At 40.3% G+C, this 72089-nt stretch overlaps 1 protein-coding gene, 2 non-coding genes and 1 pseudogene across 3 annotated transcripts; 1 reads left to right on the top strand and 3 right to left on the bottom strand.

Moving 5' to 3' along the window:
* Nucleotides 1-14724: 14724 nt before the first annotated feature.
* TRNAL-CAG (transfer RNA leucine (anticodon CAG)) lies at nt 14725-14808 on the bottom strand. Its single transcript has one exon. It is a non-coding gene; the product is annotated as a tRNA-Leu (tRNA).
* Nucleotides 14809-28095: 13287 nt separating this feature from the next.
* TRNAL-CAG (transfer RNA leucine (anticodon CAG)) lies at nt 28096-28179 on the top strand. The gene has a single exon. It is a non-coding gene; the product is annotated as a tRNA-Leu (tRNA).
* A 4567-nt stretch (nt 28180-32746) lies between these two features.
* LOC145981902 (histone-lysine N-methyltransferase SETMAR-like) lies at nt 32747-33457 on the bottom strand. Its single transcript, XM_083115396.1, has one exon. It carries the CDS (start codon nt 33455-33457, stop codon nt 32747-32749), a length of 711 nt encoding a protein of 236 aa, XP_082971522.1.
* Nucleotides 33458-35108: 1651 nt separating this feature from the next.
* On the bottom strand, nt 35109-36424 carry LOC145981825 (putative E3 ubiquitin-protein ligase makorin-1 pseudogene; annotated as a pseudogene).
* Between the last annotated feature and the right edge of the window lie 35665 nt (nt 36425-72089).

A 72089-nucleotide genomic window follows, 5' to 3' on the forward strand; every position in this document is an offset into this window, starting at 1 on the left:
TAGGAATATGACTCTTAAACGTGACTCCGCCTTACAGATAAGAATTAGAAGTGGAAAATGTCGATTTTCTCCAAATACTCTTCAGAGGATTTTTTTTAACGAAACTGAAAACAGAATTTTTGTAGTTACGTTCCTCTGATTCCCGTAGGACGATAGGTGAAATACATTTCATGAGCGATGTTTCAAAGAAGTTGTGTTAAGATGTCAAACATGTAGCCGACAGCCATGTTGTATGAAGAAAGCATATAGGATAAGCTCCAATCACACTTAATCTAGGCTCACAACAAAGATAGCGGCTGAGTGACCTAGCGTAATGAAAGGCAAAGAAAACAGTCAATCATTGGAAAAAACAATTAGTTTCATGTTTAAGATCATTCTATCAATTAATGCAGTTGCTTATAAAAATAAAAAATGGTCCAAAATGCTTCAAAGTAATTGAAAATATGAGGCATTGCGGATACGAAGGGCGAACTCAACAAAGTACATTGTGATGGAAATGCGTTTCAAGTTGCCAGGCACAGTGCAAACTCCATAAAATCTTTGAAAATCACGCATGAAACATTCCGATCTACAGTTACCAAGTTTTTGTGGAGCTCGAATTGTGCCTGACAACTTGAAACGCATTTCCCTCACAATGCACTTTGTTGAGTTCGCCCTTCGTATCCGCAGTGCTTCATATCGTCTCTGGAAAAACCCAGAAAATTAATACGCCCATTCAAATTTAAAACCTTTATTTGCATACTAAATAGAAAGAATTTTCACCAGATACTTGAAATTAGTTTGAGAAAATCTAAAATAAGAGGAATTCCTATCCCTGTTCTCGTGTTGATATTTCCTGGCAAATACTCTGTAAGAGGCTGTCGCGGTATATTGCCGCTCTATACATTGAAGAATCAATGCTTTATACTCCGAAGTCGATACTAAAGGTTCATGGACGTCTGCAGGATTTTTTCCAAAGAGGGGCAAGCAAGGTAGTTTTTCCGGGGGGAGGGAGGCAAACAAGGTGCATAACAGTGTTGTCTCCTCAAAAAACATTGCTTTAATTTGAAGTTATCATATTCATCTTATTTGAAAATAAGATCCTTAGGAAAATATTTGGACCTAAAAGGGATGAGGAGATAATTAGAATAAATAAATCAAGAAGACTTAGGTGGGCAGGCCATGTGGCACGGATGGGAGAGGAAAGAGGAGTTTATAGGATTCTTGTTGGGAAACCTGATGGTAAGAGACCTTTAGGAAGGTTAAGACGAAGATGGAGGGACAACGTTGAGATAGACCTAAAGGAAATCGGTAGGGATGGAAAAGAGTATATAGATCTTGCTCAGGATAGGGACAGATGGAAGGCCTGTGTTCTGCAGCCATGAACCTTCGGGTTTAAGAAGGCTAGAGAGTTAGTTAGTTAGCTAGTTATGTTCATGCAATAATTAACATATATTATTGCAGCTGAAATGGAATTGTGTGAGATATATATATAATTTTTGGTTGACTTTCATTTTCCAGGTGGGTCGTGCACCCCCCCCCCCCTTGCCTCTCTTTCGGACTTCCATGCAAAGGTTCTATTTTTATTTCGCGTCTACCACTTTCGGTTAATCGCGATGATAAAGGATGTGATAGGTGATGGAAGTGGTATAAAGACAATGACCCAACCCATCCATATTTTCTAGTCCAGGCTCTAATCCGACATCTCCCGGGTTCGAATCCCGGTCGGGCTTGGTTGTTTGTGAATGTCCATTCATCAATTTCATCATTTCATCACTCATCCCCATCTTCGCAAATTAGCCTAGAGGCACAAAACGCGAAGTAAAATAAACTAAATCAATCAATCTAATCCGACATTAGACTTCGCAGTTTATTACGCTAACCAATTTGCCACGGGATCGGCTTCTTCGTGTTTGTCTGCTTATGAAATGATTAATTAGTTATTCAAACTATATAGGTAGGAAAGCTATATAAAATAACGAAACAGAAAAATAAATCCACTTGACGTCTTGTAGTACTATCATTAACCTACAATTTCATGCTCACAAATCCACACAGAAAACTTCTTGAGGCATTAGTTTTACAGAATGGCCTTGGGGAATAAACATCGCCCATTTCCTGCTTCAGCTCGAAACAATTCAGGTGCCTTATCGAAGCTGCTCTTGAGCACGCAGGGTTTCTAACCTACTTCGCCGTAATTCAGTTGTTGTATCTTGATTAATATGCTGTATTGTAGAGTCAACCGCAGATTAAATAGGAGAAAAAAGATTTTCCCGACGGAAAATAAGTTAGTAATGCTGCAAACACCGAGGCATTCTTGATAAGACGCTTGAGGAGCGTCGAGCAAACTTTCCTGAAAAAGCACAACCCCAGTATCGAAGGTCATGCTACACGTGGATTGGCAACTTTCGGGAGCATGCTGTCTGTCTACACAATTCTACCCAAATACCTGTTTGAAAATGAATCTCCTGTCCGCATTTTATTTTTCAAATGTACTTCTGACATTGTAATCATTTTGCAATTATTTTTATTTGTTCTTATTTTGCTTCGCTTTTATGTGACTTTTATAATTAATCGAAACTATGAAGATGGATGATAATTAGATTAAATTAATGAAGAGACACCTAAAAAAGATATTTACAGACCAGGACTCGAACCCGGAACCTAAAGCGGATAGGTTGTGGGGAAAACCGTCAATAACTCCCGCCACGAACTTACTTATAATTTTTGTAATTTCTCACGAGTATATTTTGTTCTGTTCATGCATAATACCTGCTTTCGGAAACTTAATTTATAAGTGACACACTTATAGGGACAAGCCACGTATTGTTTGAATGGAGGGACACATCTCGTTCATATACTACTAGATACAATCATGGACTATACTTGAAATGGCCTCCCCGATGGCGCAGTGGTAGCGTCATCGCCTTGTAATGAAGGGGTCCCGGGTTAGATACCCGGTGGAGGCACAAGTGATTGGGATTTCACTTTAAACTGTAGGTCCAGTCCTGATTAGCCTAACTGTGCATAAAGTGGACTCAAATCAATCAATCATATATGATGGAAGTTAAGAAAAAGATAAAAATTTTAGAAGAGATACTGTGAACAAGTCGAATTGGAGAGAGATTGTATTTTGTCTTTTGTCTTTGTTAAATGTATTTCATGTAGTTTATATAACATGAAGTTATAAGTTAAATAAATGTTGTTTTGTTCGTTAACGTTTGGCCTAATTGAAGATTATTACAATATACTTGAAATGTGACGTGCTAAACACTACTTTCGGAGATCAGTTGGACATGGCAATTTTGATATACAAGTTGGATTTTTCTCTACTTAGATTCATTATGTCCAAATTTTATCCTAATAGATAATCTCCCAACAACGCAAAATGTTTTAATTGACTCGAATTCACAATGACTCATATACAGTGTGTTTATAAATGAACGGTGGGGTTTCAAAAATTAATAATACATCTATATATTACCTTACACGGGCAAAACGTACACCGTAAGCAGCAGCAACTGTCCAAGTTTATATAACTTTATTTATATTTGTATAAAGATAGAAATCAAGAGGGGGCAATTGCTCCTCTGTGCCTCCTTGCAGGTGCTCTTGACCGTCTGGAAGAAATAGTGCACGACAGACGTGAAAACTAAATCCATCTTCAGTACCCTTTTGTCTTGCTACTCTTAGATTCTGTAACCTTTCTTTCTATAGTTCAATGTTTGCCCCCTAACCCCCTAGAATTGATTTCCGTACAAGTTTGAGAGCTAATCTCCCCTGCACCCTGTGGTTGCGCCACTGCACCTTCTTCCGCCGTTGTTGCTTTGTGAACTTTCATCTGCTTGAAAATACTTAATTTTCTTCAAGAGCATAATATCGTTTAATAACCGGTGATAAGATTCCTCAACCCTAAATTTCTGGATTAAAGTATAATAATATAGGAGCATGGAAATCTGAAAGGGGGCGAGGATGGCCACATCTCCCCTTTAGAAAACGAATGTCAGCTAAAAGTATATATTTCACGCGTATAATTTGATCCCAGTCATAGTAATGTACATTAATTATTATAATGGGAATGCAGGAATGCGATAATTTCGAATTCAAGTGGTGTTTCTTGAGGGGGCAACACTATTATCTGGTTAATATGCCCCATGGAAAAATACCTTGCTTGTCCCTGCGTCGAAAATATCGGCAGACGTCAATGATTAGGGGGTGGGGCATGTGCCCCCCCCCCCTTTGCACCCCGTGCGCACGTCTATGACTACTCATTTCTACACTAGTTGGAAGCTGTATTCAATTTCGAGCCAAAAATGTAATTTTCAAATCAGGATTGTTAAACGTCCACGAACCCATAAATTCTAATGGGTTCTATTGGGTTCCGCAACAACACCGGAACCTTCTTTATCGCACAGTTTTAATTCGGTCCAAGTTGCATATTCTTTCATTTCAATATGGAACTTAGACAGTCTTTAAATTGATCCGGAAAGAAGGTCCCTGTGCCGTATTTCAATTGATCCGGAGAAAAGGTTCCTGGAACGAATTGAAATATTTTAAACATAAAAAGGCTCTTTACGGTCCAGATCCATTTATGCTTGCTAATATTCCCTGCTGAACCGGAATTGAATTGATTTAAAATTCCTGACCCTTTGTCAACCCTGGTTGAAATTCATTTTTTTACAAACAACCATATTTTTAACGGCTATTACACATTAATCCCATACGATATACTGAAAGGTAAGAGACTTGGGCTATTCCTTTTTCTTCCTTGATGTTAAATAGATTATATTCGTCACGCGCCTATAACGTTACTACCTAACATTTGTGAATTGTTCTTTCCTTGTAACGTTAACATCTAACATACTGAATTTATTTACGTTCCTTATGCAGATGGTATGTACCCAACTGCATTTTGTTCCGTTCCGCTACAGTGGTTTACATTTTGTTACATTCCTATGTAACGTTAATTGACCATATTGCCTTTCACTTCATTCCGTTACGGAGGATTGCATTCATTACGTTCCTATGTACCGTTATTTACTACCATGTTGCATTTCGTTACTACGGTCCTTGTAACGCTAGTATATACCATATTGCATTTCGTTACTACGGTCCTTGTAACGGTAGTATATACCATATTGCATATTACGTTATGTTCCAATGTGCTCATTTCGTTCCGTTCCTTTATAACGTTAATATCTACCATAATACATTTTGTTACGTTCCTTGTAACGTCACTCTATAAGATATTGCATTTCGTTACGTTACATGGGTACCAGCAGTTGAACCATACTCTTCCTCCTACAAAATGGAACGTACCGTGTAACGCAAATTGGGTACGTTACGACTCCCTGAACCAAACACTCACTTCACTGGCTGAATTTGAGAGAGGGGCAGAACAAAAACGAAGATTGAGAGAGAAAGTAAGCTCGAACTAGAGAAAGGGGATCAGAAATAGAAGCTAGGGAGAAAGAATAACAAGGAATTCCAGAGGAGAAGGAAGGAAGGAATGAAAGGAAGAATGTAAGAAATGGAGAGAGAAGGAATGAGAGAATGCAAGAAAGAGAGGAGAAAGGGAAACAGAGAAAGAGAAGAGAGGTATGAGACAGATAATGGGGGAAGGAATAGGAGAGAGAGATTACATTAGGTAGCCTCCACCGGGTATCGAACCCGGGACCCTTTGATTGCAAGGCAAGAACGTTACCACTACGCCGACGAAGAGGCCCTAGGAGAAAGGAACGAAAGGGAGACAGAGAATCAAAGAGAGTAAAGAAGACAACGGGTAAAGAGAAAAGGCAGTGAAGAAGATAAAATCTATGAGATGAGAAGCAATCAGCAGGAAGTATAATTTTAAGACAGGAAAGAAGCTGAAAGAAAGGTAGAAAAACAGAAGCGAGCTAAAGGAATATCAAAAAAAGAAGAAAGAAGGAATTGAGTAAAAACAAAATGAATACAACACTCCAGGAGCACGAAATGTTAATGTTGGAGAATCCTTTATTGAAAATAAATACTGAACGAAGTGGGATAATGAGAATTTGGATGAATTTTATGATTTATGCGTAATTTCAAAAACGAAAAATTTTAGTTAGTGATTTTCTATTCCCCGTACAATGTGTAGTACTTCTTGAGGTAAAGTAAAAAGTGAAGTGCTCCCCTGTTCTTTGCACCATGCCATGTAGGCTAATAGGGGGCCCATTTTTTCTTGATCACGGTCGAATGTGATGTGATCAGCACCACGGACCTGGCAGCCTTTACCCCCCCCAGAGTTTTCTCCTTTACATACCACTTTACACGACGCTAAAGCCGCTTCAATAGAAAAAAAATCTCGGTTTGCTCCGCCGGAGATCGAACCCGGATCTCTCGCATGCTAGTCAGACGCCCTAACGACCTATGCGGTGGCTCCCGCGTCATTCACACTTTATCTCATAATTCATACATATCCAATTTTATCTTATTCTCAGTTTTCTTGTTACGGACAACACAAACATTCATGTCCTAGCCGGGATTCGAACCCGGGACCCCTGGCTTCGTAGCGCGCTATGTTAATCACTCCGCCACGGAGGCCGACAACGACTAAGCTACCGCAGCTCATGTACTAGGTAAATCAAAAACTAAAGGCAATTTTGTGTTTTCGCAAGAACAAACGAAGACTGGGTGTGTCTGACGTCACCACGTGTATACTTGGAGTGACGTGGAAGTAGGAGGATCCATCACTGCCCCATTCAGTCGAGTGTCGCGGAGCAAGAAGGTGACACGTATGGACGCACCACTCCACGAATGCACCATCGAGGAACAGCGCGCCGTAGTGTGCTTTCTGTGGTCGGAGGGAGTCAAACAGGCAGACATCCACCGTCGGCTGTTGGCGCAGTATGGAGCAAGCACCATGACTCAACGAAAGGTGTAACAGTGGGTGGACGGCTTTAAAGCTGCGTGGTCGTCGGTTCAGGTCAGATGACGAGGTCCGGCAGGCGGTGCAGACCTGGCTTCGTGAGCAACCGTGAACGGGATACAGAAGATGATTGCACGATACCAAAAGTGCATTGCCGTGCAGGCGGCATATGTGGGAAAGTGATATTTGTAGTTCTTCTTTTTGTGTGGAAATAAAGATGTTATGTGAAAATTGCCTTTACTTTTTGATTTACCCTAATACTTCTTGCATTTTGTCTCTAATGGTTCTCGTTCGTAAAGGAAACAAATGAACATTTTATTGTCCACCATTGACATCCAAACAAAGCAAGAAGTATAAATAGCACAGGGTACTATACTTCTGGCCAGATTGGGTTCCAAAACCGGGGCAAGGTGCCAAAACAGAGAGGGGGGCAAAGTCAGTTTTCCTTTGTAGATAAAGTTTAACATAGTGCGGTGGCTAAAGTGCCGAAAAGTGGGAGGGAACTGCCCCTCCCCCATAATCGTCGCCACTGCTTCTGGTGAATTCGCCCCCCACCCTCCCCGAAAAAGGATGATAAAATAATCATAATTTCGTCTTTTGACGTCAGGCTAAATACTTTGGAAGTTAGGCTAAATGTAGTATTCTGATTCTAAGAGATTTAAACCTAACCACGAAAGCATTGAGCGCTTCTGCCAGAAGACGAGATAGGGTGCTGACCAGGAGGGCTTTTGATTTTTTTATTGATTGAGTTGGTGTTTTAAGTCCACTTTATGCACAGTAAGGCTAATTGGGGCTGGACCTACAGTTTAAAGTGGGATCCGAACCAGTATGTGCCTCCACCGGGTATCGAACCCGGCACCATGAGGGCTCTTGAGCTGGGTGCGATGAGACATACCTAGATCTCGGATTTGTATGTAATTACATATTCTATTCATTTCTAGATACACCTTGAACAGGAAAATGTCAGCGAATTATATAACTCACATGATTTTGCTTAAGTTTCATGTTACATATATTTACATATTTGCCAGAATATTATATATTTCACACATTTGCTAATTTACATGAAGCAACACATTTCGATATTTTTTCCTATCTTGTTCCTATATTTTCGATATCTGAAACATGATGAAGAAAATTTGTATCTCATGTGATGTCATATTTTCTAATCAATGAGATGCACAGTGCTTACGGTCGCCTGAAATTGACTGCCAAGTCGAAAGACAGGCTGAAGACAAAAAGATATCGAAAGATGCTGGAGTTTAGTGGTTCAGTGTGCAACAAAACATAAGTAAGTCCTGCGTGAATTAATTCTTTTTGAATCTGTCTCTACATTTACATATTCTACAATAATTGCGATGTGAAAAGTAATTAATAGTTGACAAAATATGTTTCTTAATTTTGTACACGTTGCTGTACGTCCTTAAAATTATGTTGAATATATTCAAATAATATAAATATCTATCAGAATTCTTGAAATTGCTTGGATACTAGATTGTTATTAATATTACATATTCTTTGATACTACATATTTAGCTACATATCCCTTTGATAATACATATTTATGTACATATTTTATCAATTACTAGCTGATTGCCCGGCGTTGCCCAGGTATTTATTTATCGCCAATCTTCCATTAGACAGGAATATAATGAATTCTAACTATAGTGTAAAATGAACTTTGAGTTGAACGGCATTGGGAGTGTCACTATTCATCTTAGCGACCCTGAAAACTATGGATTCCACACTAATATCGGTCGTTTTCGATTATTTTTGCATATTACCCCATTCCCACCCCCACCCCAGGGGTGCCAGAGGTGTCTTATCCCGACAGTATTTCTTCCCATATTGCAAGTGATATGTGTACCAAGTTTGGTTGAAATCGCTCCAGGCATTCGACAGTTATGCCGGAACAAACATATATATATATATACACACACACACACACACACACCATTTTTATATATATAAATAGATTGTTACATATTTATGTACATATTTTGTACATTGATATTACATAAAAATGCTGGGTCCAGTCATATCCAATATAGTGTTGTACCGTGTACGCCAATGTAAATGTTCGGACGAAACCAGATCCATTCTATTACAACAGGACACCATTATAAAATCCTGAATGGAACAAAAATTGAAGCTTTAGAGACAGTTCTAGCTGTACAATACCGAACAATGCGTCTAATTGTTTACAACAACGTGTGCCCCTTTGAGGTAAAGAATTCTCAATGTTCACGTGATTTGTAGTACAGATAAGAACTACATTCGAGACAGAAGAGTTTAAATCGAGGGAGGGGGTTCCTTAGCATGCTAGGCGGAAGAAAAAAAAGACGGAAGTTTCTTCTTCTCTGGCTGTGTGCAAGGTTGGCAATCGTCCAGGATAGCGACACACCACTGCACCTGTTGCACTCGGAGCCAGTGTTGCCAAATCAGACACGAAATTCACTAGGGGAACTTAAATATTTATCTTAACCTGGCTGTGCTCCAGGACATTATTACTGGCAACATTGTATTCTCTCTCGTTGTGGAGTGCAGATATATGCTCTACTAGACTGAAAAAAAAATGGGGTTCGGTGGCTCTGGTCTCCTCGGCGCGATTTTTATATCTTTGCTGGGTGGTCTTAATTCTGGCTTTTAACCTCCCCCCTCTCTTTCTGCTCATTGTCTCTTCTTGTTTATGCCGGGACTCGCTTCGCAAGGCCCGCTGGCCAGCCTCGCTTTCCGGGGTTGGCAAGAATTAAGCTCTCATGATTCATGTTGCTGCGTTTATTGTATACGAGCTGTGGCATGGTTTTGGCCCGTGTGGGGCTTAGAGTGTAAGTACACTGTATCTTGTGGAAAGATACAGATGGGGTTCAAGTGCTGAACCGATAGTATTTTATTTATTACGTTATTTATTACTAGTTGTCCAAGATTTTGGCGGGGGTTTCGTTTTCAAACATGCATTGCAGTTTCCTTTTTTGTATTCAACTATTTTTTTTTTAAGGATATACGAGTCTGCCTACCTCCGTGGCACAACGCGCTACGACGTCCCGGGTTCGAATCCAGGCGTCGGCATGGGTGTTTTTGTAAGTGTCCCGTCATCAATTTCATCACTCATCTTCATCGATACGATTAGCCAAAAGTGGCAGAAAGGCGCCAGGGGTATATTATGCCCATCAACTCTCCTGTGGATGTTATGTGAACTACTGAACCGGGTTTGAATAACCTACATATAATGTGTGTGTAGCTTTCCTTAACCATATTGACTCATCCTTTTACCTGTTTCCGCCCCTCTATCTGTCTATCTCTTGTTATTTCATGGTGCCTGACATGGAAACCATCTCTCCCAAGAAGAAAGTGTTAAAGTCATCTTACTTCATCTTTGGCAATAACATCAAAGCAGTATCCTCTCACAAAGACCACATACTCACATTTGAAGAACATATTAGGCATGGGCGTCAGGAGGTTGACATCGTTCATTAAAAGGTACAAGAAAGCCGAAAGTGTGTTACCCTTATTGTTAAGAACAGAAGTGAAGTTCATTTAGTTAGTATTCGAACAGAATAATCAAAGTAAAAATGCATTGGATTGAAAACATTGAATGAAAACTACAGGAACTGGGTTATATTCTACCATTTCATCCAAAGAACAAATGATTCAACAGTTTTCAAAATTCTAATAATTACAGTTGTAGGTGAGAGGTCACACAAGACACTTTATGATAAAGAAAATTCCCCTTAACATTTAAAGCCTTTTCTTGATCGAGACATGCAAAAGTTAATCAAAATGCATTTCAGATACTAACTGCATAAAAAGCAAAAGAAATACTTATTATTATTATTTCGAATAAAATGTATTTTTGTTTTAAAATATTTATTATTGTATAATAACATTTATAACCGTGGTAATAATACTTATTAGCTTTCTACTGTTCAACTTAAATCATTTGCACGACCCCCCTACAAAAATTTCTGACGACGCCCATGATTACAGGCACCACAAAAAAGGCCATGCGTCTCTAAGGTTTATTGTATCGTTTCACCGAAATTAGTGACATCTCAGTCCTCACCTTGTACAGTGGGATCCATGAGTATTACCGCGAAAATTGTCCATCACCATGTTCGTGCACTTTATTTGACCCAATAACAGCTTCAAGAATTAAAAGAAAAATCAAAACAAGCTGTTGACAATTTCTGCACCAGCATACATAAAAATCCATAGCTTAAAAACACACAGGATGTAAGAGAAAAATTAATGAAAATAGTCATGGACAATTTGCACGGTAATACTCATGGATCCCACTGTACCTATACTTCAAGTCGTTCATTTCCCTAATAATAGAATACTGCTCTCCAGTCTGGTCCATGGCATGTCCCTCTCCTCTCTATAGATCGATTCAGCATTCCCCTTTTCCTGGCTATACTTCGTTACAGGGTTTCCTCATTACGCAATTTGTCAACACTGCATCTCCTGTCCTATCTACACTTGCAGACTCCCTATCAGCGCCGTTTACTGAATGTGGCAAAATCTGAACTACGTAACCTAATCAAAGCCATCTGCCTGCGTAAACATGAATTATGTTTTAACGAAACTTCTGCTATCTGGTGTTGAAACACAGAACTATGTCAGTTTTATTCCGAGCGAAAATTAACTTTTCTATAGGCCATATCATCAGATGATCTTCTAACCTCATCGTCGTGGTCTACTTGGAGAGGTGTCGGAGTGAAATTAGAAATAGAACGGTTATTTGGCAATTCGGATCAATATTTACATGGATGGATATGGGGAGGTGAAAGTACTACCAAATATTCTTCTAATTTTGGATGGTCACTGGTCGCCTAATCGACCCACGATCTAGTTGCGGGTTCGAATCCCGGCCTGGCCATATGTGTTCTTAAGTGTCCTGGAGACGAGACAATATGTTCGTGTTTTTGAAAGTATCTCTCGTTCTCGCCTCCAAGAACATCTGTCCTGGAGGTTCAGTTAAAACAAAGGAAGTAAATGTATCTAGTATCAACGAGCATGAAAGGTCAAAAACACTGCGCATTTTTCGGTCGGGTATCGGCCACAGTTTACGTAGCTCCCGGGGCTACGGCAAGGCTTTCCCGCCCACGATTAGTACCCACTCGTGGAAAACCTTAGCTGGAATCAGTGTTGTCAGATTGCAAAATTTCCCTTTCCCAGATACAAAATTTCCCTTTTTCATATAAATTTTCCCTTCTTAGAAAAATTGAATTTGTGATCACAGAACTCTATTTTTATTACTATTATTACTTCCATATTCCCCACAGTAATAAAAATGCAAAACTATTAGGATTGATTGAAAATAAGGAAAGAAAAACAAAAGTAAATTTAGGAATACCGAATTCCACACTTTGCGAAAAATATACGAAATATGAAAAAAAATCAGTAACAGTTAATATTATTAGGGATGAGGACATATTTGATGTATATTTACATATATAAAGTATTGTTAATGCGGATCTTGCTCCCCCCAAAATTTACCTTGTCCCCCCCCCCCCACAGAATTTATCTTAAGTTGATGCCTGTGGGTGTGATTCTTTCTGAAGACATCTAAATGTTACCTTCTCTTCCACGTAGTACACCCTGGATTGCATTATGCATACTAACGAGGCCCTGGCGTCTGGACTATTTAGCCAGTATAATCCTGTGTGGGCTAGTGTTTTGTGTGGTCATTGTCTTTTCATCCATTTATCTTATCATTACTCATCCTCATCTTCACGACTAGCTAAAAATGGCAGAAGAGCAAATGTAAATGTTTTTTAAAGAAATTAATGCAATTCTGTTAGTTCATTTTAGGTTGATATTATATGTGGAAGTGAATTAGGTAAAGATTGTTCCCTAGTCAAATGTTATTTAATTATAGCCCAATCTAAGGGAACAAAATAATGACAAAAGAGAAGGAAAATGTGTTTCATATTTCCAGGGAGTTTGGATCCAATGTATGAGGCAAATATCTTCAAAATTTCAAGCAATCTTAGTTTTTAAAAATAAAATTCACCTTTTTCCCTTTTCACCTTATATTTTATCCAAAGTTTCCCTTTAGGGAGAGAAATTTCCCTTTAGTGAAGGAAATTTCCCTTTGTGCAGCAACACTGACTGGAATGGAACAATCTCTGCCGTGTTTGGCCCTGGTTCGGCGACTGGTTCTAACGTCCGCTTCCTTATAGGGCGCCAAGCACGTCTTTTCATTCTTTTTTCATTGTGTTCGTCTCTTTCACACGCGTCCACTTTTGCCTTCCAGGCAACCACACCTTGTGATTTGCGAGTTTCTTATAAGGCTTAGTTCTCTTCCTGTGGTAATTCTTTTACGGACTCCTTTGTTTCGCGCTCGTTGATTGCGTTTGCGGAGTGTCATCTTTCACTTAATATTATTTTAACCCATGAAAATAAAATCAAACCCTATACGTTGCCATATATTAGGGTTTTACGGGTTCAACACCCCCCTGATTGATTTAGTAAACATTTTATATCAAATACATATAATATAATATAATATAATCCTTAGCGCGACAGCCCATGAAGGGCCTTGGCTTACCTACCGACTGCCGGTCTCCCTCCCACACTTTCCTTCGTCACCTCTAAGCGTGGAGATCTTCAACCAGTATTGGAATAGTCGGGGGGTCGGCCCGACGTATCCCCAGCCGTTATAGTAGGTCTCCGTGACCGGATTACGCTCACTCACTCGGAGCTCCCCAATTTCCTCACGATGGTGGGTTGCCACCGGCCCTATACGTAGGCCGAATAAATTCCGACCAGAGCCGGATTCGAACCTACGCCGTCCCGCAGCGAACGATCTCAAGACGAGTGAACGCCTTAACCCGCTCGACTACGGATCAAAAACTCAATATGCTGACCAAGGCAGAATTTATTCTATTTTAAAACATAAACTAAACGTTACGTTTCAACCTTCTAGCAAGGTCTTCTTCAGACTCTGTACCAAATACAAAATTATTATACAAAATTATTATTTGTATTTGGTACAGAGTCTGAAGAAGACCTTGCTAGAAGGTTGAAACGTAACGTTTAGTTTATGTTTTAAAATAGAATAAATTCTGCCTTGGTCAGCATATTGAGTTTTTTATTATCATATCAGCAGGAACTTTCAAAAATGTATTTATTGTTTACTTGTAATGGATTGTCAAAAATTCTTCAGTTACACTAATGTAAACTTCTTTATAACCTAAGCATATTTTAGAATTTAATAATAAATAATAAAATATATACTGAAGTTTGCAATAATAAATTGTATGTAGTATCAAAAAGTGAAAATTCAGACATATTTTGATAGATTTCCAAAAGTTGAAAATATTCCCTTTATACAAAAAGCATAACGAATAATAATTTTGTTTTTAATAGGTGAACATTGATATTTACAGAATGAGATTGTTTAATAGGAAATAAATTGTTAATGAAAGCCGGGACCCCTTGACTACAAGGCGATGACGTTACCGCAACACCATCGAGGAGGACCCAGTTGCTAGGTGAACCCCAGAGCCGCTATATTCTTGGGGAAAATTCCCATTTTATATTCTTGGGGAAAATTCCCATCTGAGACCACCTACTCTGGGAACGTGTGTAATTACTAAGTACCACCTTCTTGATCCGTTCTGCAGAAAATTACCAACAAATGCTTTTGAAAAGGACAGATCTAGGATTATCTTTAGTCTCTATTTCCGTTCCTTCCCCCTCTCCTCCTCTTCTTATACGTCTCTTCTTTTCTCTATTTTTCTCCCTACTTATCTTTATCGGTCATTCGTCAAAGCAATTGCGAAAAACACCACATGGCAAATCTTCGAGACCACTTAAAACAATGCTTAGCTCAGAATAAAAAGTATAAGTGTCAGGAGTGGGATTCGAACCCACGCCCGGAAGACCGGACTGCGACCTGAACGCAGCGCCTTAGACCGCTCGGCCATCCTGACTTAACATGAAAGGGTCGTGTAATCAAGGATTCAGGTTCGATCCCTGGTGTGGAATTTTATTGGATTTTTTTTTTTAAAAAAAAAGAATTTTAAATTGCTGTTACTTGACAAGTAACAAAACATGATGATAAAACAAATATGTTACATTTTATTGTATAATCACTGTTGTTATTAATTTTTGTTACTAGAGTTAATTTTGTACAAAGGACTAGGACTTGATCCTACGACCACAGAGAAGGTAAATTTATAAATTTACCTTTTCTGTGCTACGACTTACCGTTAGGCTAGCCTAGTAGTGGCATAGCTTAAGAGCGGACGGGATATTTAATATTTTCAGATGAATACTGCTTCTGCAGTCATGGCTTTAAAATGCACCTTCTCTCGTCCTTTTGCTTTTCGCTTGCTTCGTTTCTCTATTTATATTACATCTGCCTTGTTTTTCTCTTTCACCCTCTATTATTCTTTTCCACTCTCTCTCTCTCTCTCTTTCGATTTTTATCGCTTTCTCTCTCTTTTTTCCTTTACTTTTATCTCAATTTTATCACTTTCTCTCTCCCCTCTTCTCTCTTTCTCCCTTCGGCTCCACTTTTCTTCCTTTCGCTCTGTTTTCCCCATTTCTCTCCCGATTTCCCTCTCCATTTCCTGATTTTCTCTATTTCCGTTCCTTTCCCTGCTCTCCTTCCTCTCCTTATCGCTGTCTTCTCTATTTCTCTGTTCTATTTCTTTTCCCTCTCTTTCTACTTATCCTTATTGTCTTACTTTTTCTCTCCTCCCTTCTGCATGCGTGTTCTCCCCTTCTTTATTTTGCTCTCTTCCTTTCTCTATTTCTCTATCCTATTTATTTTCTCTCTTTCTTTCTTTCCCTATTTCTTTGTTCCTGTTTTCGTCCTTTAATTCTTTCCCCTTCAGTTCCATTTTCTCATCTTGCCACGAGAGGGTGCTAAGAATTTCCATTTCTGAATTGAAAGATATTGTGGGCCTGTTGGCTGATTCTCGTAAGATGGTGGAAGGAAAACTCAGAAAATTATAATGTTTTGCAATTTAAATGGGTCAGAAGTGCTGGCCTTGCTATTCTGGATACATGCCCGTTGTATAACATATTTATCAGGAGCGTATATTCTAGGCTTGCTCGGCTATCTGCGAAGCCTGAAGTATACAGAATAAAATACAGGAGAGAAATCGATCAGATATTGCAAATTCATATCAGTGAAATGATGATGGTGATTCTGTAGTTTGCAACCTGATTTCTTGTGAGTTGGCAACCTGATTTCTTGTGAGTTGGCAACCTGATTTCTTGTGAGTTGGCAACCTGATTTCTTGTGAGTTGGCAACCTGATTTCTTATGAGTTGGCAACCTGATTTATATTCATAGCCTAGGACCACGTGACGTAGTCAGAAAACCAGGCCTTAGACTCAGTATACGCCACTGATATTTATGTATTTGTACATAATAAACATATTGTTACTTCGTAGTTTGCTATCTCCAGCGAAGTATAAGTAAATTTCTCCCCATGCTCGACACAAAAGGTAAACACCGATTTGCACACAAGCATATTTCCCCACGTCATGAAAATTGAAAACACTTCATCCGTCTCTCCATCCGATCAGAGCAAATTTATGACGTAACTGTGGGCGGTAGCGACCGCAGTGCCATCTCGGCGAGAGATGATGGAAGCTTCCGCGCTGTGATTGAGTTACATTTCCCTTTACACAGCGCTCCGGGGTATTCGATTATGCGTCACATATTTTCAGCGGAAAAGAGACGGGTATTGCGATGGGGAGGGGAAAATGAAGATAGACGGGAGTGGGAGAGGAAAGGATTGAGAGCGTATGGGAAAAGAGCAATGAAAATTGAAGCGAAGATAATAATAGAAAAAAATACTTGAAATATGTGCAGGGAAGATGACAGATCATAAATTTAGAAATGGCAGTTTTTGTTATATTGAAAGGAGTGAAGGGAAAGTGTTGTAAATATTATATATCTTCTATCAGATTCTGGTGCTAAAATATTCACAATAGAATACTGTTTTTTGTCTGCCATGTGTATTCCTTTGCAGCAATATTTTAAATTCGTTCATGTTTAAGACGAACGCTATATTGAACCAGAGCGTATCGCTATGATTGAACTATTTTAACACTGCATTCACATCATAAAATACTTCTGTATGCATGCCTAACAACTGAATATATGCTTTAACTTGTTGAATGATGAAAACCAATTTCATTTTCCTTTCCATCTATCATATATTTTTATGCCATTGTTTTCGTATTTTCTACATCTATTTATGATATTTCTACTGTCACTAAATCGATACTTATCCTCCAATATTTTATTTATATTCTTTTATGTTGTGCTGTCATCTATGATTATTTTTCAAAACTTTCTTTCCATCTGATGTTATCCGGTTTATAACAACTTTTTCTTAAATAAATAGCCCGTTTATATAAATAAAATTAAGGCTTTGGCGCCGCTACTCAAGGAGGACACACCGGTTTGGTGTTCTCCTGCCCTTAAGCCGCCCCTGAGCGAATTTCATCTCCGTTGTTTTCTGCCTTTGTAGACCGGAGCCCGCTACTTCAAAAGGCTTCTTAATTGTTCTCAATATAGGTGCGTTTCACCTACGTCACAAATTGTTGCATTGTGCTATACGTAATTAGACGCAAACATGGCGGCTGTGCGCATCCTGACGTCACATGAAACCCACCTATACTGAGTTACTCGAGACTGGACTGTTGGAGCTCCCATCGGCAGGCATGTATCTAGAAATATATTTTGGGGAGGGGGGAGTCCGAACCAAGTGTCTCAAAATAATAATAATATTTAAATTAAAATAATTATAATTGACAATAGTATTAATTAAAATATTCAAATTTATTAATATATTTTTATTACATGAATAGGCAAAAACACTGTATAAGATATAACAGCACATATTCATTATCTCGCTTACATAGAGCCTCCTCGAGGTTCGGATCCCACTATAAACTGTAGGTCCAGTCCCGATTAGCCTTACTGTGCATAAAGTGGACTTTAAATAACGCCAAATCTAGCTTACATTGATATAGCTAAGGTCGGCAAGATTTGTATAAAAAACAACTGCCATGACAAGGAAATTAATGTTAAATAGATAAAGAATTGAATATTTATTGAATATCAGAAAGGATGTTAGATGCAGTTCACGAAGAGTAAAGTTCATGGTAATATTTTATGCATGTTATTATAGGTAGTAATAGATCTTGCATAAATGTTTTTTGCTACTGTTATTCAAAGTCAAATAATCCTCGATTAAGCAACTCGTATATTTTCATTATTTAATTTTAGTTATTGTATTATTTTCATTATTTAATTTAGTACTTTGTAAGTCTTTCGGGTGGAGTCCGGATCCCCTTGGACCCTCCCTCTCAAGTCGTTGTCCACCGGGATTCAACCCGGGACTGCTCGAAAAATGCATCCCAAAGTGTACTATGTTAAACAATGGCACAACGAAAAATCCATACTTTTCTTCAGTACAAGTTCAAAGAGAGAGAAGACGACCTCCGTGGGGAGTGGATTGTAGAGTAAGATTTGTTCCGTAACAGCTCTGGCCGTTCTGCGCTTGCACCTTGGGAGCGAGTCATAACTCCCGACGCCTCCAATCAAGAAGTGAACCCCTGACGTCATCTCTACTCTGCGCCTATAGCTATCACGCTGTACACTGCTCGTAGGCTCGCTGGCTGGACTCGCGCAGTCAGCTGGAGATGTTCCGAATGCACTCGGACTCTACAGCGCGTTACGATGCCAAAGTTCCCGGGTTCGGATCCGAAGATTGGTCATGGGCGTTCTGTGTGAGTGTCCCTTCATCAGTTTCATCATATCATTACTCATCCTCATCTTTGCGATTAGCTAAGGGCGGCAGAAAAGCGAAATAAAATAAGCCAAATCAATGAATGAATCTGAGAAGGAGAGACAACGTTTGAAATTCACTTCGTGCTCTGGCAATCCCGACGTGCGCAGGTTTGAGTCTCCTGGGGGAAGCGTAACAGCTTTTCTCCTGAGATTCGGTCTGTGTATGCGACCGGTGGCCTCCCACAACCGTGAGGAAATTCACAACAACGACTGAAGGGTTCGTCGTGCTGACCACACGTCACTCCATAAATGGTTGGATGATCTCCCACAGGAGTGACGTAGGTAGGCACAGGCCCTCACGGCGCCACGGGTTGTGCTCAGGCTAATCGGGACTGGGCCTACAGTTTGAAGCAGGATCCGAACCAATACGCGCCTACACAGTGTATCCAACCCAGGACTCGTTGTTTACAAGTCGACGGCGTTACCACTATGCCATCGGGAGGGCGACAGAGAAGAAGACCGTAACTTTTTCTTCTAAAACTACTAAACATTCGATTGTGTCACGGTACAGACACAAGTGCAGTGCAGTACTCCAAAAACAATCCTGCTTACGGGGCTGCAGAATGAGAAATATGATGCTGGTTGCTTAGAATATCAACACAAACACAACAGTTTTTATTAAAATTTGAATACTTTATCATGCATTATGACAGATGATGATTATACATTTCAGTTATGTGCATTATAAAACTAAATCATTAAAATTACGTTATTTATAGTTATGTAATAGACATTAATAGTTCAAAAACAACCATGATCACTATTTTATGGTGGTTGCATGGTAACTGTTACTGTGCTTGTAAAATCTGAAATCAAGGAAGGGGGAATTGCCCCCGTAACAGCACCAAACCTGGGCTGCCTAACCTATCCACGTATGCAGATAATAGCTTAAATAAACAAAGCTGTTTACATGCTTATTTATGCTATTATATGCCTACGTGGATAGGTTAGGTTGGTCAGGTGTGGTGCAGTTAGCATGTATTTCCCAAGGTGCTAATGCTGTCCCTAACCGCTCGTTCAGCATTGAGGTCAAGTTCGTTCGTTTGCCACTTTGGAGTGTGGTGTCGCCACCGATGCAGCTAGAGATATTGCGGAAACGCTGCTGGCAACATTGACAAACACTGCAACGGGGTTCAATCCTAGGATAATCAGCCCCAGCAGAGCGGGCTCGTGCCCCGAGGGGGCATTAACCCTGTTAGCAGCTACGGTAGCACAGAAGGGCCTACAGGCGGAATTTCATTAAAAATAAACAACAGGGACACGTTTCTTTTCAAGAAAAAGGAGGCGGATGTAACGTTTAGATTAAATTAACTCCCTCACGTGATTCCCAGAGGGCAGCACCTATGCTCGGAGTATTTTCCCAGGATCAGCTGTTGCCTGTGTTAATTTATTAATCACCTCATTCCCCCCCCCCCTTTTCCCCTTGGCTCTTATTGGTTCAAGGTTCTTTGTAAGGTTCAAGCCATCGATATGCACGGTGCAGGGGGTGTCGTCCTAATTGCGAACACTTCCTGCCTGAACAGGAATACACTCGAAGGGGTGCGTCCTAATTGCGAACACATTTTCTGCCTTGTGACCTACAACTTTCTCTCAATTTCCTGAGTCCTTTTAACAATATTTTAAGAGAGACTCGGTGCCAGACTTGAAACTGGTCAGTGGCCTGTGGGTCACTGGTGGTGTACAAGTTGCATCTCAAATTGAAACATGTCAGTTGTAACATAAAATCCTACATGATTAAAGCCTTCGTCGATTTGATTAGATTTGTTGTTTTAAGTCCACTTTATGCACAGTAAGGCTAATCGGGACTGGACCTACAGATTAAAGTGGGATCCGAACCACTTGTGCCTCCACCGGGTATCGAACCCGGTACCCCTTGATTGCAAGGCGACGACGCTACCACTGCGCCATCGGGGAGGCCAATCTTTCGTCGATGTACATACATTATATGGCTATACATTTTACATATTGTACAAAAATAAGCTTATTTAATTAATAATACAATTAATGACTTTGTCAATTAATAATACGCTGAATGTTACCTAGTCAAATTTCAAAACATATGATATTGTTCTTAAAGAAAATAGGGATATTAACAATCTCCTTGTATTTGTCGGTGCTTCTTGCTATCCTCTTGTCCTACAAAACATATATTTTCTTCCGCTTGACACCTTTCAAGTTAAATTCCATTGTAATAATTATATAATTTGACTTTTCTTTCCTCAACCTCTAAGCATTTAATGAGCTCTGCCACTCTTGGATATGGCCTACCAATAAATTGATTTTATGATTCCATCCCTCCACTGCATTATTTGTCCGGTGCCTCCTGTTGAAACAGTTCCACATATCTTTCGAGCCACCGGCCCACAAAATAGTCGAAGAACTTCACAAGGTTCTCATTACGAGGAGCTGGCTCGTAAATACGAAGCCATCCTTCTTCAAGATCTAAGTTCAGAAAAGCTAAAGACGCTCACAAACGGATGCTCCTCTTTATTTCTTCATCTTCATTGTAAGATGTAGTCATGCGAATTTCTTAAACTTTACTTCAAAGACTTTGTGTAAAGTGAAAAAACAACCGTGAATGTTAATCGTGGTAAAAACCTCTTTTAAACCAGAAATAGCAGCAGCCTCGAAGTCAATGTTTACCGTTTCCACTCTGGTATTTCCCTCAAGATTAATCGAAACAATCGTAAGTAAATGTCTTTCTTCTTGTCTGGTGGAAACGCAAAGACTGTACAACATTTGCTTCTAAAATCGTACTGCCCAAGTCTGCATGTATGATGTATATCTAAGAAAACTGGCTAGCACAGCTTTTGAACGTTTCATCCATAAAAGAATGTGTTTGGGTCTTCAAAGTCTCTCTTCCTTCGGTGCTGGCAAAGGCCAGAATTCTCGTGGCTTACCCTTACTTGTTTTTAAAAACAGGTTTTCAGCTCTATGTGTTCGCAATTAGGACGATTCAGGCACTGTTCGCAATTAGGACGCAACCGGTGCAGGGACGTATTTAAGGGGGCTACAGCCGGATTGCGCACACTTTTCCGGTTTTATCAGTGGTATCTGATAAGCCGTTGACAAGCTGTCACAATGTACAGGATTGCGCACAAAAAATGAGGCGATGTTGTCAGATGTAAAATGTTCTCAAGCCGTTCTCATTTCTGTTGTTTGTTTGTGTGTGTGTGGACTTACACGTGTTTTTGATGGAAGGGTAGCATTAGATAGGCATAGAGGATGAACCTGATTGGTGGACTAGAATGTAATGGTCGGTGTATCTCCGTATTTGTACCGAAGGTCACGAGCTTCGATTGACAGAAGTGTTTGTTGTGCAGTCATTAACCTAACCTAACCTAACTTTTGAGTTTGAGTATCAAAATTGTATCTTGAAAACATCAATAGTGACTTACTGTATTATGTAAATTGGTATGAAAATTGTATCTTGACTTGCTACATTTACTGGCCAAATTATATTTTTTTATTTAATCCTTAAGAGATTTACTATTTTATTTCTAATTTTTCTCTCTCTTCTTGTCTAAAGAAAAAACAGTTTTGCGCACAGACTTTAAAGCTATCGAAGTGGCAATGTTCGATCAAAATCTGTGCGCAAAACAGGTCAGTGAGATTTGTGCGCAATTCTGGATCTAAAGTGTGCGCAATTCGGCTGCGGCGATTCAAGGGGGGTTCCAATGCGTTCGACCCCCCCTTCCCCGAAAGACGTTCCGGGTACTTAAAATTTAATAATCAAAATATACTTGTTCGCCGATCTCCCTGACTGAGTGGTTAGCACAGCGCGCTACGAATGCCAGCGGTCCAGGGTCGAATCCCAGCATAGGCAAGTGTGTTCATTGTGAGTTTCCCTTCTTCAGTTATATATCATCAAACATCCTCATCATCACGATTAGCCAAAAGTGGCAGAAAAGTGACGCTAAATAAAATTCAAATCAAATATACTTGTTCGGCATCTTGTATAATCGAGGGCTTTTTATTTCCGCCAAACTTGCACAGGCATTATATTGGGAGCATACTGCTTTCAATTGTAACTGACAAAATGTACGTGCACTATCCTAAAATAATATACAGAAAATGTAACTATAAACTTTATTTTTCTTCAACTGACTTTCTTGCTATTCAATAATCTTATCTCAACACTTGTCAGAAGAAATCTCGGATTTATTTTTGTTTATTAATTTGGCCTCGGATTATCGAGACATTGCTGTATATACTTCACTTCTGCTTGATATAATAGTTAAGCACGGTTGTTACATTATGTTGTGAAATTTTACACATTTCGTTCAGGAAAATCTTTGAAGGGTATGGGGTAATTTTAGGTGTTAGTCCTATCATTTTTGGAATCAGTGGCGTGTCCAGGATTTTCTAAAAGGGGGTAGGGTACGTATAAGATACTTTTTTTTTGTAGTCAGCCCTCATTTTGCCACATTTTCCTGCCTTTGACGTTTATCTTTCTTTTTTTTTAGGAATACTAGACCAAAGGGGAGTTAATACCCCCCATCAACCCCCCTTTGGGCACGCCACTGTTTGGAATTATGAAAACTCATAACACAGCGCGCTACGACTTCAGGGGACCAGGGTTCCAACCTTGGACTGTGTGCAAGATTGTGTCCCTTCATTATTTTTATCATCACTCATCCTCAACGTCGCGAATATTCAAAAGTGGCAGAAAAGCGACGAAAAGTAAGAAAAAGATAAAAAAATCAATGAAAACTTATGAAACCATTTATTGAAAAGATTCAGTTGTAAAGTATGAATACATGAAGTTCTCACTTGCTTCCTGTATTTTCTGTTGAAATGTCAATCAAGTGAAGTTTATTGGTTACAAAAATGATATGCTTTTTTCCTAATTTGAAATAACAATGCGAGATTCCAGTGGGGGTGTTAGAGGGAAGATTCTAAGAACCATGCATGGCCTCTGAAGCAGAGGTCCTAATGAAATCGTAGAATAAAAGCAACTGACCTTTCTGCGTGGAAGCGAGCGAACACCTGTCTCTTTGGAAGCACTCGCAATTCGCGACGTTGCCATATTTCATGCCCTGCCAGGTGTCACGACAGTTTTAATTCCTTCCTGTCTCTCTTTCTCCCGCCACGTGACTTGCAACGTGCTCTCCACACGCTATGCGAATATGCGACGTAAACAACCCCTTTCGAAGCCTTCTTGTGATCCCACAATGCGTTTGCAGTTTCTGTTATGTTACGTCACACTTTCGTTTGTTTAGGTTTATCGGAACGATGAACGAGCTGTTATTGTCCAGAAAGTTTGTCGTGGTAAAGTTCCCGCCACTGAGTGGTCTGGCGCCTGCGACCTGTTGTTGCCAAACGTACAAGCGAACATGATTGCACGAGTACTTCAAAAGCAGAAGTACTATCAACTAGTTATACAAGCCCTGAGGCCCGTAGCCAAAATTTCATTTGCGTGGGGCTTCATCGTTTATCAGCAGCCGCCTTGTACAGTCACGGACACTCTTGGGTTGTAACAATACCATTGACTCTCAATAGAATCATTACAACCCAGAAGTGTCCGTGACTGTACAAGCGAAAAAGTGAGTGGTAGAAGTCCTGGATATATATTTTCTTATACAAGATGTGTAATCCTGCTAAGGAAGTAACATTAATTACCACTGTACAATATTTACAACGAAACATTTGTACGATTTCGGAGGGGGCTTCAACCCCCCGAGTTCACCCCCTGGCTTCGTGCCTGCAAACCCTTAGGGAGCTCTCACACTTAGGTGATAAGCGATACGTGACAAATGACACGGGACACAGGAATTTCACACAGAATTGACAAGCGATACGGGCACGCCCCCAGTATGTAGAAAAATGTTTACGGCGCATGCGCGAGACAAAACGATAAGAAAACGGGGAAGTCCGAGTGACACGGAAGCAACAAGCGGCACGTGCCGCTTGTCGCAACACTTAAGTACGAAAGGTTGTTTAATTTCGAAAGTTCGTTTCCAGCTATGCGGCAAGCAGCGACACGGGCCCCCTTCAGTCTAAATCAAAATATTCACCACGCATGCCCCTACGACAGGCCGAGGCGCCACGATGCATGTCATTGAGTAAATGGCCAAGTCCGAGCGATAAGTGCAGCTTCTCGTGTCTCTTTGGTTGGAAAGATTGCGTTCATTACAGAGTGTTAGCCTCAAGCGACGCGTGTCGCTTGTCGTCTGTCGCTTCGGTATTCCTCTCCCTATGTCTCGGTTACCTTCCCCTCCCTTCTCTGTGAATGTTGAAACTCAGATTCTTCAATAATTTCTTCCGTAAAGGAATTTTTCAACAGTAACATTTCGTGGCCAATTCGATACATTCTGCCCGGCCCGAAGCAAGGGGTAGGCTAGGAGGGAGGGGGGGGGGCTGAAGCCTAGGGCACCATTAAAAAAAGAGAAAGTCAAATTTACACTAGACAGAGGTAAGGGGAGAAGGAACACATACGGGGTGTTACAGCGCATTCGGTTTAGCCTGAGCTCTGGCATGCGCAAAGCGGGAAAGGTTTGTGGTCTGCAGAAGACGTCACGTGACTCATAGGAGCAGTGTTGCAATACGCTGAAGTTACAATTCTACTAGACATGAAACTGGCAAAGCTATATGCTCTTGTGTCGTTAAGAAAATTACTTACGCATGTAAAGTAGCACGCTGTCCTTCATGATCGTGAAATTCGTCAATTGTTCTACGAATAACACACTAGTCAAATTCGTCCACATCACTTTTACATTTATTTCATCTGCGTGGTTTGTTAGGCGATACTAATCCCTTCCCAGTTACTTTGTAGCGATCATTTTCGTTTCAAAGTACTTACTGACATATCAGTAGCTGCAGAAACACCCTTTTGCACTTGTTTCACGTTCAACGAAAGACCACTGTCAGCTTCTTTCTTTATAAACTTATGCACATTAAGATAATATCTCAACTATGAATCACTTTGCTTTCTCTAATATTCATTTCAGTTTTCACCTCAGCTTCCGTTGAATAAACCACCCTAAGCAACGCAGGTCAACAATCAGCTTACTCGTGGTAACACGATCTGCCCCTCCCCCAGAGAGGGAGGGTGCCTTTTTCGCCGAGGGGCTTAATCAATGGGGGTTTCACCGACAAAAATAATCATCGCCCTTTTTTTCCCCTTGAACTATCACCTTCTCAAACTGTCGCTTCTTAAAAATATGCAGTAAGTACCGAACACCGAATACCAATAAGCTCTGAAGTCAAATTATGGATATAGTTAATTGTTAAGGCAGTTAGCAACTCTGCTCTCAGTGGAACTCTCGCTTCTTCGCGCTGACGGCAGGCTTCTGCGCAGCTGAAGGCCAGAGCTCAAGCTAAACCGAATGGCCTGAACTCGACCCTTGTTCCCATTGAAGATTTTTAAGTAATGAAGTGAACCCTACATAGTTTCACCACGTGAAAATAGATGTCACCATTCAACTCAGTACATGACATTCCCTGTGCGACCACGTCACAAAAATATTTCTATCATAAACCTTTTTCCATTTATGGGGTTAATACGAAGTTATAGATTTACAGATATATATTTAACATTATGCTTACTTACTGACATTCTCTTCTTGCCCGAAATGTTTTTCTCTGAGATCCCTATCCAAAAAATAAAACCCTGGCTACGCCGAGCCACCGTTATGGTTAGTTTTATGAACAATTGTTATTTTAATGTAGCAATTAAGTTAGCGATTGCATTAATGCTACGTACTAACTCATACTCATTACCTCTGTGTCAGAACTCAAAGGTTTAATTTTCATGGAGTTTGCGAATTTGTTTCTGTTTCTTAGTACACCGGAAAAGATGCTGTAAACAACATGCTTCTACTGCTGAGTTGTGTAAAGACGAGGTTTAAGTATTGTGTTGACAATCACTTTTATTCACCAGAAATTCAAATTAAGGATCTTCAAATACATTAGCTTTGTCACTGTGAAGGCCTTTTCCTTCCAATTGAAGCGTCACACTGTACTTGTTCCAGACAAGCCAGTATGATCTCGATGCGTTCGTTCATAACTTTTTACTGGTTAAAAATACGCCGAAAAAACCTTCAACACTTTATTTCTCGTGAAATTCTAGCCTGATTTGATATATTACACCACCCCCTTCCCATTTAAAATGTTGGAGTGTATAATTCAATATGGCGGCCAACAATATGGCGGGTCTCGACTTGACACACACAACTATGGTTTCCCCTGGGCCTAACCTGTTTCTATCATGACCAATTGGGCTCAGCATAACTGCTTTACATTTTATAGGGGGTGTTAAGGGACTTTTGACTCACCCTGTATAACCTGCCTTATTTTTTTATGAGATTTTCTTCTTCATTTCAAAACTTGCAGAATGTAAATATTGCAAACCATGGCATCAGAAGAAAATATCGAAGGACGCACATGAAATGTCTGTTGCTTGGTAGTGCGGGGGGGGGGGGAAGGGTCCCAAATCACAATCCTGCCTAGGGCGTCAAAATATCTAGCTGCGTTGCTTCATTACACATATCTAACTTCAAGTAATTTTCCTGAAGCAATGAGACCACCACATCCCCAGAACGTCCGCCAGTCGCCTTGTAATCAAGAGGTCCTGGGCGCGTAGTTGTTTACATTGCCTTCGTTCTTACAGTAGACAGAGAATAGGCAACTCCGCCTCTTGACTTTATGCGCAAATAGACTAATAGAGTCCACTGGCGTACCCAGATCTTTTTTCGGAGGGGCCGAGTTTGTATGGGTGGATAACAAAGCTGATTTCTAGAGGGGATGGCGTTACAATATTATTACTGTTTTTGACTTGCGTTTTAAAAGTTATTCAGACTAAAATGAAAACCCGGGGGTCATTTTAAGTGTGTTTGCATACTACTTTGTTTTTTCACCGAGTGGTTTACTGGTTCCATTTCAAAAAACTGATTTTCTTAAAATTACGGAGGGGGCTGCAGCCACATTAGCTCCCCCTCCTGCGTACGCTAGCAACTAAATCTAGTCATATCTCGCCAAAGCCTACACGACGAAAAGACAAGGCTATCACAGTTATTTTGTCTTCAATCTTATTTATTTCATAATTGCCTTTTTAGTCACTACCTTCCCTTAGTCCCCCCCTCCCAACCAGCGACGCCACAATACATTTCGAAAGGGGCCAGAACGGAGAGCGTGCTCAAAAACTCTCAGTGACTCGAAGGTGAGGACAGAGTTATATCGTGATAATGAAGGAATTATATAATTATAATCAATTTTTTTTTTACTTTTCTAAAATCTGTAGGGGGAAGAGCCAGTCCTATTTTGGATAGGCCCAAATGACTTATTTATCGTAACCAATGCTTTCCGTTACTGATTAATGTTGAAACTCCTTCAATTTTCTCTCTTGAAAGTTTATACTAGCTCTGCCGCTGTCACGTAATGTCTCAATGTTAGTGACACAAGTCAGGATGGCCGAGCGGTCTAAGGCGCTGCGTTCAGGTCGCAGTCCGGTCTTCCGGGCGTGGGTTCGAATCCCACTCCTGACATCTAAATTTTTTTTTCATCTGAATATTTGCTACGTGGTATGTAAAGTCGTTTCTTGACAAATAGTATATTGGGTTTGTTATAGAAAAGGAGTGAGTGTTAAATAACTCAGTTTAGAGAACATCTTAAATGAGAAATTGCAGAATCTGTTCTGTAATAGAAACATTTTGCTGGTGGCCAGCGCCGTAGCAACATATCGCAAGGCCCCCATCCCTTCTTTAAATTTGAAATCTCAATGTGAATCCATACAAAATCTTCAGGGATACATCAGTAGATTATCATATTTCAATAATGATAATAAATTATTGACGAAAATTATTTTATAATATGCGACGGAGAAATTTACTCTTGGCAGAGGTATATTCTTGTAACACACTGCTGGAATTTTCTTTAAACTAAGTAGTTCTAATAGTACATTTTTAAAGATGTTCTTCAGACACTAAGACATAAGTGAGATATCCTTAAATCATAGGCGTGCCCACGGGGGGGGGGGCGGGAAGGGGAGGCAATTGCCCCCCCCCTAATCATGGACGTCCACAGATGTTTCCACGGAGGGATAAGTAAGGTATTTTTCCATGGAGCATATTACCCCGATAATAGTGTTACCCCCTCAAAAAACACCACTTGAATTTGAAATTATCGCATTAATGTAAATTACAGTGACTGAAATCAAATTCTACGTGTGAAATATATACTTTTAGTTGACATTCGATTTCTAAGGCGGGGTGTGGCCATCCTTGCCCCCTCCCTTCCAGACATGTCCCTGCATTATTACGGTCCTTTCACCTAGAAATTTAGTGGAGAGGAACCTTATCGCCGGTATTAAATGATATTATACTCTTAAAGAAAATCAAGTATTTTCAAGCCGATTGAAGTTCAAAGCAACTACAGGGAAGGGAGTGCAGTGGCGCAACCACAGGGGGCATGGGGCATTGCCCTTCACAAACCTTGGACGAAAATCAATTCTAGGGGGGCAAACATTGAGGTAAAAGAAAGCAAGACTAGTAGTATCTATGAGTAGCAGGACAAAAGGATACTAAAGATGGATTTAGTTCTCACGTTTTTCTTGCATTATTTCTTCCAGACGGTCAAAAGCACCTGCAGGGGGCACAAATGGGCAATTGCACCCCTTGATATAAAATTTTATTCAAATAAAAATAAATTTCGTAAAATTTTCTTGCTCGCTTCGCTCGCAATTTCTGCTTTTCTTTCAGTCTTCTCAAATTCAGAACCGTAGCTAGAGGAAAGTTGGCCCTGGGCGCCGAACGATCTAAATTTTAAAAATTATAAAAGAGGATGCCATGGCGTCCTGTGAAATTTTTTGTGTCATAATAAATCAATATTGTTTTCAGTTTGCAAAAATTTGGATTCGTTATGGTGCCTGTATGTTGCTGCATTATATATATGTATGTATGTATGTGTGTGTGTGTGTATGTATGTATGTGTATGTATATATATATATAATATTATTATTATTATTATATATGTATGTATGTATATGCATATACCCATCAACGCAATGAAACTAAAACAGTGAGATAAAATGAGGAGGTTTTTCTTTCACGACTGAACTTTCATGAAGGGTCTTGCACACCCTAATCAGAGGGTCTGCGCACGCCTATGCCGTAAATATAGTAAACTTTATTGTTAAGTTAACACATTAAAATCGGTAGTTGAAGGTCAAGAGAAAGAAGAAAAGACAAGACAAAGTGTTTTTTTTTATTCAAAAAAAGAATAAATGGATAAAAGTGTCCACGTAAGTTGTCGTCAATTTTTGCGTAATTGTTTCATATGAGAAATACGAGAATCATTTTTAGTATTTTTCGGGCTCCCTTAGGCTTAGTGCTCAGCCGTCTGTATGTTACGCCTGTGATTTGATGTATTCATAAAAATTATAATGTTAAACTAGAATTTAAAGCCATATAAGAACAGAATGTTTAAATTTTATTGTGCACAGAAATTATTATTTTTCATAATTTTTTCTCACTTCTATTTATTATATTTTTCGTATCAACCCGTAGGACGCGAGACCACGGGCGGTCGCCCACTTCGTCCACCCCTTGCTAACGCCACTGCTGGTGGCATTCCGTCGCTTCGGAGGAAGGGGGGCGATTGCCCTACTCTCATAAAGCTACTTTAAGTCTCCTTTCTGCTTCTTTGACTAATCGCTACGGTAATGATGGGACTAGATGAAGTGACAATCACTCATGGACAGAGAACACGAATCCTACAGAGGTCTAGGCTCCAGAGTCTCGTTAGCCTCCCAGAATGCAGATCTCAGCCAGTACCCAACGGTAGCCCGCACTATCCCTCTTTAAGGGTTGGGGGTGCGTGGCCAGCTGGTCTTGAATATTGTTATCAACATATTGAGTGTTAAAATAATAAGTGTTACATACACACACACATACTTCAAATATGAAAGGGTGCATTGGCTTGCCCAAGAGGGGGTTGGTGGGGGTTATAACCCACCCTTTGGCTCACAAAGGTTGGAAAAGACGGCGAAATAAGGGCTGACTACCAGAAAAAGTGTACATAATAACCCCTGCCTTTCGAAAATCTTGGGCACGTCACTGAAGGGGTGAGTGGGTATTTTGTTGCTCTTGCTACTCCTCTTTTAAAGACAGTGTTAGCCATTGTCTCAGAATTCACTATGTGGAACAAGTAGTGTTCGACTGTGTATGTGTGAGTTAGTTATTAAATTAAAATCTCATTATAAATGTTATTGTATAACTTGTCACGAGGATATTTGTATGCCCTCCAATTCCACCCCTACAAGGATGATCTGCAGCTCACTCTGAAACATAGATGTCCACATTTTTTTACTGTGGGAGGTGTCCCCCCAAAAAACACTACTGCCTTCTAAAAAAATACTACTTCAGTTTGATACAATCTGTACCATTGATTGATTGATTAAAATCCGTCGCGCAACAGCACATGAAGGGCCTAGGCATACCTACCGACTGCCGGTCTCCCTCCCACGCTTTCCTTCGTCACCTCTAAGCGTGGAGATCTGCAACCAGTATTGGAATAGTCGGGGGGTCAGCCCGACGTATCCCTAGCCTTTATAGTAGGTCTCCGTGACCGGATTACGCTCACTCACTCGGAGCTCCCCAATTTCCTCACGATAGTGGGTTGCCACCCTATACGTAGGCCGAATAAATTCCGACGAGAGCCGGATTCGAACCTACGCCGTCCCGCAGCGAACGATCTCAAGACGAGTGAACGCCTTAACCCGCTTTTTTTTTTTTAAGGAAATACCCCCTACACGGAGGTATCCCCCACCATTCACTCTTTTTCTCACTTTTACACTTTTTCAGTTCTTACACTTTTCTTTGTTTCTTATCAACTGGACGAACACAAATACCCATGCCTTACCCGGGATTCGAACCCAGAACCCCTGGTGTTGTAGCGCGCTCTGCTAACCACTATGCCACGGAGGTCGACCCGCTCGGCTACGGAGGAGGACGATTGATTGATTGATTTGTTTTATTTTACTTCGGTTTTCTACCACTTTTCGCTATCGAGAAAATGAGAATGACTGATAATAATGATAAAATTGATGAAGGGGCATTAAAAAAAACATCCACGGCCAGACCAGGATTCGAACCCGGGACCCCTAGCATCGAGTCCACTTTATGTTTCGATAGGGCAAGCTGGACCTGCTGTTTTAAAGTGGCTTCCGGACCAATGTAAGATATGTATCCACCAGGGATCGAACTCGTGATCCCTTGATTACAGAGAGACATAGGGAAGGCCCTGTATTTACTGTTTGAAATATGAAACTTTAGTCTCCAACCCCACACTCCCTGACGCCCACGTCCTGAAACATTCTCTGTACAGCCACTTCGAACCATATCACATTTCATCTCCCCCATATTACAGTATCACAAATTGCACTCTACCCCTTTTTTCGTGGCCAATTATATAAGTGGGCGTATATGCGTGCTCTTGGAGACCCAAGAAGGACAGGGGAGAGAGAGAGAGAGAGAGAGAGAGAGAGAGATCGGATTAATAGTTCCATTGTGAGCAACACGTGCGCCCTCTGTCCAGGGACTGATCTATCTTTTCCTGCTTCTTCCGGTGCGGCGTTGCCAGATCTCGGCCTTTGCTGTTTCGTGTTTACAAAAGCTTGGAGCAGTGTTGCCACGTTAAGGGAAATTTCCCTCGGTGGAGGGAAATTTGGGGATTTTTTAAAACTTGACAAGGAAGAAGTGCTGGGGAAATTGAAGATATCAGAGTTACTTTTGATTCAAATCGATATCTTCCAATTATCTTTTAAAGTTATTTTAAATTTCATATCTGTAACTGTTGTGAGAATATTATATTTCGTATATTATTTGCAAAGTGCAAATATTGTTTGTTATTCCCGTATTAATTTATTTTATACAAACAATCCTAATACTTCTGCAACATAATGGAAATATTAATAGCCTACTAATTGGTGAAGTTTATCATCACAATTCCATTATTTTAGATAAAGGGAATTTCTATTGGGTTGGCAACTAAGTTCTCGCCGTTTTTTTAAGGAAGGTGTTGAAAGGTTAGTTTTCAATAAACAGATACAAGTAGTTAATCAATAATGTATTCTCCTGTGCTGTTTACAACGTTTTGCCAACGTTCAACAAGGTTTTCAATACCTCGTCGGTAGAAATCACGTGGTTTAGACTCGAAAAAGTCATCCAACCAAGCTCTCAATTCTGCATCAGTTTCATCCTGTTTCGCGCGTGGGGTCGGTTGCTTCCCGGGGCCCAGCCATTCCTTACGCCGCTTCATATTCATGTAAAGGCACCATTTTTCATCGCCAGTAACGATTCGGTGAAGAAATCGTTCCTTGTGTCCATGGATTGCAAGGTGCCGAGCAAGCAAACCAGCGGAGATTGTGGCTCGTTGATTTTTGTTGGTGACACTTAAAGTGTGAGGCACCCATGCTCCACACTTCTGAACCTTTCCCATCGAGTGAAGACGCTTCTCTACAGTAGTGTGGGAGCAACCCATTGTCTCTGCCAGTTCCCTTGTTGTTTGACGCGGATTTTCATGCAACAGGTGGTTCAATCGCTCTTCATCGAACTCAACTGGACGGCCAGAACGAGATGCGTCTTTGAGGTCAAAATTTCCTTTTTTGAACTTCGCATACCAATCACAGGCGGTTCTTTCAGCTATAGCACCCACTCCATACACAGCACAAATGTTGCGAGCAGCTTCTGCGGCCTTAGAACCTTGATTAAAGGCAAAAAGGAGGAGGTGTCGAAAATGTTCATTCTTCTCAACTTGACATTCCATTTTAATGATCTGTAAATAACAAGAAAATGTGTCTTAGTAACAAAGAAACATAAATTTAGGTACAACAATATATTCTCTTTCGCATGATGTACACCTTCGTGCCAAACGTATTTAATGTCATAGAGATTTTTCCAATAAAAAAAAACGGCGGGAACTTACTTGCCAACCCAATATATGAAGAAGAGAAATTTTGTAATCAGAAAGAGAATTTTTGTAACTGGTTGTGGCAACACTGTCTTGGGACGGAAAAAAATTCGCATGCAGTTGCGTGCGAACTGGTAAAAGAGAAAAGTCTTGAGTGGAATTGAACAGGTTTTGCGTTTTGAGTCAAAATCGGAAGGCGTGGAGAATGGCAATAAAGCAGGTGGAGGGGCAGTTGGGGAGAATGCCCCTCTCAAATGCCCAGACTTTGTTTCTTCATGCATTTTCCCCCAGATAATCTATTTAGTCTATATGTTATTGCTATTTGACGATTGTTGATAAGAAGACCACAACGTTACACCACACCAGCGGGGAGAAGGCGTAGTTGTAACGTCATCGATTGGTAATCAAGGAGTTTCGGGTTCGATGCCAATTGGAGGCACGTTGGTTCGGATCTCACGTTATACTGTAGATCTAGGTCTATAGGGGAAACCCTGTATAACTTCTTTTTTTATGGTACACTAATTTCCTTTTTTATTAAACTTTTTATACTTCGAGTTGGCAACTCTGGGTAACGTTGAAATCTTTTCAGAGTAGTGCCATCAGGGTTGCAAATCCAATCCAGGCAGATAATTCGGAAACACTAGACTGTTTTACAGCTTGTTCTTCCTACTAACAGATGGCCTCAGCATCGTGTTACACCGTGTGAAGGGATCCGTGTGTATTACGGTAAACGGACTATTTGCACAGCATGACGCACGCTTCGATATCCATTCTGACTTCCGCCGCTGTGGAACTATACTCACAGGTCGTGAACAACCCCGTCCCTCTCTCTGCTAATATCTTGTACAATGGTGTGCACCAAGCATCGTCCAAATTAACATTAGATCAACAGATAGCGTTGAATGAACGAACAATGGATGATATTCAATTTGACGTCCACGCAGTGCACTTTGGGAAGAAACAATTTGACATGATAAGATATTTATTAACATTTAAAATACAAGCCCTTGGGCTGTGCGTATCGTACATTATTATATATACACCCCACCTTAAACCTATACCCCATTAATCATACATTAGAATTTTTAGAAACAATGTTTAAATAAAACATGTCACTACCTTCACAACTATACACATTCGTATCCTTCACTCTCACTGACCCCTTGTACCATCTTTCTGTGCTCCATACAGACTGCATGTAAATAAGAACCCAGGGCTTTGCTTTTATCTAAAAGAGATTGTCTGCTCAATGCTGTCCCTTGTTTAGTCCCTCATTTGCGTTGTCTGAGGGACGCCGACAGAACATACTCAAGCAGACTGTGATCCCTCGTCTCCTCTTCGCCGCATAGCGTGCAGATGGCACGACCGCTATCCAAAATAGCCTAATTGCTGACGCACCCAAAATTTTAAATTCATAATTCAAAAATTGAAATTCAAGATATTCGTGGTGGAAGAAAATATACTCAGTTTTTACCGGAGTTTCCTAAGGGGATCAAGTAAACCCACGTTGAACAAAGTAACCAGTTTTTTTTATTAAAAGGAAAAGCGATAAGTTCAGTACAAGTAAGTTTTCCAATTGCTAATTTAAAAAAAAGTCCTCTTCAAATTTCACTTTTGGGTTAAAACTAAAGAGAATTTCAAGTACAAGTAGGTTTGCTACACGAAAGTCATTCCGAACAGATTCTCAGCAAACCAGAAATTTCACTGCAAAACGAAATCGAACTCTGACCAGTCCGACTCGTCGTCCGATTCGAAATCGAAGTCGTTCAGCATCTCTCGAATCTCCTCGGATAGTCCGTTCCGCTCCTCCAGATAGTCCCACAGCGTGAAGTACTCGTAGAACGTGAAGTCGCCGTCGGCGTTCTGTCTCCTCGCTCTCCTGGGAGGACCCACGTCCACTTTGGTGCCGTCGGGTAATGCGTGGAGGTAGAAGCACTCGTTGCCGAACGGGCACTTGCCTCTTCCCTTATTGAAGTACTTGCAGTTCTTGGCGCTCATGGCCCTCTTGTAGCTGTTGATCAGCTGGAGCTTGTCCTCTGCGGTGTCGACCCAGTACTTGCTCGGGCAGATGAAATCTGACTTGACGCGACACTCCGGGCAAGACTTCACGACTTTAGAGTCGAGGTCCTCAGCTTGTCTCCACTTCCTGATGCAGCAGAGGCAGAAGCAGTGGCTGCAGTTGGGTAGGATCCCGAACCTCCTGTCGTTCTGCTTCTCCTTGTCGACCACCACCTCGAGGCAGATCCCGCAAGTCTTGTCCTTCGATCTAGCGATGGCAAACGATAGCTCCATATCTTTCTCAATCCTCTTCATGCACTCTTTCCGATGCCTGTCTCGCTGCAGCTGGTCGAAAGGGTTCAGACACCTCACCCCGCAGATGTCGCACAGGTCGCCGTGGAGAAAGGAGCACAGAGACCCGTACACGCACTCGCCGGACAGTGCGCAGGGACATTGAACCCGCTGCTCCTGGAACCCGGGTTTGCAGAGCGGGTCGACGACTTGGGAGTAGGTCCGCGTGACGGTCTTCCCGGCTGGGACGAATTCCGGACTCGCTACCCAGTCGTATCCGTACCGGCTGAGCCACTCTTGATCCGAGGTGGCATAATAACCAATGGGGCACTTTCTCTGATTCCAGCTGGAAGCTTTGTCGCTAGTTTGACCGTCGCTGGAACCTGGATGCAGGAATTTGCATCGTCTTCCGTAAAGGCAATTGCCACGCATGTAGTGCCTGCAAACCTTTGACCCAACAGCTGGGTTCCAGCTCGCGTTGTTCGGGGTCGACCAGCAATTATACCCTTCCGACATGCTTCACGCATTGCCTGGAAGAACCATGACAGCAAAACGAACCATTGTTGCTCCCGATGATAAAGTTACAACAATATCCAATTGCGCAAACAATTCCTTTCAATATTTTTCAACCTCCGCTACGCATGGACATTGATAGAAGATTCCAATCCCAGCCAATCGTATAAAATGTTGAAACACTTCAAACAATATATCACGGATTTCTTACGTACCTAATATTCAAATGAGAAAAGTAATATACAAAAAAACGGTATTTGAATACATGCAACAGGAAAGGTTGAAATTCTGGCAAAACAACCTCATCACCATAATTCGACCATAAATACTATAGGCGAAGGGCATCCAAGAAGACGCATTCACAAAATGCCTAAGAAACAAATCTAATATGCCAGTTCATTAATGTAATCCAATGAAACGGAAAATCAAGCAGCGTTACGTGGGGGTGCTGATAAGTATTGGGCATTACCCAGAAATAATTGAGCTAGGATGCTGAAATTTGCAGGGTGCAATGGCCAATTCTTCAATATGTAATGGTGCAAAAATCGACTTTCCATGATTTTAACTTCCCTTTGTTTTTCAGGTCCAAAGTGAAAATGGCAGAACCTCCAGAAAAGCTCTCCAAAGGCGTCATCATGTTACAAATCGTTGTCCCTTTAGGTGTCTTTTCATATGGGGCAACAGATGATAGTCAGATGGAACCAGGTCAGCGAATAGGGTGGATGGAGCCGCACCTGAATGCCTAAAGAGGTCTGGGTTGCCATTGTTTCACCTGCAGAGTGTGGCGAGGCATTGTCATGCAACAGGATGACGTCTTTGGACAGCTTTTCTGGAGGTGCTGCCATTTTCACTTTGAATGGAAAGCACTTGGATGAGTGACAGTCTATACTACCGAATCAAAACATTTCAATTACTGTCCATTGAAAGTTTATACATAAAATCCATGTTCGGAGTAGATTAAATTAGACCTATTGCTCGTATTACCTGGCCCTAGGGCAATACGTGGCAACAGAAATATAAGTATACGGTGTTTCAAGATTCCCATACACAAGTAACAAGACAGCCGTGCGAAACGGAATAAAGGAGAAAATAAGAATTGCAACTAAGACATGGAGAAAGGGCCAGAACACGAACTAGAAGACAGGTCAACAAAGTTGTCGAAACTTCAAAATAATTTAACCCACAATGATAAGTCTTGATCTTGTAACAAAATATCCGAATTCTTTAGCTTAATCGCGTTACAGCTTTGTTTTCAATCGAAAGATATTCTTTTCCACTCAAAACATAATTTAAATTACACTAATGTGCCCAATGAGACACTTTCTTTGTGCATTGAGCGATTGCTTTGGAGTTGCATTTTTATAATTAACGCTTTTCAGGTTATTTCAACGTAAGTTAAATATGTGGAAGTTATTTGTATGAAGGAACTGTTACGTATTCTTAACTCTGAATACTAACTCATACGCTTTTTGGGTGTGCATACAAAATTTCCCTAAAGGCAATTTCGGTTCATAAATTTATACATATTTTCATAATTTATTGTAACGACGTAAGAATCATTGCCCAGCTGTTATTTAATGTCAATTGAATCAAGACACACAATCAAAAGCAATTTTCTATCTTTTTTGCTGAAGAATATTCTCTTCTGAGAGTAATATAAACATATTCCTTACACGAGCAGTGGATCACAGACATATAGTACCAGATGGGACCAAAGCACTCCATTTTGTAAGCGCTTAGCCAGAGACTAAGAGGCGAGTGCGATATTTATTTATTTATTTATGTATTAAGAACACGCAATAACAGTGTTCTAAAGCACAGTTTACAAAGGTTTACGACGAATAGTGATTATTAAGGATAGATATGTAATGCAAGAGCAAGTTGAGGAAAATGAAGAAAAAACTTTTCAATATTTACAAACTATTAAACCATAAGAGAATGAATGCTACTCATGCAACCAATAATAGTACAGTGGGATCCATGAGTATTATCATGCAAACTGTCCATGACTATTTTCATTAATTTTTCTCTCGCATCCTATGAGTTTTTAAGCGATGGATTTTTATGTATGCTGGTGCAGAAGTTGTCAACAGCTTGTTTTGAGTTGGGTCAAATAAAGTGCACGAATATGGTGATGGACAATTTTCACGGTAATACTCGTGGATCCCACTATACTAACATTAATACTAATAGCAATAATGGGGAGAATCAGTATAATGGCCAGTATAATCACCTGTAGGGCTAATGTTGTGTCGTCATGGTGATTCTCTCTTCATCCACCTCAATTTATCACCATTCATCCTCATCTTCGCGATTAGCCCAAAAATGATGCAAAAGTGAAGTAAATGAAATCAAGGCAATGAATCGATCAATTAACTTATTGCAAATTTCCGAATTGAGTGTGTCGAATGTTCATACCACAAGACTCTTCGTACAAACAGTTACTGTGTGTTTTAATAATTTCATTTTTATAATTGCTTTATCGGATATTTTGTGTTTCGGATGGTTTGTACTTACGAATTGTGTATTGCGGAACATAGTTGAAGGTGCCATTATGCTTTTTAAACGAAAATAACATCGATTTTTCACATTACGAGTAATTCTTTTGGTTCCTTTCTTCCGTTGCGAAACATACAATATGGCGCGCACAGCTGTGGATTATCGCGCGTTGTGCTTGTGTTTTGTCGATTTGGAGTGGGTATGTAGTGTTTCAACCTCCTTAACCTAAAAATACCTACTTTCGTGTTCATTATGTCATCAGAAACCATTGACGGATAGCCCCAAAAACCATTCACGATAGCCCCACAAACCATTGACGAATAGCCCCAAAAACCATTCACGATAGCCCCAAAAACATCATCAGGATTGTTACAGGCGATGAGACCTGGGTTTACTATCATCAACCAGAAACCAAGAAAGCGAGCAAGGAAAGGCGGCATAGCTCTTCGCCGAAACCAAACAAATTCCGCACTCACCATCAGCAGGAAAGGTCACTCTCTTCTGGGATTCTAAGGGAATAATTTTGGAACAGTACATGGACAAAGGAGTGATAGTAACCAGTTCCTCGTATTCAAACATGCTGAAAAATGAACTTCGCCCTGCAATCAGGCGTAAACGGCGAGGACTTTTGTCCTCAGGAGTACTCCTACAGCATGACAACGCCCGACCGCATACTGCCCGTTTGACCGTTGAGACTATCGATGACATCAAATTTGAGTGTCTCATTCATCCACCCTATTCACCAGACCTTGCCCCCAGTGACTTTCATTTATTTGGACCACTCAAGGAAGCGATGGGCGGCAAACATTTCAATAGTGATGAAGAGGTGAACAATGCGGAGCACGAGTGGCTACAATCTCGATCAAAAGAATTCTTCCACCGTGGTATCCATGCACTTCCGAAACGGTGGAATACTTGCATTGAACGTCAAGGGGACTACGTTGAAAAATAAGTGGTACGATTTCCTTTTCATTGTTACATTCTAGCATTTATTGCACTTTTAAGGTTTTCATTTGATCCTCCCTCGTATAAATAAGAGAGAGATCGTTTTACAGGGCTGTAGGTACTCGGCAATTCTACTTTCGTTCCTTGTTCATTGATTAAACAATACTCTTCAGCCACTTAAAGATAAGTGAAAACAATCGGATATGGGATATACCTGTAGACTTTCTACACTTTCCCTTCCATAAAAATAAACTTTCTATATTTCATCCTTGAGTACTTTAATTCAGTAATTAAGGAAGGTTCGCCAATCTTCTGGGTTTCTCCAGTTAGTAACGTGTTACCCTCACCAGCGAACGACTTCAAGCAATAATTCTCATGAAAAAATCAAACCACCTTTGTTGTGTCCGCAATAGACCTATGTAATACTTTCAAAAAGAAAAGGAATTAGATAATCCTATTTATTTTCATATCGAGTAGCTGCATTGTGGTCCAGTCATATATCTACAGCAGGCCTTGTCAACCAGCCGTATTTGTGGAAGAGCGTTCTCGTGTGCACGTGTGGACTACAGAGCGAGCAGCGGTACTGTTGCGCTGTAAGATGCCGAAAAGGAGGGAGTGGGCGATGCAGGGGGCTTCGTCGGTTGCGTTAGTAGATTGAGAGACATCTCGTCATCCTTTCGTGAGTAACAGTGCAGTGTGGATTTGTAATCATTACAGATGAATCAGGAGGTGGTTTCGTGAAAAGGGGATGCCTTCCCCCGCAATATTTGTAAATATCACTTCAAGCTGCTTCCCCACTCCTGCTCTGCTGTTTACTGGCCTTGAGGCGAAGTGTGCAGGTGAGAAGCTCGAATCGCACGGAGCGATCACTGTTCTCCGCAAGTGCAAGATAGCTGCTAAAGACTGCTCTGAAAGTGCGTATAAAGTCTGTGTTGTTGTTTTCAGATTACAGCTGAGCTTATAGCCTTGTGGAATAGTCACCACGTTCGCCCGATCTCAATCCCATCTACTTTGCTAACTCTCTAGCCTTCTTAAACCCGAAGGTTCATGGCTGCAGCAACACAGGCCTTCCATCTGTCCCTATCTTGAGCAAGATCTATATACTCTTTTCCATCCCTACCGATTTCCTTTAGGTCCATCTCAACGTTGTCCCTCCATCTTCGTCTTGGCCTTCCTACAGGTCTCTTACCATCTGGTTTCCCAACAAGAATCCTGTAAACTCCTCTTTCCTCTCCCATTCGTGCCACATGGCCTGCCCACCTAAGTCTTCTTGATTTAATTATTCTAATAATATCTGGACATGAGTACAAATTATGTAGTTCTAAATTATGTAACCTTCTCCACTCACCTGTCTCCTCATCCCTTTTAGGTCCAAATATTTTCCTAAGGATCTTATTTTCAAATACTCCCAATTTATGTTCCTCTTTCAATGTAAGGGTCCAAGTTTCACACCCATATAATACTACAGGCAAAATTACTGTTTTGTATATTTTAACTTTTAGTTTCTTAGATATTAAACGAGAAGACAAAAGTTTATGAAGAGAGAAGTAACATGCATTTCCTGAATTAAGCCTACTTTTTATTTCCTCTTTAATATAATTTTCATTTGTTAATATTACTCCTAAGTAATGTACTCCATGTACATTACTTTGCACATGGGGAAATTGAAAAACTGACGTACATGTTGTGAAATTCCTGGATTTGGATCATTTTAATCTTTCCAACTGTTATCATCCATGTTGGGAAATGATGACAACAAATGTTTTTAGATTTTTTGAGAAGAGCGGGCTTCTTACATTGTTTCTGAAGAAGTTTTTTAGCGTATCGTTACCATTTTAGTGTGTTGCGTAGGACGTTGTTTAGCGTATCGTTACCTCTTTAGTGTGTTGCGTAGGATGTTGTTTAGTGTATCGTTACCTCTTTAATGTGTTGCGTAGGACGTTGTTTAGCGTATCGTTACCTCTTTAGTGTGTTGCGTAGGAAGTTGTTTAGTGTATCGTTACATCTTTAATGTGTTGCGTAGGAAGTTGTTTAGCGTATCGTTACCTCTTTAATGTGTTGCGTAGGACGTTGTTTAGCGTATCGTTACCTCTTTAATGTGTTGCGTAGGAAGTTGTTTAGCGTATCGTTACCTCTTTAATGTGTTGCGTAGGAAGTTGTTTAGCGTATCGTTACCTCTTTAATGTGTTGCGTAGGAAGTTGTTTAGCGTATCGTTACCTCTTTAATGTGTTGCGTAGGAAGTTGTTTAGCGTATCGTTACCTCTTTAATGTGTTGCGTGGGAAGTTGTTTAGCGTATCGTTACCTCTTTAATGTGTTGCGTAGGAAGTTGTTTAGCGTATCGTTACCTCTTTAATGTGTTGCGTAGGATGTTGTTTAGTGTATCGGTACCTCTTTAGTGTGTTGCGTAGGATGTTGTTTACTTGTGTACTTTGAAGGGTGAAAAATAGCCATTTGTGTCGACGCACCCAATAATTTTAATATATTCATTCGTTCATTGAAGTTGCATCACTTACGCTGGAATGTACCATATATGTTAATTAATGCTTCAGTTAGCTGTGAAGCAGAGGCGTATATTCTAGGCTAGCTACGCTACCTGCAAAGCCCAGAGACTAAATTGCAAAAGAAAAATCGATTGGAGAACGTGCATAAAATTGTTCATTTCAATAAAGTAGTGTAAGTTGAGCGCTTCAACGCAGTACTTGGTAAGAGTGCATTTGTAGCCTCTTTTTTTATCAATTGAAAATCAGTTTTTGACATATTTTGACAATATTTTGTCGACGTTTTAGCGCTTAGCGATGTTTCAGTGAAATTTCCCTTTTTTCCCACTCGTATTTGGTACGAGCTCTTTTTTAGCCTCTTTTTTTATCAATTGAATATCAGTTTTTGATATATTTTGACAATTTTTTGTCGATGTTTTAGCGTTTAGCGATGTTTTAGTAAAATTTCCCTTTTTTTCCACCTCACACTTGTAGGTATATCATAGTATGTATGCTTCGTTCTGGACCCACCCTTTGACCTACTTTTTATTTTACGACGTTTTACGGACTAAACTAACCTATATTGAGAGAAAAATGGACAGAAAAAGCTCTGGCATCACTTTTTAAGCTATTTTTTACCTCCTGCAAATTTTGCTCTTATGCTAACTCGCTCTTTGACCTACTTTTGAAATGACTTACGACATTTTCCTATAAGGCTGTCTCCTCTTACTGTAAGGTCCCTCAGTGTAATCTACTACGACCTTGCTCTCAGCGTAATCTGCCACGGTGTTTTGTTTTTAAAACTCATGTGTGATCTTCTACAATGTGTGTGTGTGTGATAATCAAAATTATTTTTGTTAAGGAAATCCCTGGCCCCCAAAAAAAGAAAAAATCCCGCCAGGGGTGCGTGGTGCAGTGATATAACTTAACCTATTATTTTTTTATTTACGCACCGAACTAACTTATATTGGACTCTGTTTGTTTTAATATTTCAGTCGAGAATAATAGAGTGTGAAAAATTCGAGATATTTGCAATTTAACGCAGGACTTGGAAAAAAATTTCGATTGATGAAAAAAAAATGGTTCCATGACGACCTATGTTTATTTTGGTATGGGAGGACAGAGGACACCGAGACTCGACCGACGCACTAAAACCGACCTCTCTACGACTATTCGTTCAAAAATTACGAGTGATCAAAGTTTTTGGGAGGGGGTGGGCTAACTTCTTACCCCTTGACCCCAGGACCACCAAAACTTGGTATACGTATTCTACACCTCCAAAATCGACAGGGGGGGGGTAGCTTTGCTACCGGGATGGGGGTGTTTTTCGATATATTTTTTCGATAACTCTTACCATTTTCGAGATATTTGCAATTTTTAAACGCTGGACTTAGAAAATTTTCGATTGATGAAAAATTGGTTCTATGACGACCTATGCCAATTTTGGTAGGAGAGGACAGAGGACACCTAGACTCGACCGATGTTCGACCGGAATATTTTTGGTTCCATGACGACCTATGTTTATTTTGGTATGGGAGGACAGAGGACACCTAGACGATGCTAACGCAAGAAATCCCAGCTCTCTATGATCATCCTTTCGAAAGTTACGAGCGATGAAAAAATATTTTGGCAATTGGCCCACCCTTGACCCAGGACCTATAAAAATTTTGTACACGTACTCTGCATCACCAAAATCGACAAAAGGGTCAACGGGGAGGATTTTTGCGCTATCTCTCTCACTGTTTTTTTCCAGACATTTGAAATTTAACGCAGGACTTGGAAAATTTTTTCGACAGAGGGGTCAAATTTGATTCCATGACGACCTATGTTTATTTTGTTAGAAGATCAAAAAGAATACCGAGACTCGACCAACGCACTAAACCCGACCTTTCTGCGACTATTTGTTCAAAAGTTACGAGTGATCAAAGTTTTTGGGAGGTGGGCTAACTTCTTACCCCTTGACCCCAGGACCACCAAAACTTGGTACACGTATTCTACACCTCCAAAATCGACAGGGGGGGGTAGCTTGGCTACCGGGATGGGGGTGTTTTTCGATATATTTTTTCGATAACTCTTACTATTTTCGAGATATTTGCAATTTAAGATTTTTTTAACGCTGGACTTAGAAAATTTTCGATTGATGAAAAATTGGTTCTATGATTCGTTTACCGAAACGTTCTTATACGTTCTTAAACGTTTCAACGTTTATAGAAGAACGATAAAAACGTACTGTGATATTCATCTTCACGATTAGTCAAACGTATCATTCATTCGCTGTTCATATTTTCCATCCTTAAATTCTAATAATTATTTTATCTAACAACAGATTAAATTAAATACCAAACATTATCGAGAAGCAATTTCTAGAAACATTATCGAGAAGCAATTCCTAGAAACATTATACTAAAATATTAACATTATAATAAGTGTCCTTCTATAACCATTTCAGTCTTCAAACTGCTTCCAACGACTTCCGTACGTTGATTCGCGATTAGTCAAACATGTCAAATATAACTGCTATTAGTAAACGTACGAGGAAAAATAAGTTTTGTAGAAATTCTCTTCTCGATAAGAACACTATATTACTACCTTTATTACATTAAATATTAATTAATTAATTAATTCTCTAGCACTCTTGATTCTGAAAATTCGTAGTTACAGTTCAATTTGTACTTATCCTGAGCAAAAATTTATGTATATTCTATTCCAATTTTTACAGATTTCTTTTAGATTCATCTCCATCTTCGTTTTGGTCCTTTACCATCAGGTTTCCCAACAAGATTCCTGTAAAATCTCCTTTCTCATTCGTGCCCACCTAAGTATTTGTGATTTAATCATCAATCTAATAATACTTGGAAACTAACATAAATTATATACTTCTAAATTATGTAATCTTCACCATTCACTTGTTTCTTCATCCCCTTTTAAAATATTTTCCTAAGAATCTTATTTTCAAATACTCTCAATGTCAATGCAAGGGATCAAGTTTTCGCATCCACAGGCACAATTACTGTTATTGGATATTTTAACATTTAGTATCTTAGATATTAAACAAGAAGACAAAAGTTTATGAAGAAAAAAGTAACATGCATTTCCTGAATTAAGCCTACTTAAGAGACCTGTAGGAAGACCAAGACGAAGATGGAGGGACAACGTTGAGATGGACCTAAAGAAAATCGGTAGGGATGGAAAAGAGTATATAGAACTTGCTCAAGATAGGGACAAATAGAAGGCCTGTGTTGCTAAACCTTCGGGTTTAAGAAGGCTAGGGAGTTAGTTAGTTAGTTAGTTAGTTAGTTAGTTAGTTAGTTAGTTAGTGTGTCTCACTGCTACACGGAAAATCCTACAGGAGTTTTATTTTTTTTTGGAAGCTTCTAACATTTTAAGATATATCCTACCATATTCTACATATTCAACGAATTTATTTGATTACAATGCAACAACGTTTTATTATTACATCATATGTTTCAATATTTTCATAGTCATCCAAACATTTGACAAAACATTTTTTTTTTTAGTTACGAAGATAGGAAGAGAAAAAAGTAGTTGAATAATTTCGAGAAGTATTTCTTAATAGGGGACAAATATTTTTTTTTTTATTTCTTTCTTTCGTGTAACCACTATGTTATCGATAGGAACAAGGCAAGACCAACATTACCACTATGCTATTATATTGAAGGGGATTTTCCATTATCAATTGTGTTCACACACAAAACTTAGTACCTGTCTGCATCCATACCTAGATCAAAAAATTCGAACTTATTTAATTATTTACGCTTGTGCTTGTATTTTGCTCTCTTCGGGTTTAAAAAGCCTAGAGAGTTAGTTAGTTCATTGTTTCCCACTGCACTATTTCATTTTTTGAATAATCACATGTTAGTTATGAATGCATTGTTGACATCCTGTCTGATCATATATGTGTTTGGGTTGAGGCTCCGTATCTACTTGCAACATTTCTTTTCTTCTTTTTCTTGTTATCTGCTTTCTATATTGAACATTAGAAACAACACATTCCCATTAACAGTATTTCATGTTATGCAAAACATTTAAGTCTATACGCCATCAGGGTGTGGGATTGCAACAACATTACCACTACGTCATCCGACAAAAAGCCAGAATCGGTATTGTTATATTTTATTGCTCAGGTTATTTCATTTTTTAATATGTATAGCTATAGTGAACATACTAACTTAAGCCCTCAGACTCGTAAACCAACAAAAATACACCTCTGTTAACTGCCTTGTATTTGGGGAGGGGGGGGGTCAATTGTAGCTGTTTTTGCAATACACTTTGAAGTTTTGTTTTCTAAGTGCCACACATCAATTTCATCATAATTACCATTATTCATCCTCATCGTTGCCATTAGCTAGAATTGCCTCTTCTTTTTTTTACAAAATTTTTCGTACTGATATTGCCTTAGCAGATTAACAGAAATCGTCTGAAGTTTGAACTCGTGACACCTCCCAATACCGTTGCAAGCTTATTTGTGATTGTTCTCCTCAATCATTCCAAAGTAAATCACTTTCATATTCAAATACACACAAGTGAAAAAAAAGTTCATATCACATTAGTTGAGTTGAGTTGAGTTGGTGTTTTAAGTCCACTTTATGCACAGTAAGGCTAATCGAGACTGGACCTACAGTTTAAAGTGGGATCCGAACCACTACATGTCTCCACCAGGGATCGCACCCGGGACCCCCTGATTACAAGGCGACGACACTACCACTGCGCCATCGGAGAGGCCCATATCACATTAGTGATTTTAAATTGTATTCTTGGGGGGGGGGGGCACTTTCTAACATTGTTGCCTGATATTAAAATAAGCGAAAACACACTGCTATGCTTAATAAAAAAAAAACATCTATTCATTACCAGATTGTACAACTGTATAGGTCAAGGTGCATAAGCCTCGTCCATCTCATTCTAGGGACTGCATATTTTGTATACAGTTTATAGTGGCATCACAACACAGGTTGTTAAGAATATCGTCAGTAAATATGAGAATTCTTGCTGTGAAATTTCTATGCTGTTTAACCTAAAAAAATTCGAATCCCTGAGAGAGCCAAGTACTGAGCTTTAGCATTCCATATTAGCAAAATCTTTATGCGTACGTATTTATAACCTCAATTTACTAATCAGGAAATCCCCCTTAGCCAACCAATTAGCACATTTATATGACCTTCTATAGAGGGAGAGGACATGATATTTCCGAGCCGGTATTATTGATGTGATATTCTTAACAGGTTAATGCATCAATCTTTACGCGAACACTTAGGAATATTTGGAATGCAAACAATTCTTGTGCCAAAACAAATAATTAGGAAATTTTTTTAACCAAACAATCAACACAAATCTCTCTTTTTTATAGAGAAAAGGGAAGAGCATAACATTCCCGAGACAATATTATTGATATAATATTCTTAACAGATCAAAAACTTAATATTTACACACATACATAAGCGCATCAATCTCTACACAACCACACACACACACATATACAAGAATATTTGGAATGGAAAAAATTCTCAGGAAGTTTCTCTTAGCCAAGCAAATCACCAGTTACATGACCCCCCCCTCTCTCTCTCTCTTTTATAGAGAAAAAAAAAGATCATGACATATCCAAGCTAGTATTATTGACGTGATATTCTTAATAGGTCGACGTCACATCTACACACACACACGCACACACACGCGCGCGCGCGCACACACTCGGGGAATATTTGGAATGCAAAACTATTGATTTTGTCTGAGTAAAAACAACTAGGTTACATGAGAATTCTTGCTAACATTTCTGTGTTGCAGAAGTTGTTGTTTTTTTTTGGAAAAATAATTGCAATTAAGAAATTATTAGCCCAGTTCAGTTTTAACATGTTCATATTTGAAAAAAAAATGCAAAATACGCCTTGGAGATTTCAACCAATCCACACTACTAGATTGGATAAAAACTCTAACTATTGTCATTTGGAACCTTTAATTGCCCCCCTTGTTATTTTTGAATCAATTACCTTTTCCAAATTAACAACAGGACTGAGGCGGTTCCTAAATAACAATAGTTAAAGACATATTTTAGCAAATTACGCCGACATAAGCTAAGTACGTGTTGCTAGAAGGCCTTCGTCGTTGCAAGTCACCTAACCCATTCACTAAGAAATAAGAAAAAAAAAATATTGACCTACTGAAAAAAATTGACTTGTGTTCACCGAGTTCACAGATGATTACTCATTGATGACTCCGTCGTTGTCGTCTATCAAAAAAACCTAAGTACCTTAGAAACAGTGAGAGTTATCGAAAAATCTCCCCTTGTCGATTTTTTTTGGTAACGTAGAGTAGGCGTAGAGAGGTCGGGTTTAGTGCATCGGTCGAGTCTAGGTGTCCTCTGTCCTCTCCTACCAAAATTGGCATAGGTCGTCATAGAACCAATTTTTCATCAATCGAAAATTTTCTAAGTCCAGCGTTAAAAAAATCTTAAATTGCAAATATCTCGAAAATAGTAAGAGTTATCGAAAAAATATATCGAAAAACACCCCCATCCCGGTAGCGAAGCTACCCCCCTGTCGATTTTGGAGGTGTAGAATACGTGTACCAAGTTTTGGTGGTCCTGGGGTCAAGGGGTAAGAAGTTAGCCCACCTCCCAAAAACTTTGATCACTCGTAACTTTTGAACAAATAGTCGCAGAAAGGTCGGGTTTAGTGCGTTGGTCGAGTCTCGGTATTCTTTTTGATCGTCTAACAAAATAAACATAGGTCGTCATGGAATCAAATTTGACCCCTCTGTCGAAAAAATTTTCCAAGTCCTGCGTTAAATTTCAAATGTCTGGAAAAAAAACAGTGAGAGAGATAGCGCAAAAATCCTCCCCGTTGACCCTTTTGTCGATTTTGGTGATGCAGAGTACGTGTACAAAATTTTTATAGGTCCTGGGTCAAGGGTGGGCCAATTGCCAAAATATTTTTTCATCGCTCGTAACTTTCGAAAGGATGATCATAGAGAGCTGGGATTTCTTGCGTTAGCATCGTCTATGTGTCCTCTGTCCTCCCATACCAAAATAAACATAGGTCGTCATGGAACCAAAAATATTCCGATCGAACATCGGTCGAGTCTAGGTGTCCTCTGTCCTCTCCTACCAAAATTGGCATAGGTCGTCATAGAACCAATTTTTCATCAATCGAAAATTTTCTAAGTCCAGCGTTAAAAAAATCTTAAATTGCAAATATCTCGAAAATGGTAAGAGTTATCGAAAAAATATATCGAAAAACACCCCCATCCCGGTAGCGAAGCTACCCCCCCCCCTGTCGATTTTGGAGGTGTAGAATACGTATACCAAGTTTTGGTGGTCCTGGGGTCAAGGGGTAAGAAGTTAGCCCACCCCCTCCCAAAAACTTTGATCACTCGTAATTTTTGAACGAATAGTCGTAGAGAGGTCGGGTTTAGTGCGTCGGTCGAGTCTCGGTGTCCTCTGTCCTCCCATACCAAAATAAACATAGGTCGTCATGGAACCATTTTTTTTCATCAATCGAAATTTTTTTCCAAGTCCTGCGTTAAATTGCAAATATCTCGAATTTTTCACACTCTATTATTCTCGACTGAAATATTAAAACAAACAGAGTCCAATATAAGTTAGTTCGGTGCGTAAATAAAAAATAATAGGTTAAGTTATATCACTGCACCACGCACCCCTGGCGGGATTTTTTCTTTTTTTGGGGGCCAGGGATTTCCTTAACAAAAATAATTTTGATTATCACACACACACACATTGTAGAAGATCACACATGAGTTTTAAAAACAAAACATCGTGGCAGATTACGCTGAGAGCAAGGTCGTAGTAGATTACACTGAGGGACCTTACAGTAAGAGGAGACAGCCTTATAGGAAAATGTCGTAAGTCATTTCAAAAGTAGGTCAAAGAGCGAGTTAGCATAAGAGCAAAATTTGCAGGAGGTAAAAAATAGCTTAAAAAGTGATGCCAGAGCTTTTTCTGTCCATTTTTCTCTCAATATAGGTTAGTTTAGTCCGTAAAACGTCGTAAAATAAAAAGTAGGTCAAAGGGTGGGTCCAGAACGAAGCATACATACTATGATATACCTACAAGTGTGAGGTGGAAAAAAAGGGAAATTTTACTAAAACATCGCTAAACGCTAAAACATCGACAAAAAATTGTCAAAATATATCAAAAACTGATATTCAATTGATAAAAAAAGAGGCTAAAAAAGAGCTCGTACCAAATACGAGTGGGAAAAAAGGGAAATTTCACTGAAACATCGCTAAGCGCTAAAACGTCGACAAAATATTGTCAAAATATGTCAAAAACTGATTTTCAATTGATAAAAAAAGAGGCTACAAATGCACTCTTACCAAGTACTGCGTTGAAGCGCTCAACTTACACTACTCAATAAGAAGATGATGATTCTTTAAGAGTTGGCAACCGGCTTGGGTTTCTTCAAGTGCCGCAAGTCTTCCCACCATACTGGCCGATTAACATGCTTTTATACCGAGGGCTAGCCTTCGCCTTGAAAGCAGTGTTACCTTTCCTAAGAATGGGAAATTTTTGGAGTAAAAAAATTGTATGGAAGGGAAAAAGAAACATCTAAGGAAAAAGTGCATCTCCCCATCCACAGTGTGTCCAGCTGCCATAGTTTGTTTCCAGATTGAATCGGAAGATACCAAACTTTACAACAATTGAGTAAATTCATGAAAAACGGAATTTTAAGGTGAAAAAATAATTGTTTGTCAGTGTTTCAAAACCCCTCCACCCTCATCACATTATATGTCCATTCGAACACTACAGTACAGTGAGATAGCCCAGGTTTTCAACCAAGCATACGCCACTGTTGAGAAGATACGAATTAAAGCAATGAACAGGTAAATAGGCAAGTGATGAACTTTATTAGTAACAAAGACTGTCAGAAAACTAAAATTATTGTAAATATTCCACACTTTTCGTTTTTTCCTGTGCTCATGCTAAAAAAAGAATGGATTTATGTGTTAACAAATCAAAAGTCTGGATAAAGTTAGATGTGAATTTTTGGATATGGAGAGTGTCGCAAGAGATCAAAAGGGGGTTCAGCAAGTATTGTCTCCTTCATCTCGAGGGGTTGTTCCGGCATGTCTTAAACTGGAAGCAAGACTTTGGAGCCCCAAAAAGACGCTATCGACATCTTGTTGCACGCTCCGGAAACTGGAGAACAAAGCATCCCTGATGCCGGATACCTCGGTCAAGCCTCTCTCTGCATTCCGGACATCGTGGTACTCCTCCAGGAGATCTATCAGCCTTGTCCCTCTCGAGCTGTCCCAGTCGTCTGGCCAGGTGGTCCAGTCTCGTCTGGAAGCCAGTTCCTCCATCCTCGGCTGAAAGGAGTAGTACGATTCTGCCTCATAGGGTGGAGAAAGGTCAAACGGTATTATATGGTGTGGTTGGAGCTGGGTTGCAAGTCTCAGTCTGTCCAACATCGTTTCACTTGTGCGATCTGGGAAGCAGCCAAGCCTGCCTAAACCCAGAACGTCCTGTCTCATTGGGGTTTCCTGGAACATGTTATAAAATCTGAGTAGTTCTGGCTCTATGGGGTTTGGAATTGATGGGTGTGAACTATGAGCTCTTTCATGGTTCCTCCTGATGCGGCGTCTACGTCTGATGTTCTGAGGGCGAGGTGTAGCTAAGCTCTCGATGTTGCAGAACTTGAGTACAACGGAGTTCAAGTGACGTATGATCTCCTTCAAAAGATCCTCAGTCTGCTGACTTGCGGTGCGGTTGTTGTTCGGTAGCTGAGCCAAGATGCAGTTTCCAGAACCATGGGATACCTCGCGCTGGTGGCTAATCTTCCTGTACGTCTGCACCATGAGCTTCATCCTTTTCAGGATCTCGTCCATGAGATGGTCCAGGTACTGGCATCTTGAGGCAGACTCGCATCCGTGTCGTGACGAGGTCGTGGCTTCTGTGGTTTCGTCAGGTTCGTACAAGTGGAACAGTGAGAATAAGGAACTCTGTTCGTGCTCTGCGTTGGTGGAGTACCCGCTCAGCGTATCCGACTGCGATGACCTCACCCCATCCTCCTCCTCCCTTGGTATCCGCGTATCCAAGCCCAATCTCCTCGTGTATTCCACAGCAAGCTGCTGCTTCTCGTCCAGCTTGTCAACCCAATACTTGCTGGGGATTATGTAGCTAGAGGGGATACGGCACTCTGGACAAGACCTGGTAGAGTTTGGACCGAAGCAGTCACTTCTCCTCCAAGTCTTTATGCAGGACAAGCAGTAGCAGTGGTTGCAATTGATGAGTATGCCGAACTTCCTCTCTCCAAGTGGCTTCTCCATCACCTTCTCCCAGCATATCCCGCAAGTTTTATCCTTCGATTTCTCTTCTCCAGCGGCGTTCTGTATGACCCTCTCCATGTTCGACAGGCAGTTCTGTATGTGTTCTTGGCGTTTAGACTCGTTCGACGGATCTAGACAGACAATTCCACACAGTTCACACTCTTCCATCTCAGGGCTAAGCGTTACTGTGTTCCTACTCTCATTGGTTGCCATTTGTGACTATTCCAGCAGCGCCCTTATACATATTCTGCTTCCTAACATGCTCGCTACTACCAGATCCTGTAAAAAACCGTTTCTAAAACTATCTATCGAAACCCTAGAGACCATTGTTGTAACTCTGTACACATTCTTTACTATTGTTGACTTGTAAATCCAATAAACGTTACAACAACAAAAATATTTTTCCCATTCGATAACAGCTGATTACTATGTAGACTGGTACATTGTTAACATAAAAATTTTATATCACAAACTAACCAACTCAGGATACAGTATTTCCTTCGTCTGGACTCCTGGGCATACATCCATAGAAGGGAACCACATAGCAGACACATTAGCCAAGTATGCAGCTGAAGAATCAAGGCACCGATCGCTTCGGATTAAATTTTCTGCAAAAGCGCTAGAGTCGCATGCTAAACCAGGATTGTTGAAAAGTTGGCAGAAACAATGGACAATTACAGGGAAGACTAAAGAACCTTGGTATCAAGACATTGGCCTTTCAAGAAACTCTTTAACAAGTCTTCTTAGATGTCGGCTAAATTACACCCTAGCCCCTAAAGACCTGTACACTAGGAAGATTGTTCAATCCCCAATCTGTCAGTGTGGTGCAACTGAAGGAACACCTGATCATATTATATTTGAATGTCGCCTTAATGTAACTACGCGTGATTATTTCTTAAGAGATCTAAAAGAAGCAGGATATAATGGCGCATACGTCTTGTCAACACTTTTGAGGAACCCAAATAAGAAAATAATACATGTACTTACCAACTATATTGTGAGAGAAAATATTGTATTATAAAATTATGAAATGTAAAACAAATGTAACTGGTGCATAGCTGAAAAGCTACAACCAAATATACATTTATATATTTAAAAAAAATCTTACTTATTGCAAGTTAAAATCATGGTATTGAGACTAATTCGGACTGGACCTATAGTTTAAAGTGGGATCCGAACGACTATGTGCCTCCACTGGATATTGAGTCCACGATCGCGTGATTACCATGTTGAAAATAAGATATTTCATTATGAAAAATATGTAAAATGCCGTCTTTGAATAAATATGCAGTTAACTTTCTCAAACTAAATGAAGCCCGAATTATTTTAATTTTAATTAATTCGGTTGTATGGCATTAACTGTCGCTACAACATATACCACTTTCATAACTTCCTCTGTTACCACACACAAAATATTGTCTGCATCAACTTCCACGTGTGGCTATACAATGATAAAAAATTGAAATTATGGTAAATACCCGCCAAGATTTCCCGCCTAAACAACCATGTCACTACAGAAAAGGATTTAAACAAAGAATTTCAAGACAGAATATTGACCAATCAGAGCACGTGGTAATGTAATCGATTTATCGCAGATAAAAAGAACGCCTCAGCAAAGAATGTAATTTATTTACATTCAGTGGAAAAGAAACAACTCTACAACATATTGAAAATACCTGCTTATAAAAATATGTGGACATAATATTTAGGGTGTAATATGCGAAAACATTTTCCATCATTATGGTCATAGAGTTTCTCTTCTGGTGTCTTAAGTTACTTACACCTTCTTTCTTCTATATATATAAAAATGGATGTGTGTGTGTGTGTGTGTGTGTTTGTTTGTTCCGGCTTACTCTCGAACGCCTTGAGCGATTTCAACCAAACGTGGTACACGTATCACTTGCAATCTCGAAAGAAATACTGTGGAGGTAAGACACCCCTGGCAAATCGAAAACAACCGATATTACTGAGGAATCCATAGTTTTCGGGTTCGCTAAGATGAATAGTGACACTCCCAATGCCGTTCAACTCCCAAGTTCATCACCTATCGGGATGGAGGGTGAGAGGGGGTGAAAAATGAAATGTCAAAAATGAACTAGATTAGTGTCGAATCCATAGTTTTCGGAGTCTCTAAGCTAATTGGTGACATTCACGATGACCAAACTTAGTACACATATGACTTACAATCTGGAAAGAAATACTGTGGGGGTAAGACACCCCTGACACCCCTAGGGATGGGAGTGGGAAGGGGGTGACATGTAAAACGACCGATATTACTGTGGAATCCTTAGTTTTCGGAGTCGCTAAGATGAATAGTGACACTCCCAATGCCGTTCAACTCCAAGTTTATTTTACACTACAGTTAGAATTCATTATTTTCCTGTCTAATAGAAGATTGGGATAAATAAATTCCCGGGCAACGCCGGACAATCAGGTAGTCTATAATACCGAGAAAAAAACATTACGCTTCATCTTTGTAGGTTGTGGCTAATCTATTTGTTTATTTCTCTTATCGTAGGCACTGCCATCTTTCGGTTAAATGTTGAACCACCAGTTGTTATTTTTTATTAGATCGTGCACGAGTCCAATTTCAGAGTTTTCAAGATTCCAGTAAGAACGTTCTTCAACGTATTTTAACTCCAGATTTTTTAACTTTATATTTTAATGACATATTCTCATATGTAACAAAAGCTGGCTTAAGAAATAAGCTTTCAAAAAAGAAATATATTTTTTTTTTAATGCCTTTGGTTAGCATGACCTGTCTCCTGCGCTATAGTTATAATCAGAGGGGGATTTGCCACTAGGCTATCATAGAACAAAATGAATCGCTGAAGGGGCAGATGTGACAAAGGCCATTAAAATTCCTTAATATTATGATAATAGCAATGTGTCAAGTCCTTTTACTTGATTATTTCATAAAATTAGGTAGACAATTCTAGCGTTACAGTTTTAGGTGAGTGCTCTCTCGTTAAATCTAAGTGTATTGTTATATCGAAGTTTAATGAATAATTTTTAATCAGATGTGTCTATATTTTGAAGTTTACAAGTGCAAGTAATACCCAGCATGAATTAGTGGAAGTGAAGTACCAGATAACAAAACTGTTAATGTAATGTCGGCGGGGCCCAAAACAACGGATAGCCTAGAGGCTCAAATTTTATAAATCCGCAACTGGTTATAATTAATCTTTTGGGTTGGATAATATCTTTGAGATTATCTGTTCAACAAATAGATGAACGAAGAAGTACAACAGGCCTGGTCAACCCGCCGTATTGCGACTGTCTTCTACATTCACGAATAAGCAATAAAGTAAAGTGTTCCCCTGTGCTTAGCACCACGCCATGAAGGCGTATAGGGGGTGTGGGGGTAACGCATAAGCAATATTTACTTTATTTATATTGTACACATGTTTATAAAATTAACAGATGTCATTGAGATTAAGAACGCTGTATCAATGTCAATATTTTTAAAGTTGTTGATTTCGATTAGTTTATATTTATATATAAGAAGATTGATTTAAAATGTATTGTGTTAAAAGATTGCAAATGAGTTCATCGAATCATTTTAAGTGAAATAATACTTTAAGAAGTAAAATTGTGTTCCTTTAATTCTTGCAACGTAAGTAATATAACATTATGGAAACCCAATTGAGCGCTGAGGACTTGCAAATTAAATTTTTAAATTGTGTAAAAGTCTGTTCATCATTCGCGTACTGTATGGACTATATATTCAGTGTAAACTACAGTTGCATTATTTGTATTAAAAGAAAAGTCAAGTGTTGTGGAGTTAGGGCACCACCCACACTTCCTTGATCGCGGCCGAAGGTGGGGGTGATGTGATCAACACCACGCCCCTGGCCGCCTTTACCCAGGTACCCACTTTATACGACGCTGGGCGGGCGACGGAGACGCTTTAACAGGTGGAAGAAATTCCGGTTCGTTCCCGCCGGGGACCGAACCCGGGTCTCTCGGAGACGCCCTAACGACTGAGCTACCGCGGCAGTATTTGTGAAAAGGCTCTTTCGTGTAAACTGCAGAGCGAGCGTTGTAAAGGGAGGCTGAAAGGAGGGAGTGACCTAGGCAGGAGGCTTAGTCGGTCGCGTTACAGTGCAGTGTTATATTTGTTGAATTTCTCACATCCATTTAACCCTAGCATACCGTACAAGAAACTTACCAGAGAGGGGAGCTCAGTCCCACACATTTCTTATCACTAAAAGTCAAGAAACTATTTTGTTACTGAATAATGACATGATAATTACAAGAATGGCCATCATTAACAAGAAATAAGAACCAATTATTGCATGAGTGTCCCACCCATATTTGACCATTCACTAAACCTATAAAAAAAATAATGTTGCATTTTTGTTTATATAGGTGCAGTTACATAATAATTATAATAATCACAAAAATCACCATTATTACGAACCAATTGTACACTGTTAGAGGCATGAGTGTCATGTCGGAGCGCACATCTCAAGGGAAGGGGCGCGATAGGCCCAGCACCTGAATTTTTCTTCCTGTATAGGTTACCTTTATGAATTTATGAACAAGAGTAATACAGAAACATTAGGGATATCCTAAGGAAACAATGTGATTTATTTTCAGTTTTTTTTTTACAAAAACAGTCACACTTGAAAAATGGAAAAACAAGAGGTGGTAAGCCTGGAAAGCTAGGGTTCAAGTAAACAATCTTAACTGAAAGCGAATGTGGGAGGGGGAGATAATCTACACCAGTGGCGGCCGGCGGCAACTATGATGGGTAGTGCCAACGTGATCAAGTAAATAGAAAAAAAAAACTCCGCAATGCCCCCCGCCCCCTCCTTGAGGTTGCGCCACTAGCCAAGATGTTTGTCCTCGTTGGGTAACGTGGAAAACAACATGTGTTTAAGTAATAACGTACTAATCCGATTCATCTTCACTCACTAACCTATCTTTATACACTACAGGAAACTTCACTAAAAATATAACAATTAGAAGAGGAAAGAAAAAACAAATCCTATCACCTTCTCCTCCCCCATGCACACGTATTCTAACTGGATGTCGAAAATATATTTGTTATGAAAAGAAATTGTCGAAATGCCAAAGGAAACTCGCATCATCATAGTATTTTTTACTTTTATATCTTTAAAAAAAGTCTCTCTTGGTGCATCTATCTATTATCAAAAATGTTCATTTAAATTTGGAAAAATATTAGGTTCGTTTCTCCAAAAGTAGGTAGAAATTACTTCCCCAACGGGTCTTACAAACCAGTCGTATTTAGCGACTTTTTTCTGAAGGTGGCAACTGTGTCGTGTAAACACTGCGAAAGTTCCCTCGCCAGGCCAGGCGAAGACGGGCACGGTTTCTTATGGGCTAACCCCGCCCCCTGCCACTTTGTTCTCGGCTCATGATGGAAATGTTCCTCGCTGAGACTTCTTCAACCCTCTGCACGTGTGTCAACTTGTTTAGGCCAGCTCTTGGGCGGCACGGACTGTTGCCTCGCGAAGGTACGAACGAAACAGCTGGCGATGCAGTGAGGAGGTTGGGGCGGTCGTCACGTCAGCTTCACCGATTGCAAGATTCGAATCTCCTTGTCTGTAAACTATCAATGTATTTATTTAACTTTTCTTGGCGACGTATGAATTTCTTCTGAGGGTAGTGCCATGGCACGGCGGCTCTACCCCTTGAGCCGCCGCTGATCTACACCCTTCTTGAAGTACGTTGGGAGGCACCACCTCGCTGGTAAATTCGACGCAGCCATCATTTCTCAAGAGTTCAGATGGTCATAGAAGTTTATCAGAGCATACTCTCAAATAATTACAAAGAAAAGGCTTGTAAATTATCGTAACAATTAAGGCAAGACACAACAATGGAGCGCATACTTTAAACTATGGCAACTGGCATGTGCAAGGGCAGGTGTAAATTCAAAGGTGAGACACAAATACTCTCTATGGTTAGGTTGAAGCAATAACTAAGTTCTATTCGCACCACATGGTAAAATTTCAAAAGGTTAAGTTTAAAGCTGAATCGCAATTCACATATGAAATGACATGTGAAGTGGAGTATTTTGTTGAACATGTCTGAACCATTACACAATGCTGCTAGTAATTGCGATGGTGCTGATGAGAAAGATACTGTCCAAAACCCTCCGCACAAGGACGATAATGCGAAGGCAACGCCATCTGAAAAGCCTGAAACTCACGAACTTCACATTTCTGTCTCCCCTGCAGGCGATCTGATAGCGCAAAGTGAGAAATTAGCCCCCTCAGGAGTTAAGATTGACATAGAGTATGATGGGAATATAAGAAGCTTATGCATAAACATACCGCCACTGGTGGATGGCCTGTTGAAAACATCTGCAAGACTGGATGACTCTCTTGTGAGCGACGAAGCTGGACACAACTCTTCGGAGATTCAGGAACGGGTAGCAGGTCCATTGAAGGAAGTGAAGTTCAAAACTTGTACGCCAGAGGTGGTGACGTTAACGTCAGACGATCAGGTGGATCGAAGTGTAAATTCTTATTTCGTGAGCATGAGTCAGAGTCCGTCATTTTCGCCTCAGGCAGGATCAACGGAAGATGTGTGCGGAGAGACTTGTCTGGTGGCTTGCAAGAACAACAACACTTCTCCGAGCAAGAGAGTTGGTTTCGACGAGTCGCCAGTGGAGTACGATGAAGAAAAGCTGGAGTTGAGGTCTCTGGTGCGTGCCAACATGAGCTCTGGTACTGTGGCGGTGATCAAGACCGGGAACTTGAAGAAGCCTTCGACCAAGTCCTTGCCGTCGTCGTTGAAGGAAGGCGCCAGGAGGTCCACACCCATTGTCGCCTCTGCGTCGGTAACATCGGCAGCCAGCGTGAAGAAATCTGGCGGGAGTTCGTTCTGGAAGAAGCCTTTCGGGTCTTCCTTGTTCCGGTTCCCGCTTTCGGAGTCCCCATCGCGTGAAACCAGGCTGCTGAGGTCGACCAGGAACACCAAACATCAGGAACGACTCGAGGCCATCGAGGAGAGCTACCACACCATGTTCTTCGAGGTGTGCGATTTCTGCGGCGCTCCTTGCCTCGACCCTTTCGACTCAAACCAGCGTCAGGAGCATATAACCAGGTGCATCAAGGACCTACAGAGGGACATCGACGTCAGCACCTACATCGAGAAGTCCCGCGGGAAAGAGTGCGGGATCTGCCTCGAGGTCATCATGGACAAACCGGTGGGAGAGAGGATGTTCGCCATTTTGCCCAACTGCAATCACTGCTACTGTTTAGGCTGCGTCAAGAAGATAGCGAAGGAGTTCAAACGCAGCAGAAGGGAGAACACCTGTCCCGAATGTCGAACTCCCTTCAGCTCATTCTGCCCCAGTGCCTACTGGGTGGAATCGCTGGAAGAGAAACTAAACCTGTTTGCGAACTACGGTAGAAAATGGAGCGAGAAGAACAGAGTTAACGAATGGTACTTGTTTGGAATGGAGGATTGATGAATGAGTTTGTAAATATAATGTTCATGCGTTCTGAGTAAAAATTGATGGTTTCATACTGCAATTTGTCTCGTTTGAAAAGTTAGATTCATGTAAGTTTCCAATGGGCATTTACGGGAATGAATTGTCTCCATTAATTTCTGTATCCCAAAGAATAAAAAGGGAAGAATTCTATAAGTTTCCGTTTAAAGGATCATGTGCACCCAACGGCAAAAGAAACAGTAGGCGAATTGTTCACCACCATTTTCATTCGGTCTGTACACAATGTGATGACAATGAATTGAATTATGACGTCAATAAGCAGAGAACAATGGCTGCTTCGAACCAACATAGTTTCATTCCTTAAAACAACCCAGGATGAAGAATTAAAAAGTAATGAAAATAGTGGTGGACAATTTGCCTACCATTATCTTTGCCGTTGACTGTACATATTTTATTAGCATTAAACCTTTTTCGTTGCCTAGAGGATGGTGATAAACAAAATAACAGACAGCTTTTTGGATATTAAAGGTAGTGCCGGCCTGGCACATGCAATATACGCTGGACCTATCACCAAAATTTTTCATAGGTCTAATGAAGACAGATTTTTGTTCCTTAGTTGTTAGTCCCTTCTCAGACGCATCACAATAAGACGTATATTTTTTACACTTCAATTTGTCACACTAGTAGTTTGCACACGTTTTGATATTATGATTGTTTCACAAACAAATACATCTTCAGTTATATTTACCAAGTGGATGTACAGTATGTTCACCTTAAATGTAAGTATACGTTTCTGTGAATGATGAAATGGACTCGAGTAGAGGTAAATAGCCGCTTCTACGCCCTCTTTTTGGCCTCAGTGGGCTCGCAGTGTTGCCAACCCACCCCACGAAAATTTCATCCTATAATATTTTACAGGCGACGCTAACCTACAAATAGGAGTTGGCAACACTGACTAGTCGCTTCACAAACCTTTTGATTTTTTTAATTTTGCCATATGATATTTCACAGGCGAGGCTAACCTACAAATAGGAGTTGGCAACACTGACTAGTCGCTTCACAAACCTTTTGATTTTTTTAATTTTGCCATATGATATTTCACAGGCGAGGCTAACCTACAAATAGGAGTTGACAGCGCTGCTGACTACGATCTATGCTGTAATATTTTGTAGCCTTCTAAGATGATAAGTATGCAGTAAGATGGAGAGTTGGTGACAAATGACTACGATCTAACACATGCTAACTGGCAATAGTGGTGGTGCAGTGTTAATACCCTCCCCCTTTTTTCCCCCTCTATCTTTTCTAGCATACTGATCTATTGCATGCTAAGCAAAAACTCTTAAGCAATATTGGGAGGCAGGCTCTTCTCTCGTAACGCCACGGACGGAAACATGCATATTTCTGTCCCCCACATGTATACCGCGTGAGGCACCTAAAAATACCACCTGAAATAGCGAAGAAACCAGAAACAGTAGCGATGTGAGGTTTGCGGGAAACAATAATATCAAATGGGGCTCGTAAATCGGAGGTATGGGGTGGGTCGAAAAATATCGACAAATGGGGCATCTGGAGCAAAGTCATATTTTTTTAAATGGATGTGAGGAATTGTTCAAATTTGGAAGGAAGGTTATGAAAAGTTCTTCTCACACATCAGCAACTTAAACGCAGTATAATTTTGTTTTACTTTCACGGCGCCCTTTGCTAAGTTATCACCTCTCGCCATGTTGTTTACATAGATTACGTCATCTACGTGTATAAAATAGTCTACGTGTATAATGTAGACTATTGTTGTTTACGCGTAGACGCACGTCACTGGTAATAAGCCTGTAATTGCGGAGTAAGAGGCATTAGAACGTATTCAGCTTCGCTATATTTTTTGCACAAATGGACGTTAAAAAATTCTACTCGCGTTGTATTTGTCTTCATTAATTCGTCAGTTAAGTCATTCGCATCGCATGGAACCGTGCATGGATGAGCAAGGGGAAGGGATAATAGACCTCCACAAAGATTATAGACCCGTGGTTCCCAACGTGTGCGCCGCGAAATGTTGTATTTTCACTGAAATGACACTTATTCCAATGTATTTAGTACTTTTTACACATGAAATGTTTCTGAATTTGAAATATGTGTTTATTTTTTAACTTAAGGCAAGCAACCTAACCACACTAACAGAGCGTTGCAGGGTGCGAAATCAATTTTTTAAGACTGGTGGGGGGGAGAAAGGTCATAATATACAAACCCCCTCCCCCCCAAAAAAAATACAAATAAATGATATGATATACATATTTATAATGTTATTAAAAGTAAAAATAAATTACTAAATTAGTAATTAAAAATAGTATTATTATTAATTACACACAAAGAGATAAATTTGTTATTTTTATGTATATCAGATATTATAATGTAGCAACCTTTACTAACTGGTTAAAGATGTTAATAAATTATGAAATAGTTGAAGTGGTTTTATTATGTGTAAGTTTTTGCTTTATGTTAATATAAATCAATTAGAATTCATAGTAATTATTGTTTTGCATTCTTGTTTTACTTTTAATGTGCGTATTGATGTAGATTTGTTAATGATCTCTTGAGAGAGAAAAAGGATTGGACACTCACAACTACACTAATTTGTGTATGTTTTCGATATTATTCTTAGTACAGTATATTTGAAATTAAAATTAATTGCTTATCTTTTGTTTGTTGTAACAAAAACTCTCCTCCCCCCGGGAATTTTTGTTGGGGGGATTTTTGAGGCCAAGATTGTTGGTGGGGGAAAATCCCCCCCCCCCAGGATTTCGCACCCTGGTTGCAAGTTTTAGATAGGCCTACATTCTGACTTGGGCGCCGCGGAAAAAATCTTGAAACACTACGGGCGCCCCTGCTATAGACTATAAAATCTAGCAATAAATAGTCGATTTATACAATGGCGCAGGCAGTATTTTATTTCGGGAGGGGCTGGAATTGTAACTGTGAATAGAGGGACGATATACACAACTAGATATTTCGCGTGTTAAAAAACTTTCCAGTCTCAAGAGTTGCATTTTAAGGCGACTTTGCATTTATCAACTTTGGCTTCTTCAGAGTTACTCGCTGTTTTTATTTAAAAATGATGATTTTTCTCAAAATTTCGGAGGGGCTTTAGCTCCTTCAGTCCCCTCCTCTGCGTACGCCAGTGGATTTATATAAGAGTAATTAGGCTATGAATATAGACGCCCTCTAAGAAGAAACCGGCACGTGTCAACGGAATAATTATTATTAGCTACCAAATTGACATCCAACGCAGAAACGAAAGAAATATATATGTCATAAAAGAATTTCGCACACTGTGGCGAATTGTGAGACGTCGCGAAATGTTATATATATCGCAGGAGCGTATATTCTAGGCTATCTGCGAAGCCTGAAGTCTAGATAATAAAATACAAGAGAAAAATCGATCACACATTGTAAATAATATTATTCATATCAGTGAGATGATGATGCTGATTCTGGAGTTGGCAACCTGATTCTTTATGAGTTGGCAACCTGATTCTTTATGAGTTGGCAACCTGATTTCTTATGAGTTGGCAACCTGATTCTTTATGAGTTGGCAACCTGATTCTTTATGAGTTGGCAACCTGATTTCTTATGAGTTGGCAACCTGATTCTTTATGAGTTGGCAACCTGATTTCTTATGAGTTTGCAACCTGATTTCTTATGAGTTGGCAACCTGATTCCTTAGGAGTTGGCAAATTTATTTCTATTCATAGCCTAGGACCACGTGACATAGTGAGATAGCCCAGATATTGGACTCTGTATACGCCACTGATATATCGTATCATTCTACTGAATGATGGGATCGAACCAACCACTCCCAATAGATTAATGGAAAATGTAGCTAATCACCATTCATTCTCGTTAATGATGACACCACTTGTCCTCGTGACAAGTTGGATGCTTGGCTGCGAAAGGTACAACTGAAATAGAATACCTAACTATACAACTAGAAATGGCAAATAGTCACTCGTTCGATTTTGTGAACCTTTGAACCTAAATCATGCATGTTATGGTTAGGATAGTTACCTGTCTACACTTAGAACAATAATCGTGAGTTTAGTAACGTGGAGTAAAATAAAACTGAGATCTCTGTAGGCTTCGTAGGTAGTTCACCTAACTCAGGCTGACTCCTCTCCTTCCCAAAGAGTTCTTTCCTCTCTCTGCTCAAAACGAAAAGTGAGACCCTTGCCATCCTGTCCTTGGAGTTTCCTCCACGCTGACACGTGATTTTTCTTTCCTAGTATTCTCCACAGCTTGCTGCTTGTCAACCTTTTGTCAACCTTGCAGCCTCAATACATCAGGAAGTTTTCTTGATGCACGACAGTGTACATTTCACATACCTGAGAGGAATGGACACTTAACAAGTGAATGACCTTGTGAGTTCGAAGCCTCTAGAGAAACTTTTTAAATGAAATAAACTATAATCCTAAGGATTGACACGATATGCCTACGGTACAGCAAGGCCCTCCCCAATGGCTTATGGTAGCATCGTCGTCTTGTAATCAAGAGGTCCCGGATTCGGTATCAGGTGGAGGCGCATAGTAGTTCGGATCCCACTTTAAACTGTAGGACCAGTCCCGATTAGCCTAACTGAACCTTGACTAGATTTACGTAATAGCGGTTAATACTTCAAAAACAGTCATTTTTATGGTACTTCGACAGCAGCGGAAATTGACGGTTTTAGACCATAATTTCTCCAGCCCACTTTTCATCAGTGTAGTTCAGTTCCTTACTTTGACCTAACAACCTTGTCAGAAAAGGTACGTCTGTACACAGAAGAGATCATGTACCACATTCTTATCTAATCGCCCTTTATGGACGCCAACAATGTGTTATTCAAACATTGTCTGCCGTTACTATCAAGACAGTTAGTTACAAAGCAACAGTTCGGATCTTGAAGTCGAAATTATTTCGTTCTTTCAAGCATACATTAACAAATAACAAGTGTACACTAGCCTTTGCTCGTTCAGGTAAGGCTTAGCTAGAATAACAGTTGATATGCAAGAGCAGATATTGTGAATTTGCAATTTGTCCAGCTGAAGAAAATTGTGGTGATGAGTATCTGTGGCACAAGGTCATTGGATGAGATTGTAATGAAGGTGGAAATTAGATTTGATTCTGGTAATAGTGGTGTGTGCTTGAAGATGCCCCAGTCTGCAACTGCGAGGGATGTTACTTGCTCGGAAGATGGTCTTCGACATGTTGAAGTCCTTGTACCTCGGTCTGAGAGGGTGGAAGAGGTGGTTATTTTGCCCCTGGAGTGTTTGAGTGTTGCCAGAAGAGATGTGGCTGGAGGTTTGAGTCAGTCACGCGGTGATGCTGTCAAGTCAAAGGCCAAAGAAGTTTCCAGGAGTGTTGGGATGAATCTTCCAGGTGCTTCCAAGAACTCTAGAGGACTGTCCCCGTCGCTGAAGCAAGGGGTGAAGACTTCAGCAGCTGAAGTGTCCAAGAGAGTCAAGTTCAGGAAACAAAAGAAAGTCTTCCAGAACTCGCCACCGAGTGTTTCCAACCACAAAACGAGCCACGGGAAGTCATTCGGCGGTAGGATCAAGTCGCTCGTTGCATGCCTACGCAAGAGTGGTCCACCAAGGATCCGACCTTACCCTCTGGACACATCCGAGAGCGCTGATGACGTTCAACTCAACCCACCAAAGGAGTATCTATTCCCGCTGGTGACTGCAGATCTACTGCAGCTACAGAGCGAGCTGGACCTGGTAACATCCGCTGGAAAAGAGTGCTCCATATGCTTCGAGGAGGTGGTCGAGAAGACCCCAGAGCACAGGATCTTCGGGGTACTGTCCAACTGCAATCACTGCTACTGCCTGGCTTGCATCAAGACGTGGAGAGAGATGAGTGGGAAGCCTCGATGCCCGAAGTGCGACAAGGCTTTCTACTTCATATGCCCCAGTCCTTACTGGCCGGAGACGGACGACGCCAAGCTGACGTTGATCTCCAAGTACATACTCCACCTGTCGTCTCCCCAATACACCCCGGACTGCCTGTTCTGCAGGTTGGATCGCCTGTCTGTATCCTGAACCGTACTGTGTTGCGGTTTCTTAAGCCATTTTGTCAAGAAAACAATGTTTGCTAATGTGATTTGGTTCCTCATTTGCTTTCGAGATCTGCAATGTGGTTCGGTGTTGAGCTGTAAGGATATGCCCCTACTTATAGCATGGGCACCCGTAAAAAAAATTCCAAAAAGGGTCAAACTCGAAAAGCTACAGTCGCAGAGAGAGAGAGAGAGAGAGAGAGAGAGAGAGAGAGAGAGAGAGAGAGAGAGAGAGAGAGAGAGAGAGAGGAGAAAGAAATAGAGAAGCAAGAGAGAAACTAGAAAAGCGAGAAATGGAGGAGCGACAAAGACAGAGGAGAGAGAGAAAGAAGGAAATAGAGAAGCGAGTGAAAGAGAGATAAGAAAGGGAGAGAGAGAGAGGAAAGAAACAGAGAAGCGAGAGAAAGAGAGTATGAAATATAAAAGAAAGGCAAGCAGAAAGAGACAGAGAAGGAAAGGAAATTGCATCAAGTTGATAGATAGAAAAATAAATAAAAACAAAAAAATGGGAGATAAAACATAGAAGGAGCAAATGATCTATTAGAGAGGAAGTTAACATGAACAAAAACTAAGAAAAGATCGGAAGCTAGAAAGAAAGTACAAGGAAAGAAATGGACAACAGAGATAGAAATAAAAGGGAGGAAGGAGAATTTTTACTCTTCTCAAAAGGAGTTCCCGCACAAGACAAATCGTAGGGACTTTGTTAGTATTGGAGGCAAAATTTTCAGGTGGACTGTGCTTCGATGGCCATTGCTGCTAAGATCCTCTTTCCTTTTCTATTTTTCTGTCTCTCTCTTTCGTTTCTATTTTACTCTCTCTCTCTCTCTCTCTCTCTCTCTCTTTCGTTTCTATTATTCTCTCTATCTTTTTTCTATTTTTCTCTCTTTATTCTAATTTTATTTTTATTTTTCCTCTTTCTCTAAGTTTCTCTTTCCTTTCTTCTCTCTCTCTGTATTCTTGTCTTTCTTGATTTCTGTATGTTTCTATATTTATTTTCCTCTTTCCTTTCCTCCTTCTCTCTTTCTTCCCTCTCCTTTGTTTCTTCTCTGCCCTTCATTTTCTCTTTATTCATTTCTATCTCATGTTTTATCTCTTTATGTCCCCATTTCTGTGTGTGTTTCTAACTCTACCAGAAATTGTTTAAAAAAAATCATATAGGATATTTTTATGGGTTCTTGCCCAGCCTGTCGTACTCGGTGGCAACGCCCCTACTGCTAGCCACTAAGAATTCTGGAGAATCATTTGTGAATGTATCCTGTCCCTTTGTAATTTGATTTTCAGGAGCATCCAAGTTCCCCCGGTGACGTAGTGGTTACGTCATCGCCATGTAATCAAGGGTTTAGTTTGGATCCCACTTTAAACTGGAGGACCAGTCCCGATTAGCCTATTTCTCTTGGATAAAGTGCGGTCGACAATGGCGTTCGTCGTACAGTCTGTCTCGTCGAGAAGTCATTTTAACTAGGCTTCGTATTGGTCACAGCCATCTCAACCATGGTCATTTTCTGCAAGGACTTGATCCTCAAATGCATCGTATCTGTAACGTCATTTTAAGTGTACGGCATACTCTTTCCTCAGACAAACTCTTATTCTTCCCAACTGTTTATCATCTGTGTTGAGAGATGATGACAATGTAAGGTAACAGAGTGCTTTCCTCGTATACTTTGAAGTGCAAAATGACCATACGTACCGACACACCCAAGAAATTTAACCCATTCATTCATGGTGACAATGTGGCACATATTCGCAACAAACTACTGTAACCTTTAGGCTAAGCATGACCATGATAACTCTTTAGAGATAAAACAAGTTTACAGTTGAATGGGCAGCATTCACAAATGTTCTGTTTTCTATTTCGAATTCTTTTCATTTCTCTTATCTCTTTTCTATCGTTTCTTTTTTTTAATATTTCAATTTATTTTCCCTCTCAACTTTTCTGTACCTCTTTTTCCTGCCGTCTGAAACTTATCACTCTATTTTTCCTTTTCTTTGGGCATGGACGTTTTGCTTCTCCCGAAGAACCTTCTTCAAGATATATTCAATATGGCTTCAAAGCCTCGAATCCAGACGATTGTCGCCTGTTTTCCTCCTCTGGAGACATTACATCTGCATGTCGACCTACGCCCGAACGGAAGTAAGAGAAATTCATTTGATTACAGATCTGCCTCTTGGGAGGCATCTCCTTTAAAGGTCTTTGGGGGAATTCGCTGTTCCTGGAAATGGTTTGTAGGGCAACAATGCGATTGTTGAACAACGTCGTCGTTCTTTTGTCTTGCCTTCTCCCGCCGCGTAAATGGCGGTTTCCTCTTTCCTTATCTAGACGTGGAGCAGAAAGTTTTTTCCATTTCTTTAACGGCTTTGTAATTATGTGTCTGGCTTCGTTGCAGTTCTTTCTTTTACGAGTACCTCTGTTGTTTTCCTTCTGTGTTTCTTGCTTGCTCTGTCTATTCTCATTCTCTCTCTGTCTCTCTCTTATGACATTACTTTCTCTTCAAACTCTCTCTCTCTCTTTTCTCTCTCAATCATTTCTCACTCTCTGCTTCTCTCTGCACTCTATCTTTATTCTGATTTCTTCCCATTTTCTCTCCAAGTCTCCAAATTCAAATTATTTCCTTTAAGAGCTCTCTCTCTCTCTCTCTCTCTCTCTCCCTCTCCCCCTCTCCCATATTGATTGATTTGGTGTTTAAGTGCACTTTATGCACAGTAAGGCTAATCGGGACTGGACCTACAGTTCAATGTGGGATCCTATCTCATCTCATATCTCTCATCATGTATATTTAAGCCACAAGCTTTCTTTCTCTACAGGCACTCTTCCTCTTTCTGTCTACTGGGCGGAGTTTCAGCTTTTGCTTTGGGAGGGCCAGACTCTGGGAGAAGCATATGATGTACGTGAGGGTTGTTGAATATCCCCTAGCTTATAAGGGGTCCGGAGACCTTCCCCCGGAAATTATAAAAGAACAACTTAAAAACACTGAGTTCTAGGCCTTTTAGATTTGAAAATGTTAAATTTCCTCGCTTAAGTAAACAAATATTAATTAGTATATTGGTTGATTGTTTTAAAAGAAGCAAAACAGTATGTATTGCATTTTGCATTTCATTAATTTTTTACTGATACAATACTCGTATTACTTTAAAAAAAATTACGGTGCAATAGTAAGCTTCAGAAATTTTAGAAAAATTAAATTGAAAAGTTATTTTGATGACTCAGCAGTAACTGTTGACTCAACACAGTCATTTTACGTTTTTCTTTCTTCAAACTGTAAACATCAATCAAATCGTCTAAGACACGCTATTGCGGCGCAATTACCGCACATGCCAAACGTCAAGGTTTGCGGTATGGCTTCATAACAAAAATGTAGTAACTGAACTTAATCATGTGTTATTTTTTTAGTCTCTTTTAAGTTGGGGGGCCAGGCCCCCCCTGGCCCCTCCAGAAATTCGCCTATGTGTCTACGATCTCTCTTTATCTCTCTAAAATCTGTTCTTGCTTCTTTCTTTTCCCTTTACGCTCTTTCTCACTCTCTCTCTCTCTCTCTCTCTCTCTCTCTCTCATTTCTATTTCTTTCTTTCTCCCTCGCTTCCCTATTTCTTTCTTCCTCTCTCTGCGGCGTATTTGTTTCTCTTTCTCATCTCACTCTTTGTGTGTGTAAGCTATTTTTTCTTTCTCTTCCATTTCTAGTTCCCTTCAGCTCTCTATTCTCGCTCTCTTTGTCTTCACGGACTCTCTCTCCCCCTATACTGTATTGTCTTCCTTTACCCGAGATATATCGTCGTTTCAATGCCACTTTGAGATAAAAACGAAAAAAAAGTAAGTTTTTACATTTGGATAAATGTTGTCATCGATAAAATGTGTATCTACTTATGATTGCATAGGGTAAGGACGGGGCAAACGGACACCCTAAGGATATATTGCAAAATAACTATCAAACTCTTTATTGAAAAATTACATTTATGGTCGATATAGAAAGTGTGAACATTGAGCTAACAAATAGTACAATGTATAATTCAAAATAATGAACGTTGTCCTCCAAATTGTTAAATGAATCAGTGTGTGTAGCAGTGTCCGTTTGCCCCGCCATGGCGGGGCAAACGGACATGTGAGAGGGGCAAATGGACACTAGCTCATTTATGGACTGTCATGTCTCTCAGAAGAAGAACACACAAAGTATGGGTCATTTCCATTTGCAACGCACTTTACGTGGAACCAGACAGAACACACTGAGCACTGCACCCAGTGTTGACCCTGCTTGTACACAACGTTGCATACACGGCACACATGTTTTGCGGTGCGTTTAACATGCTTTCCCAGTCTTGTTTGATTTGTTGCAGTAAGTTTTTTCTCTTTGAGGCGAGCGATGAAAGAAGGATCCGTTAATAAGTGCGATTCCCCTTTTTTTCGTTTCCTGCTAGAGGTCCCAGAAGTTGATGGCAAGGGGTTGAGTTCTTGAAATCTTCCTTGGGATGTCGCTAAAGGTTCTGGTGATCGCTGATCTTGAACATTCACTTCATGGACAGTTCCAGGAATAAATGCGTGCTCAGGCAGGCCTTGTGGATTAAATGGATGAATCCCACACGCATGAAACCCATTTACTGCATTCCCCACTGTGGCCGCACGATTCCAAACCTCTGCAAAAATGCCACCAAAGGCCACTTTATTGATACCTTTCCCCGGATTTCTTCGCACTTAAACTCTACAGCCGTCGTTGTAAAATGTTTTAAGTGGCCCAAAGAACGAAACGTCGAGCGGCTGAAGTTTGTGTGTGCTGTGTGAAGGTAAACACAGAAGGTATACCTCCACTGCATTTGAAAGCGTAGTGTGCTGGCCAAATTTCGGAATTTGCACGTTGCTACTCACCCGTCTCTGTAAAGTGATCCGCGGAACAGACAATGTTCTTTCGGCTGTAGCTAGAGGCATGCCATCTTGTACTGCATTAACAGCGCTCTGCATGTTGTCATCTGTCCAGGAACAGCGGTCTGTGGATCGTTCACGATGTCGCACTATCCTGTAACAAGGACACATTATTTTAGAAAGGCATACATCTGAAGGGTAAAACATGTATTACATACAATTCACACATGTCCTTTCGACTTTGAGTTAAATGTAGATTAGTTGCTGAATTACATAATACCTTATAGTATTTAAATTATGTGCACTTTATGCATGTCCGTTTGCCCCAACACAAGCCTGTCCGTTCGCCCCGCCTGTAGCCTTGGGCTTTACATTTTCGAAAAAGCCCACCAGATGGCAGCAGCATGTTGCCACAGGCTGTGTATGTCGAGGAGGCAATGACATATCGACACTACAAAGCGCAACTTTGGCGGGACCATCATAATTCAAGCAATCCTTATGTTCCGCACACATCTTTTTACTGTTTAGGTTTTTGCTAGTACAAATATCCTTACCTGGTCAGGTTTTACGGCTGGATTGGAGTTCTTCTTCAAGATTTCAACCGATGTTCAACACACCTTCTCGCCAACGTTCTGCTTCAAATCACAACGCCAACCGATGCACTGTTGCAAACTTCAAAGCCAAATTATTCGTATTTTTCTTAGGGACTGTCCGTTTGCCCCGGTGTCCGTTTGCCCCGTCCTTACCCTACTAGGTCGTGTAAGTTAGCTAAAAATATATCCACAAAAAGTAGTTAAAAAGTACACTATATTCCTTTTCCGGAATGTCTGGAGTAAGAGAACGCGAACTCGTCCTGGGCGCACGTTGCGGGTGTGTGCCTCGTCAAATGAACGCGCGGAGGGGAGGGGTCGCGCGGGAGGGGGCGACTCGACTAGCCAATCGCACCCTTCTCCACCTAGTCTGGCCCCGCCCACAAGCTTTCGCCTCTGCGCGTCGCTACTCCAGACATTCCGGAAAAGTTGTATAGGTTGAAAGTCAAAATTTGAGCATTCGTGATTTTTTGTATTGGAGCGACGATATATGGGACGATGCAGTATGCGTGCGTGTGCG

This window comes from Lepisma saccharinum, chromosome 30, assembly GCF_977018435.1.
Source record: "Lepisma saccharinum chromosome 30, izLepSacc3.1, whole genome shotgun sequence".
NCBI lineage: Eukaryota > Metazoa > Arthropoda > Insecta > Zygentoma > Lepismatidae > Lepisma > Lepisma saccharinum.

Bases quoted from the DNA above. Each gene is read 5' to 3' on its own strand.
- LOC145981902 (XM_083115396.1), bottom strand. From the start codon at position 33,457: ATGGAATGTCAAGTTGAGAAGAATGAACATTTTCGACACCTCCTCCTT.